General features: G+C 35.8%; 3 pseudogenes; 2 read left to right on the top strand and 1 right to left on the bottom strand.

Annotated features, from left to right (window-relative positions):
* Positions 1–47,385: 47,385 nt before the first annotated feature.
* Positions 47,386–60,133, top strand: LOC136028451 (cytochrome c oxidase subunit 1-like; annotated as a pseudogene).
* A 914-nt stretch (positions 60,134–61,047) lies between these two features.
* Positions 61,048–61,833, top strand: LOC136028450 (cytochrome c oxidase subunit 3-like; annotated as a pseudogene).
* A 772-nt stretch (positions 61,834–62,605) lies between these two features.
* LOC136028449 (NADH-ubiquinone oxidoreductase chain 5-like) lies at positions 62,606–65,504 on the bottom strand (annotated as a pseudogene).
* Positions 65,505–72,089: the final 6,585 nt, after the last annotated feature.

Raw genomic sequence — 72,089 nt, 5'->3', positions numbered from 1 at the left:
ATTGTATCTGATTCCGGTATGATTTTTCTCAAAAAAAAAAAAAAAAAAAAAAAAATCTTGTAATCCAGCTAACACGGTAACAACGACTTCACGTGGTGCAATCATCTAGCCATGTAGTGTTATAGATTTATTAGAATAGACAGCTCTCTCAAAAGCTATACAGGCTATTGCAGCTAAATAACGATTTCGTAACAAAGACCTTCCATCCCATTTCGCTTGCACAAAGTTTTTACTTTTCCATTGGTACTTTCTTCTAGCAAGAAACAGTGCACAAGTTTCCTGGCTTTGCAAACAACAGTGGAAGAAAAAATCAAAGGAAATTAGTATTCATTAGTAGCCACAAACCAAGACAAACGATGAGTAAAAATAATAAAAAGATACATAATCTAAATAAAGACAAAAATAAATCTTCAACGCTGAAAGCAAACAAAGTGAATTGTCCTTTCTTTCTTCTTTTTTTTTGAGGAAAAGAAATGCATATCAACATCACAGAGCATGATTAAAACGACCCCGAAGAAAATGTTCAATAGAAATTGAACACAATCGGGTTTTGTTTTCAATATTGCCAGGTCAAAAACTTCATGAGTATTTCAAAATGACAGCTCAGAAATAGAGCTAATAGAGCCAATTTACCGGGTCGTAAGCATTTTCTGGATTGAACCTCATTTGATTAAAAAAAAAAATCGTATAAAAAAGTCCATCTCTCGGGCTATAGCCAACCTCCTACCCCAATGTAAGATTCACATAAAGACTGCACCTACTACGAGCATGTCTTGACGAATTGGCGAAGTCAATGAATTGACGAGTCAATTCTAGTCGAACATACATTTTTATGTGTGTACGAGGAAGTGGTGTGTCTAGGAAGGGAGAGGGGGTAGATTAAGCGATAAACTTGCCCCCAGGCGCAGTATTAACGGTGCGTCATTAAAATATATTTTATGGATGATGAAGTATGTCTTTACAACTTACGCTCTTAACGGAAAAGGGGTGCAAAAAAGTGACATTGCCTCCAGGAACTGGAAAATCCACCTTATTGGTAATACGTGGGAGGCTATTTCCATGTAGTAACTTCTCATGGGGAAGAGAATTTCAATGAAGGGGCACATGATTTTCTAGCATTATTTGAAAAAACAATGAAAAAATAATTATGAAAAGTTTTTTACTGAAAGTAAGGAGCAGCATTACAACTTAAAACGAACAAAAATAATTACGCATATGAGGTATTTACCTCCTCGTAATACCTCACTCTTTACGGTAAAGTATTTTTAGTAATTTCAACTATTTATTCTACGGCCTTTGTGATTCAGAGGTCCTTCTTAAGGAATTGGGACACAATTTAAGCTTTAGTGTGAAGAGCGAGGTTTCGACGAGGGGTGAACCCCCTCATATACGCAATACAAACATACGAATATAGAAGTTAGTTACGTAAGTTAATTCGTAAGTTACGTATATTTTTTACCAATGAAAACGTTCGTAAAAAATTAAAAGTTCTAGTTCTCTTTTTAAGTAGTCAAAAATTGGAGGGCAACTAGGCCCCCTCTCTCTCTCTCTTTTCTCAAGATCCTCCAACTAATTGCAATTAATCAATATGCAAATTTCGCTTTAATTATTTATGTGCGGAGAGCCAAGATCAAAACATGCATTAATTCAAAAACATCCAGAAATTAAATAAAAAAACAAGTTTTTTTAAATGAAAGAAAGGAGCAACATTAAAACTTAAAACGAACAGAAATTACTCCGTATATGAAAGGGGCTTTTCCATACAACCCAATAAAACACATTGCAAAGAAGTTTTTCGAATAGTCCACCAATTTAAAATAGAAATTCATGCAATAAAGAGCGGTCATGTTCTTTTTCAGGTAAAGAAAGCGTTCACTAATTGAGTTTTTCAAACACCAATGTGATTCAATGTGTTTTCTATTTCCACACAAAAATGTACTTAAAAGCAAAATTGTGATAAAAAAATTAGGTTCTCCAAATGCCCTCTCCCAACCCAAAATAAAAATTCCGAAATCTACCAGAAATTTACCGTCCTTAAATTTACGAACACTAGCATGAGTGGAAACTGTTGTTCTTACTTAATTTTTTTTTTTTTTTTTTGAGACGGCGGCTGTATCCTTTCTCAGACACGGAAATTATTTGACAATTGAGTCTTTCAGAAGCCAATCTTACAAACTCAACTTGATACTTAAAAAAAACTAATTGAAGGCTTAATACAATCACAAAAGTGATCCTTAAAATAGAAGTGTCTATGATTCGCTTCTTTTTTTTTCTTTTTTTTTAGAGCCAACTTGACTAGATCCATTAAAAATTGTACTTAATAACATACTCCATATGATTCCTCCCCTTATGTACCAAAGGCATTAAAATAAAATACTTCTTGGCTCCTGGACCCATTTACACCTAAAACTGCATTTTTTAAGATTATCTTTTAATAGTTACAAAATTATAAAGTCTTTAGGGCATCACAACATTTTCGTAAAAATATTTTGAAACTGAATAAGTAACAATTAGCTAAAATTTTGCAGCACTTTTAGAACCGTAAAAATCCAACGTACACAATTTGCTGATTTCCAAAAAGGAAGCTAAAAAGCTACCTTCAAAGGAAGGCTACATTCTCTTAAGCTGTTTAGCACTGTCTTTCTTCGCATTTTTCTTCACTCATTTCTTACTCACTTTTTTTTTATCTTTTTATTTTAATTTTGTACCGTCTGCCCACTAAGGCCAGCATAACCGCATGTGGAGAACCTTTTTTATAAGAAATTAAATAAAAAAAAACAAGTTTTTCAAATGAAAGTAAGGAGTGACATTAAAACTTAAAACGAACAGAAATTACTCCGTATATGAAAGGGGCTTTTCCTTCCCAACGCCCCGCTCTTTACGCTAAACTTTAGCGTAAAGAGCTAAACTTTAGCGTAAAGAGCGGGGCGTTGAGAAGGAAAAACTTTAGCGTAAAGAGCTTAACTTTAGCGTAAAGAGCGGGGCGTTGAGAAGGAAAAGCTCCTTTCATATACGGAGTAATTTCTGTTCGTTTTAAGTTTTAATGTCGTTTTATATTAGAATAGTTATATATCGTTTTTCCGATTTGACCATCTGGGGGGGGGAGTGGGGGCCCAGTTAATTCGCAAAAAATAGAAAAAATGAAGTATTTTTAACTTATCAGCGGGTGATTGGATCTTAATGAAATTTGATGTTTGGAATGATATTGTGTCTCAGAGCTCTTATTTTAAATCCCGACTGGGTCTGATGACATTGGGGGGAGTTGGAGGGGGGAAACCTAAAATCTTGGAAAACACTTAGAGTAGAGGGATCGGGATGAAACTTGATGGGAAAAATAAGCGCAAGTCCCAGATACATGATTGACATAATCGGAACTGATTTGCTCTCTTTGGGGTAGTTGGGGGGGGGGAGTAATTCTTAAAAATTAGAAAAATTAGGTATTTTCAACTTACGAACGGGTGATCGGATCTCAATGAAATTTGATGTTTAGAAGGATATCGTGTCTTAGAGCTCTTATTTTAAATCCCGACCGGATCTTGTGATGGGGGCGGGGAGTTGGGAGGGGGAAACCTAAAACCTGGAAAACACTTAGAGTGGAGGGATCGGGATGAAACATGGTGGGAAAAATAAACACAAGTCCTAGATAGATGATTGACATAAACGGAGCGGATCCGCTCTCTTTTGGATAGTTGGGGGGGGGGGGGGGTATTTCTGAAAAAATAAAAAAATGACGTATTTTTAACTTACGAACGGGTGATCGGATCTCAATGAAATTTGATATTTAGAAGGATATCGTGGCTCAGAGCTCTTATTTTAAACCCGACCGGATCTGGTGACATTGGGGGGGGGGGCGAGTTGGGAGGGAGAAACCTAAAAATTGGAAAACACTTAGAGTGGAGGGATCAGGATGAAACTTGGTGGAAAAAAACACGAGTCCTAGATACATGATTGACATAACCACAACGGATCCGCTCTCTTTGGGGTAGTAGGGGGGGGGGTTAATTCTGAAAAATTAGAAAAAATGAGGTATTTTTAACTTACGAACGGGTGATTGGATCTCCATGAAATTTGTTTTTTAGAAGGATATCGTGTCTCAAAGCTCTTATTTTAAATCCTGACCGGATCTGGTGACATTGGGGGAAGTTTGGGGTGGGGAGCCCTAAAATGATGGGAAACGCTTAGATTGGAGGGATTGAGATGAAACTTGGTTGGAAAAATAAGCAGAAGTCTTGCATACGTGATTTACATAATTAGAACGGATCCGATCAATTGCGAGGGGGAGGGGGTAATTCTGAAAAATAAGAAAAATGACGTATTTTTAATTTACGAAGAAGTGATCGGATCTTCATGAAACTTCATATTTAGAAGGACCTCGTAACTCCGATATCTTATTTTAAATCTCAACCGGATCAAGCGTAATTGGGGGGGCAGTTGGGGGGACCGGGAATCTTAGAAAATACTTAAAGTGGTGAGATCAGGATGAAACTGGATGGGAAGAATAGAAACCTGTCTGAGATACGTGACTGACATAATTGGACCGGATCTGCTCTCTTTGGTGGAATTGGGGGGGGGGGGTAATTTTGAAAATTGAGGTATTTGTAACTTACGAAAGGGTGACCAGATCTTAATGAAATTTGATATTTAGAAGGATCTTGTGCTTTAAAGTTCTAATTTCAAATTCCGACCAGATCCTTTGACATTCGGGGGAGTTGGAGGGGGGAACCGGAATCCTTGGAAAACATGAAAATTGGAGTATTTATATCTTACGAATAGATGATCGGATCGTAATGAAATTTGATTTTTACATGTCTCAGAGCTCTTATTTCAAATCCCGACCAGATCTTTTGACATTGTGGGGATTAGGAGGGGGAAATCTTGGAAAAACACTTGGAGTGTAGGAATCGGGATGAAGCTTGGTGGATAGAATAAACATATGTCCTTGATACGTGATTGACAGAATCGTACTGAATTCGCTCTCTTTGGGGGAGTTGGGGGGAGGGGTTCAGTGATTTGGCGAGTTCGTTGCTTCTGGACGTGCTAGGGCGATGAAAATTGGTAGGCGTGTCAGGGAGCTGCACAATTTGACTTGATGAAGTCGTTTTCCCAGATTCGACCATCTGGGGGGCAAAAGGGATAGGAAAAATTAGAAAAAATTAGGTATTTATAACTTACGAGTGGGTGATAGGATATTAATGAATTTCGATATTTAGAAGGACTTTGTGACTCAGAGCTCTTATTTTAAATCTTGACCGGTATTAAGCCTCTTATTTTCCTTTTTAAATCAATCTATTGATTCATAGAATTTTGTTAGAGCTCATACCATATGATCTCTTGGCTCTTAGCTCTTCTCGCCTCGTCACAAGTGCCATATGAGCTCTTAGCTCTTGTTTTAATTTAATTTCTGAACGTTTTTGAATCAATGCATGTTTTGATTTTGGCTCTCCGCAGAGGAATAATTAAAACGAAATTTGTATATATTTTTTTTTGGCTAAATGGCTTTCTCATAATTTTGATCGAATGATTTTGGGGAAAGAAGTTACTTCGAGAGAAAAAAAGTAATTTGATGTAACAATCGACAGGTTTCAACCTTTTTTGCGTGGTTTCAACAGAAAAAGGGTAAATTTTCCATATGTTTTATACTTAATAATAGTTCCTCAGAAAAAAAAATTGATAAGGATAGCCGATAAACTATTACGCATTATACCTCAGGTAGTCGGTAGTAGTCCAACAGACTGCACCCATTGATTTCGATTAGAAGCAGTTGCTGCTGCAGTATACTGATTAGTGTATGCTGATTGTTGATGATCAGGTTATTAACCTTGAATCACGTCAGCATTTCAAAATTGTTATTTACTATTGGCTAAGGAATATTAATTAAATCACTAACTGTTAATATAACTTTTTATACATTTGAAGTTGTACAAACGGTTTATTGTAAATTATTTCTTGGCTTTGTTTTGAAATAAGTTTGAAAAAAGTTTTTAGTTACGCTGTATTGTGCAAATTTTTTTATTTTTAACAATTTGTACATTACAATTCAAAAATATTAGTTAAGAGAGAATTTCCTAATCTATTGCTTTAAATTTTGACCATTTGATATGTTCCCGAAGGGCTCTTTTTCAATAAGTCAGTGCGAATAGGTGAATGCTTGATGACTAAACATTCCTTTATTAACTAAAAACATTTAACGATGTATTAGTAGTTTGAAACGTCTCAGAATTTGATGAAACAATTGACAGGTTTCAACTTTTTTGTGTGGTTTCAACAGAAAAAGGGTAAATTTTCCAAATGATGCATGCTTAAAAATTGTTTTTCTGTAGGTATTGGTTTAGAAAAAAAAACTTTGATGACGATAGCCGATAAACTATTACACATGTATTTAAAAATACTGTATATCTCGATTACTTTCACTGCTTCCAGTTTTCCGTACAATTTTCTAGAAAATGGATAGTCTGAAAGCGTTATTACCACACAAGGCAAACATTCGGAGATGAGATTAAAATTCAGATTAGACGGTTTTTTGCAATTGCTTGTAGTTGTATGCCACATAAGTTGCCCTTTTCTGTCATATCAGAAGTCAGTTGAGGAGAACTACACATAGAGAAATATTTACCTTTAAATCACACGAAATATTTTTTGGGATGTAGTAAATTTTATACCGTGGTAATGCTTTTTAAAGACCCTCAATCGTAGCATTATTTTTACTAGACAAGGAAACCCTGAATATACCCATTCGACTAAAAATATGTCCAGTTCACAGCACTGGGTTCAAATATCAAACCCTTTTCGAAGCCCCAAGTAAAAAAATACTGTCGTTAAACAGTTCCAATGTAAAAGCTCTTCGAAAACTGGTAATTCGTCTCAAATGCTTAATGTTTTATTTTATTTTAGTCAATGCTTAAAAAAAACAATTAATTCGTGGAACTAGATCCCTGTGCAGCTCAACTGTATTTGACTGAACCCTCGTGCAACTAAATAACCCTTTAACTGAGCCCCATGAATCCCAGCCCAAGTGCAGCTCAGCCCCATTAAACTGAACCCTCTTCTGACAGCTCAATCAAGGTAAAATAAGCCTTTGTTCCACTGAACCCCCAATTAAATACACCCTCTCTTGACTTAATCCTTATCTAACTCACAAATATTTAAATTAAACCGTTTTTCAATGAACTCAACCCAAGGTATAAGAATATGTTTGAACTAATACTGATTGTGTTGCGAGAGCAACACTTTGGTTTTGCTGTCTTTTTTTTTATCTTTTTTTTCCTTGCACCCTGATTTCAGCTTTTTCCTAGAAAGTGGTAAGGGTCCAACCTCTGCGGTTTTTACGAAAAGTGTTCACTTTAGGCCGCATTGATGAATATGACTTTGCATTTTGGAAAGTCTCGTAGAGCTCTTGTCTGAGGTAAAAAAGGATGGTTTTTGCTTGTCCTTGAGCCCGAGCGTTTACTGTGTGAAGTGACTTGGAGTTTTATAACCTGTGTCAGAGAGAACTAACTGAAGTTATGCAGTCAAGCTTTCGTTTCATCAAACCATGTTTCTGATTTCGAGTGGAAGGCTCCGTTCTAGCAGGCAAGCAGGCAGGCACCAGTTTTAAATTGAAGATGGAATAAAATTTATAAGTGTTAAATATATGCGGCAGTTACCCGGCCCCACAGCCAATATCTCTTCTTTGAGTGATAAATAGAGATATTTACAGAAAAAAGTGGGGACCGATAGTGCTGCCATCTGTCGTTTCTACCCATTTCTGTTCGTGATTTCTACTGAGGTTATCATTCTGTTTTTCGCCCTTGGGATTTTAAAAATCCCAAGGATTTTTAAAATTCAATTTTAAAAATCTATACTATTCATCAACAATAGAGTCTATCCAGAGGTATTTGTAACTTACGAAAGGGTGACCAGATCTTAATGAAATTTGATATTTAGAAGGATCTTGTGCTTTAAAGTTCTAATTTTAAATTCCGACCAGATCCTGTGACATTGGGGGGAGTTGGAGGGAGAAACTGGAATTCTTGGAAAACGTGAAAATTGGGGTATTTTTATCTTACGAATAGATGATCGGATCATAATTAAATTTGATTTTTAGAAGGAATTCATGTCTCAGAGCTCTAATTTCAAATCCCGACCAGATCTTTTGACATTGGGGGGAGTTGGAGAAGGAAATCTTGGAAAAATACTTGGAGTGGAGGAATCGGGATGAAGCTTGGTGTATAGAATAAACAAATGTCCTTGATACGTGATTGACAGAATTTTATTGTATTCGCTCTCTTTGGAGGAGTTGGGAGGAGGGGTTCAGTGAATTGGCGAGTTTGGTGCTTCTGGACGTCCTAGGACGATGAAAATTGGTAGACGTGTCAGGGAGCTAAACAATTTGACTTGATAAAGTCGTTTTCCCAGATTCGACCATCTGGGGGGCTAAAGGGAAAGGAAAAATTAGAAAAAATTATGTATTTATAACTTACGAGTGGGTGATCGGTTCTTAATGAATTTTGATATTTAGAAGGACATCGTGACTCAGAGCTCTTCTTTTAAATCCTGACCGGCATTAAGCCTCTTATTTTGCTTTTTAAATCAATCTATTGATTCATAGAATTTATTCAGAGCTCATGCCATATGATCTCTTGGGTCTTAGCTCTTCTCGCCTCGTCACAAGCGCCATATGAGCTCTTAGCTCTTGTTTTTACCTTGAAGTAAAACTACCTCAGTTATATGGTAGTAGGTTTATATTAACATCTATTTTATATATTTGTAAGGGACCATCAATTCAAATCTTCAGACCTCCCCCTTTTTTTGGCTATATCACTCGACTGATCGAACGTCTGACAACCTTAAGGGTTTCTTTGGGTTTTATAATAACTCAAAATTAAGTCCGTTAAGTTTTAAAGTGCTCAAATTTAAACTCTTATTCGAAATTTTAAAAATATTGTAAAAATTGAAAACTTGTTGAGTGACATTTTGAGTTTTTGAAAGTAAAAAAGTTAGAGCTTGTTTGATTAAAAAAAAAAAAAAAAAAAAAAAAAAAAAAAAAAAAAAAAAAAAAAAAAAAAAAAAAAAAAAAAAAAAAAACGTGTCCTCAAGGAAGCGCTCTGGAGGTGCATAATTAAATAGCTGTATAAAAAAGGCAAAGGATACGGCATTAGACTTTACAGTCCCTACCAGCGGTGCTGATCTCTGTTTCTTGGCCCTTCAGCCAGGAAGTGCAATGGGGGGCTGGGGGCCAACCATCCTGTGCTTTCGCACACCCTTCCTGTTTACCTTCCCCAGATTTCTTCAGGTACCCATTTAGAGCTGGGTCGACTCTGGCTAGGCTTACAGAGTCACGCCACCGACCCCCATCCCAAACCGAATAATTGGGTACACTGGGATTCGAACCCGCGTCCTTTCAGACAAAGGATCCCAAATCCAAATAGCTGTATACTTTCATATATATATTATTTATTTTCTTTTAGTTGTATTTTTTCCCTGGTCGTTTCCTGTGGAAGGACGGTCCACTGAAAATTGAAAGTTCTAGCTACCTTTTTAAGATTCAAAAGTGCCCAAAGGGCAATTAGCGTCATTTTCTTGCCCTTTTTGCTACCCAGCCCCCTAAATCCTTTAGTCATCTGATCAGCTGTTGAAATAGTCATTTTATTCAAAATACTCAACAATAAACATGTACCCGTGGAAGACATGAATCCCTATAGCCTCGAGGGCAAGGCTTGTAAATACTGCAAATTGGCGGTTGTTTAGTTATGGATTTTGTAATTGAAAAGGGGAGGCTTGTTTGATGTTGGGTATGTAATTGGCTGCAAATTTCAGGCATCGTTTTCCGAATCAGAAGGATCAAAAATGTTGTTTTGGGCTGGGGTATGAGCAAGGAAAAGTGTTTCAGGGCCAGGGCCCTCCCCCCTCCAAAGGAGGAGTCCAAAAAAGAAATAAAAATTGTTTTTCTCAACCAGATCGAAACTTGTGTCCTTAAGTCCTTGAAGTAAGGGAGCCGCAATGCAAAGAAGAATAATATAGAAAAACAGAAATATTAGTTTACCGCAAAATGGGGCTCGGCAAAAGACCAGAAAAGAGCCTAAAATTTCTTCCTAAAATTCTAAAATTTAAAAATTTTCGAGTAAATTAGTGGCCTTAGAAATTTTTTTTTGGGAATCATTCGATTGGGTATTGAAAGATCTAGTTTTGAGGGTTTCAGTTAAACTGGTCTATAGAAAGTTCAAGAGGTACTAGCCCTACTCCTGTTTGTGGTAATTTCTATTCATTTTTAGTTTAGCTTGATTATTTATCTTTTTAGTTTTTATGTTTTTGTTTCAGGATTCATCTATTCATCTCTTGTAATATCTTTTTATCTTTATGTATGAAGTGATTGTTTATCCTTATTTCTGTTCATTTCGGGTTTTCTCTATTGACTGATGTTAGTTTCTGTTTGCTTTAAGTTTGAATTATTATATGACTTTAGGTCTGCTTGTTTTAAGTTTTCATACGACTCCTTACTTTTCTTTGAAAAACTTTTGTTTTGGGAACTTTTTTTTAAGTTAATTATGGTGAAATCAAGTAACTTTCCAAGTTACTTGAATTTGGAGAACGCTATTAATGGGAGAACTGGAAAAGGAAATCAACTTCGAGAAAGTTTTTGTTTACTAGTAATTTCTCCTAGTCAGTCTATGTGTACTTCTGCTCTGTTATATCTCTCAGCAATATGTTTAATTATTGAATCACTTTTATGTTTGCTCTATAAATAATTTATGGATAGACTCTATTGTTGATGAATTTTAATAGTATAGATTTTTAAAATTGAATTTTAAAAATCCTTGGGATTTTTAAAATCCCAAGGGCGAAAAACAGAATGATAACCTCAGTAGAAATCACGAACAGAAATGGGTAGAAACGACAGATGGCAGCACTATCGGTCCCCACTTTTTTCTGTAAATATCTCTATTTATCACTCAAAGAAGAGATATTGGCTGTGGGGCCGGGTAACTGCCGCATATATTTAACACTTATAAATTTTATTCCATCTTCAATTTAAAGCTGGTGCCTGCCTGCTTGTCATTCACACACTAAACGCTCGGGCTCAAGGACAAGCAAAAACCATCCTTTTTGACCTCAGACAATAGCTCTACGAGACTCTCCAAAATGCAAAGTCATATTCATCAATGCGGCCTAAAGTGAACACTTTTCGTAAAAACCGCAGAGGTTGGACCCTTACCACTTTCTAGGAAAAAGCTGAAATCAGGGTGCAAGGAAAAAAAAGATAAAAAAAAAACACAGCAAAACCAAAGTGTTGCTCTCGCAACACAATCAGTATTAGTTCAAACATATTCTTATACCTTGGGTTGAGTTCATTGAAAAACGGTTTAATTTAAATATTTGTGAGTTAGATAAGGATTAAGTCAAGAGAGGGTGTATTTAATTGGGGGTTCAGTGGAACAAAGGCTTATTTGAACTTGATTGAGCTGTCAGAAGAGGGTTCAGTTTAATGGGGCTGAGCTGCACTTGGGCTGGGATTCATGGGGCTCAGTTAAAGGGTTATTTAGTTGCACGAGGGTTCAGTCAAATACAGTTGAGCTGCACAGGGATCTAGTTCCACGAATCAATTGTTTTTTTTAAGCATTGACTAAAATAAAATAAAACATTAAGCATTTGAGATGAATTACCAGTTTTCGAAGAGCTTTTACATTGGAACTGTTTAACGACAGCATTTTTTTACTTGGGGCTTCGAAAAGGGTTCGATATTTGAACCCAGTGCTGTGAACTGGACATATTTTTTGTCGAATGGGTATATTCAGGGTTTCCTTGTCTAGTAAAAATAATGCTACTATTGAGGGTCTTTAAAAAGCATTACCACGGTATAAAATTTACTACATCCCAAAAAATATTTCGTGTGATTTTATAGGTAAATATTTCTCTATGTGTAGTTCTCCTCAACTGACTTCTGATATGACAGAAAAGGGCAACTTATGTGGCATACAACTACAAGCAATTGCAAAAAACCGTCTAATCTGAATTTTAATCTCATCTCCGAATGTTTGCCTTGTGTGGTAATAACGCTTTCAGACTATCCATTTTCAAGAAAATTGTACGGAAAACTGGAAGTAGTGAAAGTAATCGAGATATACAGTATTTTTAAATACATGTGTAATAGTTTATCGGCTATCGTCATCAAAGTTTTTTTTCTAAACCAATACCTACAGAAAAACAATTTTTAATCTTGCATCATTTGGAAAATTTACCCTTTTTCTGTTGAAACCACACAAAAAAGTTGAAACCTGTCAATTGTTTCATCAAATTCTGAGACGTTTCAAACTACTAATGCATCGTTAAATGTTTTTAGTTAATAAAGGAACGTTTAGTCATCAAGCATTCACCTATTCGCACTGACTTATTGAAAAAGAGCCCTTCGGGAACATATCAAATGGTCAATATTTAAAGCAATAGATTAGGAAATTCTCTCTTAACTAATATTTTTGAATTGTAATGTACAAATTGTTAATAATCAAAAAATTTGCACAATACATTGTAACTAGAAACTTTTTTCAAATTTATTTTAAGACAAAGCCAAGAAATAATTTACAATAAACCGTTTGTACAACTTCAATGTATAAAAAGTTATATTGTCAGTTAGTGAATTTCTAGTTTAGATCTTTTTCTTATAATTTGTTAACAATTTTTGATTTTGAAATGCTGATTTGATTGAAGGTTAAAACCCTGATCTTCATCAGGATACTGCAGCAGTAACTGTTTCTAATCGAAATCAATGGGTGCAGTCCAGTGTTTCCACTTTCTTTTTTGAAAAATCCTGAATCAGAGACGAAAAATCCCTTTTTGGTTAAACAATAATCCTTCTCATGCTAATCACGACAGTTAGCTACTGGTTTCCTGGTCCACGAAGTCCATCTGTGTGCTTCTGTCTCAGCACCCGATTGTTTTAAATAAAAATCTCTCCGAACGAACTGAAAAGCACTGCAAGATGCAAACACTATAATTTTTTTAACAAAAAAAACTTCAAAACTAAATCCCAAAATTTGCATTCTCATATCTTGAGCATGGATACTAACGAATGCAGAATTCAACCTCTCGTTCAAGAGTCAAAGAACAGAACATTATTTTTGTTTGTTAAACCAACAATACAAAATTGTTTGCCACATTCGCCCGCAAGGTGAAAGCACAGGATGAAAATAGACAAACGATCGAACATGACCTTCAAATGTGCATGCTCTTACACATCGCAGTCAAAGTAAATATCATGTTTATATTTTGTTTTTATTAATCAAATATATCACAAATTAGATAATGGTTTCAGTTTGATTCAGGACAATTAAAAACGCTCTAATTAAAGACACTAGCACTGGGACCTGGGTGGGATACGAGTTCAGCTGCCTCTTTTGAGGTAGCGCTTGCCTTTACAGCTTTCAGTCGTTTTTGCATCTCGGTATCCAACTTCATGGATATGGCACTAGTGCCAGCTCTTTTCATTCCGTATTTACACTGCAACAGACCCGCTGTTGTCGACTGTCCCAAACGGTTGCGGTGAACTGTTTTAATATTTTTCAAATCACTGAAAAGCCTCTCGACCACAACGTTGCTGAATGGAAGGGTCAAGAACCACTGTATCACCTGTTTAAGGTGGGCAGACTCAATTCAAAAATAATTGAGATAAATAATTGAAATATATCTTACTTTTACTTTCCTTTTGTTTCTTCTTATTCAACTAGCCAATTCCAATTGCCGCTGTTGAATTTTGAAACAGTTGCCAAGCAACTTTGAAAAAGTTGGCACGTAGCTCACTATGTCGCTCATACTGACGAAAAACAAAATCCTTACAGGGATAGATAAAAAATTCTGGAAGCTGCACCAAACACCAACAAAAATCCTTGAATACACCATCAAAAACTGAAAATCCTGAATATCTCTATTTTAGTAGGGAAAATCCCTTAATACCTCAATTATCCCTGAAAAATCCCGTATCCCTTTTTAGAGAAAGTAATCCCGCGGAAGGCCTAGAAATCCCTCAGAAAGGGATAAATCCCTCAAAGTGGAAACACTGGTGCAGTCTGCTAGAAGCTAAAAAGCTACCTTCAAAGCAAGGCTACACTCTCTTAAGCTGTTTAGCACTGTCTTTCTTCGCATTTTTCTTCACTCATTTCTTACTCACTTTTTTTTTTATCTTTTTATTTTAATTTTGTACCGTCTGCCCACTAAGGCCAGCATAACCGCATGTGGAGAACCTTTTTTATAAGAAATTAAATAAAAAAAAACAAGTTTTTTCAAATGAAACTAAGAAGTGACATTAAAACTTAAAACGAACAGATATTACTCCGTATATGAAAGGGGCTTTTCCTTCTCAACGCCCTGCTCTTTACGCTGAACTTTAGCGTATAGCGTATATATATTTGTAAGGGACCATCAATTCAAATCTTCAGACCTCCCCCTTTTTTTGGCTATATCACTCGACTGATTGAACGTCTGACAGCCTTAAGAGTTTCTTTGGGTTTTATAATAACTCAAAATTAAGTCCGTTAACTTTTAAAGTGCTCAAATTTAAACTCTTATTCGAAATTTTAAAAATATTGTAAAAATTGAAAACTTGTTGAGTGACATTTTGAGTTTTTGAAAGTAAAAAAGTTAGAGCTGGTTTGATAAAAAAAAAAAAAAAAAAAAAAAAAAAAAAAAAAAAAAAAAAAAAAAAAAAAAAAAAAAAAAAAAATGTGTTCTCAAGGAAGCGCTCTGGAGGTGCATAATTAAATAGTTTTATAAAAAAGGCAAAGGATACGGCATTAGACTTTACAGTCCCTACCGGCGGTGCTGATCTCTGTTTCTTGGCCCTTCAGCCAGGAAGTGCAATGGGGGGCTGGGAGCCAACCATCCTGTGCTTTCGCACACCCTTCCTGTTTACCTTCCCCAGATTTCTTCAGGTACCCATTTAGAGCTGGGTCGACTCTGGCTAGGCTTACAGAGTCAGTGGAAAATTTACCCTTTTTCTGTTGAAACCACACAAAAAAGTTGAAACCTGTCAATTGTTTCATCAAATTCTAAGACGTTTCAAACTACTAATACATCGTTAAATGGTTTTAGTTAATAAAGGAACGTTTAGTCATCAAGCATTCACCTATTCGCACTGACTTATTGAAAAAGAGCCCTTCGGGAACATATCAAATGGTCAAAATTTAAAGCAATAGATTAGGAAATTCTCTCTTAACTAATATTTTTGAATTGTAATGTACAAATTGTTAATAATAAAAAAATTTGCACAATAGAGCGTAACTAGAAACTTTTTTCAAATTTATTTTAAGACAAAGCCAAGAAATAATTTACAATAAACCGTTTGTACAACTTCAATGTATAAAAAGTTATATTACCAGTTAGTGAATTTACAGTTTATATCTTTTTCTTTTAATTTGTTAAGAATTTCTGAAATGCTGATTTGATTGAAGGTTAAAACCCTGATCTTCATCAGTCAGCATACACTAATCGGGATACTGCAGCAGTAACTGTTTCTTATCGAAATCAATGGATGCAGTCTGCTAGAAGCTAAAAAGCTACATGCAAAGCATGGCTACATTCTCTTAAGCTGTTTAGCACTGTCTTTCTTCGCATTTTTCTTCACTCATTTCTTACTCACTTTTTTTTTTATCTTTTAATTTTGTTCCGTCTGCCCACTAAGGCCAGCATAACCGCATGTGGAGAACCTTTTTTATAAGAAATTAAATATAAAAAAACAAGTTTTTTCAAATGAAACTAAGGAGCGACATTAAAACTTAAAATGAACAGAAATTACTCCTTATATGAAAGGGGCTTTTCCTTCTCAACGCCCCGCTCTTTACGCTAAACTTTAGCGTAAAGAGCGGGGCGTTGAGAAGGAAAAGCCTCTTTCATATACGGAGTAATTTCTGTTCGTTTTAAGTTTTAATGTCGCTCCTTATTTTCATTTAAAAAAACTTGTTTTTTTAATTTAATTTCTGAACATTTTTGAATCAATGCATGTTTTGATTTTGGCTCTCCGCAGAGGAATAATTAAAACGAAATTTGTATATTTTTTTTTTTGCTAAATGGCTTTCTCATAATTTTGATCGAATGATTTTGGGAAAAAAAGTTACTTCGAGAGAAAAAAAGTAATTTGATGTAACAATCGACAGGTTTCAACCTTTTTGTGTGGTTTCAACAGAAAAAGGGTAAATTTTCCAAATTTTATATACTTAAAAATAGTTCCTCAGAAATAAAAATTTATAAGTATAGACGATAAACTATTACGCATTACAACTCGGGTAGTTGGTACTAGTCCAGCAGACTGCACTGATTGATTTCGATTAGAAACAGTTACTGCTGCAATATGCTGATTAGTGTGTGCTGATTGATGAAGATCAGGGTTTTAACCTTCAATCAAATCAGCATTTCAAAAATTGTTAACTAATAATAAGAAAAGATATAAACTACAAATTCACTAACTGATAATATAACTTTTTATACATTGAAGTTGTACAAATGGTTTATTTTAAAATTATTTCTTGGTTTTGTCTTAAAATAAATTTGAAAAAAGTTTCTAGTTACGCTGTATTGTGCAAATTTTTTTCAAATCAAAGAACTGAGAAAATACCAACCTATTATCGTGAAACCACTTGATCTCGTATGGAACAGAAGAATCAGATGATACTTCGCAGTTCATCGTTGCAATATGACCCTTGCATCACCGGGAGGCTGTACTATTTTCGTCGTGACTGAAAAAAAAAGGTTTAATTCAAAAGTACCTTGGCCCCTTGAGACTATACTATCCTCGTAAGCCCAAAAGACAGGGATACCTGAAAGCAGAATAAAAAGACAGAAAGAAGAGAGATTCAAATGAGCGGGGGAGGACACAATTCTAACAACCCAAAAAGCGCTCCAAAGAATCCATCCAGACACAAATAAACCACTTGCGGGTCCTTTGATGTCTTACGATAAAAACACGGGTCCTTTCTTCATACGTGCCTGACTCTATGGCTCTCATAGAGGGAATAAAAGGCACACGTTTGTTTTAAAATTACATTTAAGAAAATTAAAAAATGATGATTATCGTAAACTGCTTCCTTTCTAAAGATTGCAACAAAATGGGTACTTATCGGTTAAATAATAGACACTATAAAATTTCGACACTAGAAACAGGTCAAGTAACTTCTTTATACTGTCGATCATTTGAATGGCAAAGATCAGATGAGATATTAACCTGTTAGTTTGCTTTGACTAGTGATAGAAAATAAGAGTCTCACCATGGATGTTCAAGTTAAGATTTGGGATTTGCCAGGGACCGAAGAACAGGCAATTATATTTCTCCAGGATAAGTTGTAATTTTACAATTTTCCTAATAAAGTATTATATTTTCACCATATTTTGTTTTATTTCACTAGCTTTATCAAAAGTTTGGGCTATATATATGCACTTTAAGGGGATGGGGGTAAAGCATAGCATGGTATACTATGCTTTCTTTACCCCTTTATGTGCTATGCTTTACCCCCAGCCCCTCCCCCCTAATGTTCTGATATATAGCCCAAATTTGTTGTTAAACTATTACATATTCATCATATTTTGTTCCATTTCATTAGCATTAATCAAACTTCACTTCCCGAGTGTCTATTACATAACCAATAAGTACCCAAAAATATGTTGTTTAAAATATGATTGCGTGTCATCAAGAGGAAACTTTTATCCTGAGAAAAACCAAGGGTTGGCCAGATCATTGTCATCAACTGCAAATACCAAACAAGTCTTAAATTAGATAATACACACCTCATATATGAGGATATTCCCATTCTGTAAAGTAAATGAAATAGTCAACTACGAAATAAAATTGAAGTAAATGACTATATCTTGGTTATTGTGTACACAACTTGTCTAGTTCAGTGCCTAAAATGAATTTGATTTGAAAACATCCGGTGAAATTTTTAATTCTCGTCTTTGTTGAAAAAAATCTCGTTGGAACTATTTTGGGAATAGTGCCGGTGGGATTTCACGCATATGTGCCGGCGGGATGCAGCCTAAGACTTTATCGATACAGTTACACAGGGTACCTGAACACAAAGGAACAATATAGAAGGTAAAGAAATGAAATGAATGTAATGTAGGGTAGTAATTCTCGCAGCCCCGAAAGTGCTCCAGATGGCCCCAACTAAACGCAAACACATTGGACCATTCTTGCCTCCCAAAATCCCAGGCTTTTTCCTATTTCCCCTATACTTTTTCGTGTGACACCTTTTATTTTGTTGTCCCCATATGTCTTGCCCTGCCCCGCGCAGAAAAAAGAGAAATGAGACAGCAAATCCATTTCTTCGTGCTTGCCTGATTCTTCCCGCTCGAAGACCCTGAATCTTAAAAATACTCTTTTTTCAATCTATTTTTGACCCCGTCTCCCCTCAGAAAAAATGCACCTCGTATCCGATAAAGATCAAGTCTATGTCTACATTTGATACATAAACTAAAAACACAAGCTTTTCATATGATATTGAGCAATTAATGTAAAATTAATGGAATTATTACCACATAGACTCATCACATTCTTATTGACTATAAATGTATTAAGTCAAAGAACTGTAGTCATTCCCAACGTATTGAAATTACAAAAATAGTTTTCAGCACCCCCAACCCCCCAATACTACCACTAAAAGAAAAGAATATTACCTATTATGTGCGCACAAGCCAGAAAAGAAACACAAAATATAAGTAAGCTTAATTAATTTTCTAAATTACCCAAAAATTATTTTTCCAAATTATTCTTGCACTCTGAATTCTCAAAACTTTTGAAAATTCATTCATTTTACTATTACTATTCATTTTATATTATCTAGGACACTCAAATCCTCTGCATATTTTTGTCCGTAATTTGCTTGTCCATAAATATGCTCTTTAACATATATTTCAACCCATAAACTGTTTTCCTTTTACTTGCTCACAACAGAAAGAAAACCATTCCTTTAATGGAATGAGTTTAATACCTCTGAAACATGTATTTACGTATTTAGGGTGAATAAACTTTAAACCACAATATATTTTACTTAACCTAACCAAAACAGAAAGGAAAGCCTTTTCTGAAATTGAACCAGCTTCATTTGCTCTCACGCATGTATAACATCCTTGATCAGATGCACGAATTGATGCAATAAACAAACTTCCGTCCTCAGTTAGCTGAAGGCGACTTGAAGGGACAATCAAGGTCTCTGCAACAGAACAAATAGATAATAATCAATATTGCCAAATAACTTCTCAGACTACACTGCATCATAGTAAAAAAAAAACAACTCTAGTTTATCAGATATGAACCCTCGTTTTCTCTCTTTTTTAGTTTTTGTTTTGCTTTGTTCATCCATCTTACCATTTTATGTTATTTTCTAGTATGTCTTAACTTTTTAATCTGTTAGTTTTTTCCGATTTTTTCCTGTTGGATCAAGGCTTCCTAATATAAGCCAAAATATTTGGATTTTTATTATCATATGCATATTGTTTTTTCTTAGCCAATGTAGCCAATACATTGCAAGCCAAGGGTTACTTTTTAAAGAGGGGTTTTCAACCCCTATACCCATGAGAGAGCTTTTGGATCATTTCTTTGTACCGTTTATGACAAAACTTTAATAAGAAGAGCATGAACAGCCTCGTATTTTTCTTCCTTCGTTTGTCAGAGTTTTCAATAACTTTCTAATAATCTTTCTCTTTTGTAATTAAACGAACAATGGACCACAAAATCCAGCCTCTAAAAAAGCCAAAAGTACCTGCGTCATTATGAAGTTAAGAAAAATGTTCATTTAATGGCAGATTCATACATATTGAACATCTAAAATCAAAGTAATTTTTGTGAAAAAGAGCTTTCAAAATTACTGGTATTACATGGAACATTTTAAAACATTAAACATGTACATTAAAGGGACAGGACTTCTGTACAAGGCCGTACCCAAGGGGAAGGGGTAGGCCCTGCTTCTGTATAACGCTCCTCCCCTTCTCTCTGAACTGTCTAGATATTCTTCGACTATTAAATATTGTCTTAAATGTTATTTGGTTGCTTAAGGATTTTTTAAAGGTTCATATGTAATTAATGAGAAAAAAAAACACGAGTAAAAAGAAAAAAAAAGAAAAAAAACTTCCATTAAGAAAATGTAAGGGTAGCTTCCGTATTATATATGAATCCACAGTGTAAATACATAACAAAAGCGAGAAGTTTCTTCAGAAATGACACACATCAAAGCACTCAGAAACGAAAAATCCGTCTGCGTCAGAGCAATAGATTCCATAATCAAATTGCAATAAGCAAAAAATTTGTCATTGTGCATGCGCGAAAGGTGGAATCATGAACAGAGGTTTAGATCGATATGTGTCAAAAATATGTAATAGAGAGTATTTGGAATTTTCCCTACTGTTAATATAACTATATTATGGTATGAACCGTCCGATAGCCAAGCCGATTAAGTAAAAGATTAAAATAAATTTAATGAACCAATAGTCGATGGGGGAATTAAAATTTTACACAATCACCAGGGGACAAGATTACCCACTAGACCAAAAAGAGTTGCTTCAAAGTTAACTTACAAAAGGATTATTTCGCAACAGAATAATTAACTAAGTTTCAATTTTCATAAATTTTCCTCAGTTGCTCTTTGATTCTCATTGAAGTAACTCGCATAGCTGCTTTTCCCTACGTGGATAATTAGCGACAATTGTATTTATTATATTTGGTGGTGGTTTTTACTTGTTTTTAGATTAGTTTTCTTTTAATTTTCTATCTTGTGCTGAAGACGCCTTGTTTTATACAGGCGAAATATCCGCGTTGTTTTAGTCTTTTAATTCTACTGGCCGTCGTCTCGTTTGAAGTTTTCCTTTTTTAGAGTTTTATCTCTCTTGATTGTTTATTGTCATGTCTGGCCAGTTCGGCTTAAGAACTTTCATTCGTCAAGCTTACGGGCAGCAATTAGCCGCTTCTGTCAATTATTATTTTTCTTTGGTTAAAAAACATGCTAATTTGTTAAATCAGGAAATTTTCTTAAAAAATTGCAAGAAGGAATCAGTGATTCCTAAATCTTTTAGAATCAATACCCATTTTGGTACTGAAAATGAATCAAAATTAAAAAACAAATTAAGCCTCATGGCTTTAAATCACATGATTTCCGAGCAAAAACAAAGACGTTTCAAGTTTTCCAAAGACTTAAATTTTGTCGAAGATTCTTTGAGGAATAACCTTCCATTTGACATTTTTTTGAGGATTAAGGAAATGGCTGTTAGATCTTCCCACCATGATTTCCATTTGTCAAAGGTTTGTTTGGTCGACAAGTTCAATAGCCTTTTGTTTGAAAAGTTCCAGAATTCGGATACTTTTTATCCTCGTTTTTGTCTGGGTCCTGCCACTAAGAATTTGTCGTCTAAAACTCTTAGTAGTCAACAAGAGGCAGTTTTGTCGAAGGGTTTTAGATTTTGTTTTCCAACCCCAATTTCTTATTCAAAAATAATCTCTGAGGTAGAGTCAGGAATTATGGCTTCTATTGATAAAGTCGAAGCTCCTCAAGAACTTAGAGCTGAAATCGTAAGGAAACTTAAGACTTTTAACATGAAAAAAATTGATAATGATATAATAAAAAATGACATTAAAATACTTTCTGATTTGAAAAAGGATAAGACCCTTACTATCACTAGGGCAGATAAAGGCAATACTATTGTAACTATGGACACCGATGATTATGATCGTAAAATGAATACAATCATTTCGGATACCACTTTTTACAAGAAATTGGATTTCGATCCTACGGATAAATATGTAAAATCGATTAGAAAGGAATTGGAGTCCCTGAAAAATAATTTACACATTACCCCACAATTTTATAATAAATTTTATCCAAGAGGTTGTTCCGCACCAAAGATCTATGGTCTACCCAAAATTTATAAGACAGGAGTCCCCCTCCGTCCCATTGTATCAACTTTTTCATCACCAGTGGCAAAATTAGGAAAGTGGTTGTCGGTGGCATTGCGTCCACTCTTAGGAACACAAAAATCATATATACAAAATTCCACTGATCTTACTAATAAGTTAAAAAATTTCACACTGGAGGAGAATTCAATTCTCTGTAGTTTTGATGTAGTGTCCATGTATTCAAATTGTAACTTAAAAAAGTGCGAGGATATATTAAGGATTAAATTACAAAAGCACTTTGATTTGATACAAGATGTGACCATGGCGAGTTTGGAGATTGAAGTCATTATGAAATTGATTATTCTTGCAAATGAACATTCTCTTTATTTTGGTTTTAGAGGTGAATTTTATAAACAGGTGTTTGGTTTGGCTGTGGGGGCATCTCTCTCCCCTTTGTTGGCAAATCTCTTCATGGAATCTATTGAAACCTCCGCCATACACAGTTTTAGGCTCTCTCCTTGTTTCTGGGGCAGATTCATAGATGATGTGGTCTGCATTTGGAAACACGGTTTAGAGTCTTTAGACCTTTTCCATAAACATTTAAATAGTTTTGACAAAAACGTAAAATTTACAGTGGAGTTTGAAGAAAGTGATAAACTACCTTTTCTGGATATCTTATTGATCAAAAGTGAGCTCCATTTACTTTTTTCAGTTTATAGAAAGCCTACCCACAATGATAGGTATTTGAACTTTCACTCTTGCCACCCTATCTCAGTGAAACGAGGGGTTGTGATTGTACTGGTGGATAGAGCTTTCAGAATTTGTTCCCGGGAGTTTTTAGATTCTGAGTTGTTATATTTGAGGGATGTTTTATTTTGTAATAGTTACCCGATTAAATTCATTGATAAAATAATTTTAAAAAAGACGCATTAAACACAACAATAGGGTTATTGGGGTTTCACAGTGCACAGAATTGGACTTACCGAAACGTTTCATTTCTTTACCTTATGTACCTACTTTGGGGGAGATGCTTAAAAGAATTTTGGGTAAACATAACATTGATACTTGTTTCCAATCAGTGAGACCATTAGGTAGTTTTCTTAATTCTGGGAAGGATTTAACCCGGGGGGATTTAGTTAGTGGGGTATATAAAATTCCTTGTTCCTGTGGAAAGTTTTATGTTGGTAAAACTCACCAACAATTTACTGAAAGATTTATTGAGCATCGCTACTCAATAGAAAAACCCTACAACTAAGAAAGCCTCCCAAAACTTTTTTTTTTTTTTTGAAAGGTTCTTAAAAACGAATGAGATAGACAAGCTCAAGAAGAAAAAACCTTTTAAAGAATGCAAAGATTACTCTACGTGTTCTATACAAATCGCTCGCAAGCCAAACCGATTAAATCACAAGCTAGTATAAATTTAAGCAGCAAGAAATGTTTTGCGACAAAGAGAAAATTATACAAACACTAAATAATGCAAATTTTTCGTTTTCCTTACTCAGATGTTGCCATAAAATCAGCGTGCGATTTTCCTAAGATCTTTATGTTGGCCAGTACGCTTCAAAAGGTGGTATGTTACAAAAGTGGTATAGCTTTCGAATCTGAAGAGCATGATTTCAATATAAAAAGTTCGTAATAAATATTCTTGCATTTTGGAAAAGGGAATCTAACAAGTAAAAAAACCTCTTTTTTACTTATATTTCACATTGAAAAAAGGAAAGCAGATTAGATCGAAATTATTTCTTTTAGTGGATTAAGTTACAGAGAACTCTTTTAAGGAAGCAGTAGCATTTAGTAGATAAGAAACTGGGAGGTTGAAAAACAAAATAACATCAAAACAAAGCGTCTAGGCAGATATTAATTTACCCAAGAGTACTTAAATCAAGAATCTATAAATGCGACCCCCCCCCCAAAAAAAAAAAAAAAAAACAGAGACAAAACAGAGACATTATAACGTACTGAGTTCCATTTAGATGTTGCGTTACAAATTAAAAGTCACAGATCGTATTGTATTAGCATACTAAACTAACCGTTCAAGGTGACTTTCCCCTGCTCCCAATAATAAATCGTTGATTAATAAATTACTTGTAGGACATCGCAATGCAAAATAAGTAAGTCTTTATCCGAAGAAGGTCCCCATAATAAACTGGAAACTGGCATGCAAAGGAAACATAAGGTTCAAGGCTAATTATCTTGATAATTCAGTCTAGGAACAAGTACAATTAGGAACGTCGATGTATTTTTAATCATGTCAGATCTTTGGCCAGAAAATTCCCTAGAGGATATGGTAGAAAATAAATCATAATTAAATCATAATTAATTATAATCATAACTAAATGGAAACTTTGGCATGCAAAGGAAACAAAAGGTTCAAGACTATCATCTTGATATTTCAGTCTAGGGACAAGCACAATTAGGAACTTCGATGTATTTTGAACCATGTCAGATCTTTGGCCAGAAAATTCCCTAGAGGATATGGTAGAAAATAAATCATAATTAATTATAATCATAATTAAATGAAAACTTTGGCATGCAAAGGAAACAAAAGGTTCAAGGCTATCATCTTGATAATTCAGTCTAGGGACAAGTACAATTAGGAACTTCGATGTGTTTTGAACCATGTCAGATCTGTGGCCAATAAACCATGTCAGATCTGTGGTAGTAGTATACTGACGAGAGAACTCAGTCCTGTACTAGTTAACAGTCCTTCCAAGGGAATCAGTCCCTTACTGACAGGGTGGTTGCACAGTTCCATAAGGAGAAAAGCTGGTACTTCAAAGCGCTTGTAAAGCAGTAGTTCGAACGCGTCAAGAACCCAATCTTAATCTACGCGAATTAACTTCGTCAACTGCATAATCCTTCCAGTCCAGTTTTACGGATACTAGTTCTGGATGTTGAAGAGTTATCATGTGCCGTTTCAAACGCCCTACTCCCTCCACAGAGTAAGATCCATAAATAGAACCACTATTGAATTTGTGGAATTTTTCCACAAACAATGTGGAAATGCCCGACGCTATCAAACGGTTCGTGATAACGAACTGTAAGTAAGGAGTGACCCGCCTCAATAGTAACCGAAACTCTAAAAAATGGAATTTTGACACCAATAGATACATCAAAAGAATCGGATTTTTATGCTAATTTTTAACACATAAATTTCATCAAGTTTAGCCCTAACCATCAAAAGTTACGAGCCTGAGAACACTTGCCTTATTTTCAATAAAAAGAGGGAAAGACCCCTAAAAGTCATAGAATCTTAATGAATATCTCACCATCAGATTCAGCGTATCAGGGAACCCTTTTGTAGAGGTTTCAAACTCCTATCTGCACACATCTGGAATTTTGTATTTTTTGCCAGAAGAAATATCGCGGATGTGTGTTTATTTGTTTTTGTGTTTGTTTTTCCCCAGGGGTGATGATATCGATCCAGTGGTCCTAGAATGTCGCAATAGGACTTATTTTAGCGGAAATTAAAAGTTCTAGTGCCCTTTTTAAATGACCAAAAAATTGGAGGGCAATTAGGCCCCATCCCGCGCTAATTTTTTCTCAAATTCACCGGATCAAAATATTAAGATAGCGATTTCGTTCAGCACAATCGAAATATCTAATAACTATGTCTTTGAGGACGACTTAATCCCACACAGTCCCCGGGGGAAGAGCTACAAGTTATGAACTTTGCCCATTGTTTACATATAGAGTTTGTTATTGGTAAGCATACATATATTTTCAGGGGGGATTTTTTCTGGTGAGGGGCGGGATGATTAGGTTACGCTGGAGGATATTTCCATGGAGGAATTTTTCATGGGGAAGATAATCTCTATGAAGAGGGCGCTGGATACCCCAGCACTATTTAAAAAAAGGATCAGAAATTAGATTTTTTTAAAATAACTTTTTTCTAAGGTGAAAGTAGGAGTAACATTAACACTTAAAACGAACAGAATTTATTACATATATGAGGGGAGTTCAACCCCTCGTCAATACCTTGCTGTTCACGCCAAAGTATTTTAGTAGTTTCAAAAAAAGAGCTATTTATTCTAATTAAACCGCCTTTGTGATTCAGGGATCATTCTTAAAGAATTGGAACAAATTTCGAACTTTAGAGTAAAGAGCGAGGTATTTACAAGGGGGAGAACCCCCTCATATTACGTAAATGAGGAAGTTCACCCCGTCGTCAATAGCTCACTCTTTATGATAAAGTTTGAATTTTGTAAAATAATGGGCGATATAAGGAATATTTTTTTTGTGTTATTTTCCCGCCAATCTTAGCATTTAATTTGATCTTAAGCAGCTTCATAACTATGATTTTTATGTCATAATAAACCAAAGATATTGTATGTGTTTAGTTTATAGTTGTTATTAAATAATTAAAAAACAACTGAAAGTAAGGAATAACAATAAAACTTAAAACAAACATAAATGATTGCGTATATCTTTTAAAGATCTTTTCTTTCATTCATTTCAATCATTTGGGAATTGCTCAACTTGTGACTCTCATTTTCATAAAAATAGCTTTGACCTCTTTGGCCGTTTTGTTACTATGCCTTACAAAATTAGTTCCGCAAATATCGCTAATTAATGTTACGTGTGAGAATCTTTCCAAGACAAAATTTCTCGTGGGTGAAGGGAATTTTCCATGGATGGGGAGCTGGATTTCCCAACAATATTTCAAAAACAATCAGCAATTATATAAAAAAAATTTTTTCAACTGAAAGTAAGAAGCAACAATAAAATTTAAAACGAACAGAAAATATTACGTATATGAGATGGGTTGCCTCTCCTCAGTACCTCGCTCTTACGCTAAAGTTTCTTTTTTAACTTTTAAAAGAGGCTATTATTCTAATTAAATAACCTTTGTGATTCTGGAGTCATTCTTAAAGAACTGAAACAAAAATCTAACTTAGGTTATTAAATAATAACCTACGTTAATTACCTAACTTAGGTATTATTAGTTAAAAAAAAGTAAGATTAATATAAAAAATTTCATTTAACAAATTCAAAACCTGCATTAATTCAAAAACGTTCAGAAGTTAAATAAAGAAAACAAGTTTTTTTTAACTTAAAGTAAGGAGCGACATTAAAACTCAAAACGAACAGAAATTATTCTGTATATGAAAAAGGCTGTCCCTTCCTCAACGCCCCGCTTTTTATGCTAAAGTTTGACTCTGTCACAAATATACTTTTCAAAACAATAAATTCTTTAGCGTTAAGAGCGGGGCGTCGAGGAGGGGATAGCCCCTTTCATATACAGAACAATTTCTGTTTGTTTTAAGTTTTAATGTCACTCCTTACTTTCAGTTAAAAAAAAGACTGTTTTTTAATTATTTAATATAGCAGAAGACTAAAGGATAAGAACTACAAAGTCTCTGAGATGTGAAAAAAAAACGATTCTGGTCTTCACTAAACTTCGCAAGAACTGGACTTCACATGAACTTTTTAGCGGGCCCCTTAGATAAGGCTAGATCGCATTAAAGGCCAAGAAATATATGAGAAAGCTTTGGTGGTCAAGATGAAATGTTTTTGTCAAGAACCGTATATTATTCAACTAATTGCGCTTTGATTAACACAGTACATTTTACGAGATGGTTGAAAACTGAATGAGTAACAGATAATTCGAGTGGGTTTCAATCTCCGTGGTGAGAAGTAATAATTAATATCTTTTGGCACCTTGTTGGGCTTTCGGACCCGATCATATCTTTATGGGATGGGAAAACACCCCTGAATGCTTTACGTCAAGACATATACTCTAATCAAGGACGAAATATTCCCCTTATGGCCAGTGTGAATGGTACTTAGACTATACACTTTGAGATAAATATTCAGTAGGTTTAGGCACCCAAACCCTTGGCTTTGGCGTGGTTTTATATCGCGCAGTCTTCACTTACATTTTTGAAAATCTTATAAGGTTAGCCTATCTCTTCTTCAAAAACATTCAAATCGCGAAGGAGTCGCTGCAGTAGCCTCCAAAATCGCATTCTTATGATAGATTAAAACTATTGTTGCAATGTTCTAGCCTTGTAGTGTTATAGATTTATTAGAATAGACAGCTCTCTCAAAATCTATACAGGTCATGGCAGCTAAATAACGATTTCGTAACAAGCTTCCCAGTCCCTGCCCAGGAAGTAAATAAGACTGGAAGCTAACGATTTCGTAACGGAACTTATGCCGTATCTCTTCTCTCTTGCCATCTCTTATATCATATTAAATAAAAAAAAAGTTTTTGTAACGGAAAGTAAGGAGCGAAATTAAAACGAACAGAAATTACTCCGTATATGAAAGGGGTTTTCCTCCTCAACACCTCACTCTTTACGCTAAAGTTTGACCCTTTCTCTTTAACTCTACGTTTTAAAACAGTAAGAAACTTTAGCGTAAAGAGCGGTGCGGTTTAGCGTAAAGAGCGGTGCATTCAGTCTTTGACCAGTCTTCATTCAGTCTTTGATCAGTCTTCATTCAGTCTTTGACCTATATGGATGAAAACCAGTTTATATTGGTTGGTTAACTTACAGAGGATTATTGTTTGGATATTTATTTCATTGCGCAACTATTGAAATTGTGTACAATGCTATATAGTGCTGTGAACAATTTGCTTTTGATAATTGGATAATTAAAATCGTGTACGCAACTATTTAAGTTGTGTAACGTGCTGTTAACAATTTGCTTTGAATAATTGGATTTTGGATAATTAAAATTGTGTACGCAACTTCTGAATATATATCTTGTGAGTATTACTACCTGATTTGCTATTGCTTTTACTGACAACTATTGTGGCCCCGCCCACGAATTTTGATGAAATTTGATCATTTCACCGGATGATGCCAGGTGAAAGACTTGTCTTGAATCCCGTGTTGAATTTCATTTCACGGGCTAGAAATGCAGGTTGTTCAGCTGATAATATTGTAAAAATTGCTTGCGATTTTTTCAAAGGAGATATGTTAATTGAAGCAAAGAAGATTTTGTGGGCTGACGCCTCTATTACTAGGGTAACTGAGCGCCCCAAAGTGACTGATAATGTAAGTGATATGGTTCGAGCCTTTGATCTTTGTGATGAGAAAAAGATCAGCCTACCTCAGTATCTGATTTTCGAGCCAGATCAGGTCCCATGTGTGCCAGGGGAGACAACAGCTACGTTAACTCGAAAGGTTAATGAACTCTACATGGAATTTAAAAGCTTCGCTGAGCACCATAAAGCAAGGTCAGTCGTGCAAACTATTCCTGATATGAAACCTCCCCCACCCGCAAAACCGTCCTATTCAGTTATTGTGAAAAATCCACCAAAAAACTTGAATAATCCTGACGCTCGAAAAGATTTCCTGGATAAAGCTTGTGGGGGTGTCAGTTCAAGCATAGTTGTTTTGAGGCCTAGGAGGGATGCATGGCAAGTAGTTCTGTCGGACAAGGGTGCCGCCAATACTTTGGCAGATGCATTAAGCAAAGTAGACCAATCCATGAATGCTAAAGTGAAGAGTCCTGCCTTTTTCGGTATAGTACGCCGAGTGCCTGACGGAACATCTAAAAGTGACCTATGTGATCTCGCTAATAACTGTATAGAAGTTGTTCAGTTAGGAAGTACGAGGTCTTTTCGATTAAAGTTTGAGTCACGTGACCACCTAAACTATGCCACTGAGAATCCCCTTGTTATTGGTTACGAGCGTCTACCTATAACTGAGTACAAGTTTTTGCCTACCCAGTGCTACAAATGCCAGTGCTACGGCCATACTGCGAATAACTGTAAAGCTTCCCCGAGATGCTCTAAATGTGCTGGTGACCACCAGAACTCCAAAGAAAACCCGTGTCAACTTGTCATGAAATGTGCTCTCTGTGGCTCCTCCGACCACCCCTGTCATTCGTATAAATGTCCAGAAGCACAGAAACTACTGCTTAAGAAATGAACAGTCAAACAAACACAAGTACAAGTACTTTACAAGATTTTACGTTTCTTAATAATTTGTCACTGTGCAATAATGTTGTTTTTAATTATTACGATGACCAAACTAATCTGTCCACCAACACCTTAGCTAGCCCCGATAGCCCTTTAAACCAAATTAACTGTAAATATCTCGACACTTTTGATTTTGTGAAAAATGTGAAACCTAAGCTAATGGAAGAGACCAAACTTAATGTAATTTGCTTTAATATCAGAAGCATACGGGATAAGTGGGCTAATTTTAAAGATTTAATTTTAACAAATGGTTACTGCCCTTTCGACGTAATTGGAATAACGGAGACGTGGCTTTCAGAAATTGATGATACTAATGAATTTTCCCTCACTGGCTTTCAAGCTATTCATATTGAAAGAAAATTAACCAAGTCCTCTGGCGGCATTTCTCTTTACATCCGATCAAGTCTAAAATTCACCAGACTATTCGATTGTGAATTCTTGTTCTCGCAACCTATAAATAATAGATGCATTTATTCAATAATCGTCGACATAAGTGTAGACGAGAATTCTTTTATTTTTTCGTTATTTTATAAACCACCCTCATTTCCGACACCTTTCTTTTGTAATCAGTTTGATGATTTTTCTAGTTTTATTAATTTACCACAAAAGAAGGCAATAGTTTTTGGGGACTTCAATTGTAATTTATTAAATGTTAGCAATAACAATGATAGTGATACCTTCTTTGAAACATTTACCTCAAGTGGTCTTCTTCCCACAATCCTTTTTCCTACTAGAGTTGATCCCATGAGGTCTACCGCTACTTTAATTGATAACATTTTTGTATCTACTTCCCTGGGAAACCACCTGTCCTCCAAAATAATATTTTCTGACCTGTCAGATCACTTTCCAATCTATCTTTCCTTACCCTCCCTATCAGCTACTCAACCCCGTAGAACTAATACCCCTACGTCTAATAGAATATATAATACTGTGAATATGAACCGGTTCACGGATTGTTTGAAATCCTTCGACTGGTCCAAGACTTTGGATTGTCAGGATGTTAATTCAGCCACAAGTAGTTTCACACAGGGATTGAGTGATCTTATTAGTTCAACCTTTCCAGTTCGTAAATCAAACCGAAAAACTACCCATATACGCCCCTGGATGTCAAATAGCCTGATAATCTCTTCATACCGAAAAAATGACCTATATAAGTTAGCTTGCAAAACCAGTAACGTTATTGACCTGACTAATTATAAAAAATACAAAAACATATATACCAAACTCATCCGGGAAGCAAAGAAAAATTATTATTATTCAAAAATCTCTCACTGCAAAGGTAACTTGCAAAAAATTTGGTCTACAATAAATGAAATCCTTTCAAAAAAAAGGAATTCAAGATCTGTTCCTATTAATCTTAGGGACATCAGTGGCAGATTAATTGACCCAATTTTAGTACCGGATGCTTTTAATAATTATTTCACTAATATTCCAAATGCTAACTCCTGTTCCTTCTCACAGTCAGTACACCCTAGCAAGAATCCCAGATCCATGTTTTTCTCTCCAACTGATCGCAAAGAGGTGCTTCAAGTTATCGTATCTCTCTCTAATAGTAGTACACCTGACTTCTTTGGCATAAGTAATAAGCTTCTTAGGACCGTATCTTCCTATATTTGTGAACCCATTGTGCACATAGCAAACCCGTCTATGACCAATGGAGTCTTCCCAGAAATATTTAAATCAGCAATTGTTATCCCGATTCATAAAAAAGGCGATCCGTCTGAGATAAGCAATTATCGTCCAATCTCACTTCTCCCAGTTATATCTAAGGTGCTCGAGAGAATTATATTCCGACGTCTTTCTCCCTTTGTATTTGGGAATCAGTCATCAGATTCGTTGATTTCTCCTCATCAATATGGCTTCCGTGCCAAATTTTCAACTGCTCATGCACTAATAGACGCCACACAGTTTATACGTTCCCAACTTGACCTTAAAAATACTGTATTGGGCTTATTTCTGGATTTTTCAAAGGCCTTTGACATGGTTGATCACAGTGTTTTATTAAGTAAACTCAATAACCTAGGGATTCGCGGAGTTCCTTTCTCATGGTTCGGCTCTTATCTCTCTGGTAGAGTACAGAGTGTGAGACTGGGCGGGGTGACTTTACATCCCCTACCTGTCCGGAGGGGCGTCCCACAGGGCTCTGTTCTTGGTCCAATACTTTTTCTCCTTTATATTAATGATTTGATTACGGACCTGGGCCCATCAGTGCACCCAGTACTTTTTGCTGACGATAGCAACTTTTTCATCACCGGTCCTAATTTACCATCCGTCGTCACCTCTACTCAAACCCTTCTGAATAGAGTACAGGAGTGGTGTCTCGTTAACTGCATGACCATTAACAGCAAGAAAAGTCAGGTGGTATTATTTCAAACCCCTTACAAAAAAAATGAAGTTCAGCCAGCACTTGGCCTAAAATATTCTACCAATCTCCTCCCGCAGGTCGAAGTTGCCAAGTTTCTTGGTGTCCACATAGACTCCTGCCTATCATTTGCAACACATGTGTCCTATGTTAGAGCCATAATTTTGCGACAGGTAAGTATAATTAATCGTGTGAATTATTTTCTTCCTCTCGAAATCCTTGTCACCCTTTATTATTCTTTTATTTACCCATATATCTCATACTGCGGATCTGTATGGGGCAATACTTATCCTTCAGTTACCAATAAATTAAAATCTGCTCAAAACCGTGCCGTCAAAGCAGTGTTTCGGTTGCCACGACTATATCCCACCAAGGACTTGTACTCCGATTTTGGTATTATCCCTTTTGAACAAATCATCAAAAAGTTAAATCTATCCCTTGCATATTCCGCTTACCATAAAAATCTTCCTCCCCACTTATTAACTTATTTTAATAGTAATAATTCTGAAAGCCACTGTCTCCGTTCATCCAACCGTTCCTTCATTGTCCCCAGGTGTATCTCTAGTTCCGCACAGCGATCCCCAATTTATAAATCTATAATTCAATGGAATGTAATACCCTCCAGTGTCGAGCTATCCACAAGTTTTCGGACGCTACATAATAATGTACTAAAATCTTGATATTATATTTCTCTAAATGTTTGTTCAATTTGCTTTAATTACCCTTGTTTTCTCTTTTTTTTCTTTTTTTTTCTTCTCTCTCTTTTTCATTTACAATTATTTGTTGTTTTGGTCCTAGGATCCTTAGTTCGCTTCTAGGATCTTTATTATTATTGTTGTTATGTGTTTTCTTTTTGAATAAATTGATTGATAATTGATTGATTGATAAGTCCTTGTTTCTCTTTGCTTTAAGTTTGAATTATTATATGACTTTAGGTCTGCTTGTTTTAAGTTTTAATACGACTCCTTACTTTTCTTTGAAAAACTTTTGTTTTGGGAACTTTTTTTTAAGTTAATTATGGTGAAATCAAGTAACTTTCCAAGTTACTTGAATTTGGAGAACGCTATTAATGGGAGAACTGGAAAAGGAAATCAACTTCGAGAAAGTTTTTGTTTACTAGTAATTTCTCCTAGTCAGTCTATGTGTACTTCTGCTCTGTTATATCTCTCAGCAATATGTTTAATTATTGAATCACTTTTATGTTTTCTCTATAAATAATTTATGGATAGACTCTATTGTTGATGAATTTTAATAGTATAGATTTTTAAAATTGAATTTTAAAAATCCTTGGGATTTTTAAAATCCCAAGGGCGAAAAACAGAATGATAACCTCAGTTGAAATCACGAACAGAAATGGGTAGAAACGACAGATGGCAGCACTATCGGTCCCCACTTTTTTCTGTAAATATCTCTATTTATCACTCAAAGAAGAGATATTGGCTGTGGGGCCGGGTAACTGCCGCATATATTTAACACTTATAAATTTTATTCTATCTTCAATTTAAAACTGGTGCCTGCCTGCTTGCCTGCTAAAACGGAGCCTTCCACTCGAAAGCAGAAACATGGTTTGATGAAACGAAAGCTTGACTGCATAACTTCAGTTAGTTCTCTCTGACACAGGTTATAAAACTCCAAGTCACTTCACACACTAAACGCTCGGGCTCAAGGACAAGCAAAAACCATCCTTTTTGACCTCAGACAAGAGCTCTACGAGACTTTCCAAAATGCAAAGTCAAATTCATCAATGCGGCCTAAAGTGAACACTTTTCGTAAAAACCGCAGAGGTTGGACCCTTACCACTTTCTAGGAAAAAGCTGAAATCAGGGTGCAAGGAAAAAAAAGATAAAAAAAAACCAGCAAAACCAAAGTGTTGCTATCGCAACACAATCAGTATTAGTTCAAACATATTCTTATACCTTGGGTTGAGTTCATTGAAAAACGGTTTAATTTAAATATTTGTGAGTTAGATAAGGATTAAGTCAAGAGAGGGTGTATTTAATTGGGGGTTCAGTGGAACAAAGGCTTATTTTAACTTGATTGAGCTGTCAGAAGAGGGTTCAGTTTAATGGGGCTGAGCTGCACTTGGGCTGGGATTCATGGGGCTCAGTTAAAGGGTTATTTAGTTGCACGAGGGTTCAGTCAAATACAGTTGAGCTGCACAGGGATCTAGTTCCACGAATTAATTGTTTTTTTTAAGCATTGACTAAAATAAAATAAAACATTAAGCATTTGAGACGAATTACCAGTTTTCGAAGAGCTTTTACATTGGAACTGTTTAACGACAGTATTTTTTTACTTGGGGCTTCGAAAAGGGTTTGATATTTGAACCCAGTGCTGTGAACTGGACATATTTTTTGTCGAATGGGTATATTCAGGGTTTCCTTGTCTAGTAAAAATAATGCTACTATTGAGGGTCTTTAAAAAGCATTACCACGGTATAAAATTTACTACATCCCAAAAAATATTTCGTGTGATTTTATAGGTAAATATTTCTCTATGTGTAGTTCTCCTCAACTGACTTCTGATATGACAGAAAAGGGCAACTTATGTGGCATACAACTACAAGCAATTGCAAAAAACCGTTTAATCTGAATTTTAATCTCATCTCCGAATGTTTGCCTTGTGTGGTAATAACGCTTTCAGACTATCCATTTTCTAGAAAATTGTACGGAAAACTGGAAGCAGTGAAAGTAATCGAGATATACAGTATTTTTAAATACATGTGTAATAGTTTATCGGCTATCGTCATCAAAGTTTTTTTTTTCTAAACCAATACCTACAGAAAAACAATTTTTAAGCATGCATCATTTGGAAAATTTACCCTTTTTCTGTTGAAACCACACAAAAAAGTTGAAACCTGTTAATTGTTTCATCAAATTCTGAGACGTTTCAAACTACTAATACATCGTTAAATGTTTTTAGTTAATAAAGGAATGTTTAGTCATCAAGCATTCACCTATTCGCACTGACTTATTGAAAAAGAGCCCTTCGGGAACATATCAAATGGTCAACATTTAAAGCAATAGATTAGGAAATTCTCTCTTAACTAATATTTTTGAATTGTAATGTACAAATTGTTAAGAATAAAAAAATTTGCACAATACAGCGTAACTAGAAACTTTTTTCAAATTTATTTCAAAACAAAGCCAAGAAATAATTTACAATAAACCGTTTGTACAACTTCAAATGTATAAAAAGTTATATTAACAGTTAGTGATTTAATTTATATTTTTTAGCCAATAGTAAGTAACAATTTTGAAATGCTGACGTGATTCAAGGTTAATAACCTGATCATCAACAATCAGCATACACTAATCAGCATACTGCAGCAGCAACTGCTTCTAATCGAAATCAATGGGTGCAGTCTGTTGGACTACTACCGACTACCTGAGGTGTAATGCGTAATAGTTTATCGGCTATCCTTATCAATTTTTTTTTTCTGAGGAACTATTATTAAGCATAAAACATGTGGAAAATTTACCTTTTTTCTGTTGAAACCACGCAAAAAAGGTTGAAACCTGTCGATTGTTACATCAAATTACTTTTTTTCTCTCGAAGTAACTTCTTTCCCCAAAATCATTCGATCAAAATGATGAGAAAGCCATTTAGCCAAAAAAAAATATATACAAATTTTGTTTTAATTATTCCTCTGCGGAGAGCCAAAATCAAAACATGCATTGATTCAAAAACGTTCAGAAATTAAATTAAAACAAGAGCTAAGAGCTCATATGGCACTTGTGACGAGGCGAGAAGAGCTAAGAGCCAAGAGATCATATGGTATGAGCTCTAACAAAATTCTATGAATCAATAGATTGATTTAAAAAGGAAAATAAGAGGCTTAATACCGGTCAAGATTTAAAATAAGAGCTCTGAGTCACAAAGTCCTTCTAAATATCAAAATTCATTAATATCCTATCACCCACTCGTAAGTTATAAATACCTAATTTTTTCTAATTTTTCCTATCCCTTTTGCCCCCCAGATGGTCGAATCTGGGAAAACGACTTCATCAAGTCAAATTGTGCAGCTCCCTGACACGCCTACCAATTTTCATCGCCCTAGCACGTCCAGAAGCAACGAACTCGCCAAATCACTGAGCCCCTCCCCCCAACTCCCCCAAAGAGAGCGAATTCAGTACGATTCTGTCAATCACGTATCAAGGACATATGTTTATTCTATCCACCAAGCTTCATCCCGATTCCTACACTCCAAGTGTTTTTCCAAGATTTCCCCCTCCTAATCCCCACAATGTCAAAAGATCTGGTCGGGATTTGAAATAAGAGCTCTGAGACATGAATTCCTTCTAAAAATCAAATTTCATTACGATCCGATCATCTATTCGTAAGATATAAATACTCCAATTTTCATGTTTTCCAAGGATTCTGGTTCCCCCCTCCAACTCCCCCGAATGTCACAGGATCTGGTCGGAATTTGAAATTAGAACTTTAAAGCACAAGATCCTTCTAAATATCAAATTTCATTAAGATCTGGTCACCCTTTCGTAAGTTACAAATACCTCAATTTTCAAAATTACCCCCCTCCCCCCCAATTCCACCAAAGAGAGCAGATCCGGTCCAGTTATGTCAGTCACGTATCTTAGACAGGTTTCTATTCTTCCCATCCAGTTTCATCCTGATCTCACCGCTTTAAGTATTTTCTAAGATTCCCGGTCCCCCCAACTGCCCCCCCCCCCAATTACGCTTGATCCGGTTGAGATTTAAAATAAGATATCGGAGTTACGAGGTCCTTCTAAATATGAAGTTTCATGAAGACCCGATCACTCCTTCGTAAGTTAAAAATACGTCATTTTTCTTATTTTTCAGAATTACCCCTTCCCCCTCGCAATTGATCGGATCCGTTCTAATTATGTAAATCACGTATGCAAGACCTCTGCTTATTTTTCCAACCAAGTTTCATCCCAATCCCTCCAATCTAAGCGTTTCCCATCATTTTAGGGCTCCCCACCCCAAACTTCCCCCAATGTCACCAGATCCGGTCAGGATTTAAAATAAGAGCTTTGAGACACGATATCCTTCTAAAAAACAAATTTCATGGAGATCCAATCACCCGTTCGTAAGTTAAAAATACCTCATTTTTTCTAATTTTTCAGAATTAACCCCCCCCCTACTACCCCAAAGAGAGCGGATCCGTTGTGGTTATGTCAATCATGTATCTAGGACTCGTGTTTTTTTCCACCAAGTTTCATCCCGATCCCTCCACTCTAAGTGTTTTCCGATTTTTAGGTTTCTCCCTCCCAACTCGCCGCCCCCCCCCAATGTCACCAGATCCGGTCGGGTTTTAAATAAGAGCTCTGAGCCACGATATCCTTCTAAATATCAAATTTCATTGAGATCCGATCACCCGTTCGTAAGTTAAAAATACCTCATTTTTTTATTTTTTCAGAAATACCCCCCCCCCCCCCCAACTATCCAAAAGAGAGTGGATCCACTCCGTTTATGTCAATCATCTATCTAGGACTTGTGTTTATTTTTCCCACCATGTTTCATCCCGATCCCTCCACTCTAAGTGTTTTCCAAGTTTTAGGTTTCCCCCTCCCAACTCCCCGCCCCCATCACCAGATCCGGTCGGGATTTAAAATAAGAGCTCTAAGACACAATATACTTCTAAACATCAAATTTCATTGAGATCCGATCACCCGTTCGTAAGTTGAAAATACCTAATTTTTCTAATTTTTAAGAATTACTCCCCCCCCCAACTACCCCAAAGAGAGCAAATCAGTTCCGATTATGTCAATCATGTATCTGGGACTTGCGCTTATTTTTCCCATCAAGTTTCATCCCGATCCCTCTACTCTAAGTGTTTTCCAAGATTTTAGGTTTCCCCCCTCCAACTCCCCCCAATGTCATCAGACCCAGTCGGGATTTAAAATAAAAGCTCTGAAACACAATATCATTCCAAACATCAAATTTCATTAAGATCCAATCACCCGCTCATAAGTTAAAAATACTTCAGTTTTTCTATTTTTCCGAATTAACCGGCCCCTACTCCCCCCCCAGATGGTCAAATTGGGAATACGACTATTTCTAATTTAATCTGGTCCGGTCCCTGATATGCTTGCCAAATTTCATTGTCCTAGCTTACCTGGAAGTGCCTAAAGTAGCAAAACCGGGACTTTAGGTTTTCCCCCTCCAACTCCCCCCAATGTCATCAGATCCGGTCGGGATTTAAAATAAGAGCTCTGAGACACAATATCATTCCAAACATCAAATTTCATTAAGATCCAATCACCCGCTGATAAGTTAAAAATACTTCATTTTTTCTATTGTTTGCGAATTAACTGGGCCCCCACTCCCCCCCCCCCAGATGGTCAAATCGGAAAAACGATATATAATTATTCTAATATAAAACTATTAATAAAACTATTAATAAATATTAATGATATTAATTAATAAAACTATTATTAATAAAACTATTATATAAAACTATTTCTAATTTAATCTGGTCCGGTCCCTGATACGCTTGCCAAATTTCATCGTCCTAGCTTACCTGGAAGTGCCTAAAGTAGCAAAACCGGGACCGACAGACAGACAGACCGACAGACAGACCGACAGACCGACAGAATTGGCGACTGCTATATGTCACTTGGTTAATACCAAGTGCCATAAAAACTAGTTTTTTTAAATGAAAGTAAGGAGCGACATTAAAACTTAAAACGAACAGAAATTACTCCGTATATGAAAGGAGCTTTTCCTTCTCAACGCCCCGCTCTTTACGCTAAAGTTTAGCTCTTTACGCTAAAGTTTTTCCTTCTCAACGCCCCGCTCTTTACGCTAAAGTTTAGCTCTTTACGCTAAAGTTTAGCGTAAAGAGCGGGGCGTTGAGAAGGAAAAGCCCCTTTCATATACGGAGTAATTTCTGTTCGTTTTAAGTTTTAATGTTGCTCCTTTCTTTCATTTAAAAAAACTTGTTTTTTTATTTAATTTCTGGATGTTTTTGAATTAATGCATGTTTTGATCTTGGCTCTCCGCACATAAATAATTAAAGCGAAATTTGCATATTGATTAATTGCAATTAGTTGGAGGATCTTGAGAAAAAAGAGAGAGGGAGGGGGCCTAGTTGCCCTCCAATTTTTGACTACTTTAAAAGAGAACTAGAACTTTTAATTTTTTACGAACGTTTTCATTGGTAAAAAATATACGTAACTTACGAATTAACTTACGTAACTAACTTCTATATTCGTATGTTTGTATTGCGTATATGAGGGGGTTCACCCCTCGTCGAAACCTCGCTCTTCACACTAAAGCTTAAATTGTGTCCCAATTCCTTAAGAAGGACCTCTGAATCACAAAGGCCGTAGAATAAATAGTTGAAATTACTAAAAATACTTTACCGTAAAGAGTGAGGTATTACGAGGAGGTAAATCCCTCATATGCGTAATTATTTTTGTTCGTTTTAAGTTGTAATGCTGCTCCTTACTTTCAGTAAAAAACTTTTCATAATTATTTTTTCATTGTTTTTTCAAATAATGCTAGAAAATCATGTGCCCCTTCGTTGAAATTCTCTTCCCCATGAGAAGTTACTACATGGAAATAGCCTCCCACGTATTACCAATAAGGTGGATTTTCCAGTTCCTGGAGGCAATGTCACTTTTTTGCACCCCTTTTCCGTTAAGAGCGTAAGTTGTAAAGACATACTTCATCATCCATGAAATATATTTTAATGACGCACCGTTAATACTGCGCCTGGGGGCAAGTTTATCCCTTAATCTACCCCCTCTCCCTTCCTAGACACACCACTTCCTCGTACACACGTAAAAATGTATGTTCGACTAGAATTGACTCGTCAATTCATTGACTTCGTCAATTCGTCAAGACATGCTCGTAGCAGGTGCAGTCTTTATGTGAATCTTACATTGGGGTAGGAGGTTGGCTATAGCCCGAGAGATGGACTTTTTTATACGATTTTTTTTTTAATCAAATGAGGTTCAATCCAGAAAATGCTTACGACCCGGTAAATTGGCTCTATTAGCTCTATTTCTGAGCTGTCATTTTGAAATACTCATGAAGTTTTTGACCTGGCAATATTGAAAACAAAACCCGATTGTGTTCAATTTCTACTGAACATTTTCTTCAGGGTCGTTTTAATCATGCTCTGTGATGTTGATATGCATTTCTTTTCCTCAAAAAAAGAAGAAAGAAAGGACAATTCACTTTGTTTGCTTTCAGCGTTGAAGATTTATTTTTGGCTTTATTTAGATTATGTATCTTTTTATTATTTTTACTCGTCGTTTGTCTTGGGTTGTGGCTACTAATGAATACTAATTTCCTTTGATTTTTTCTTCCACTGTTGTTTGCAAAGCCAGGAAACTTGTGCACTGTTTCTTACTAGAAGAAAGGACCAATGGAAAAGTAAAAACTTTGTGCAAGCGAAATGGGATGGAAGGTCTTTGTTACGAAATCGTTATTTAGCTGCAATAGCCTGTATAGCTTTTGAGAGAGCTGTCTATTCTAATAAATCTATAACACTACATGGCTAGATGATTGCACCACGTGAAGTCGTTGTTACCGTGTTAGCTGGATTACAAGATTTTTTTTTTTTTTTTTTTTTTTTTTTGAGAAAAATCATACCGGAATCAGATACAATCTATACTGAAGTTCGATCACAAAAATATAAAAAAGGTAAAAAGAATAGAAATCGTGAAAATATCTATATCAAACAGTTCGTGGTAACGAACTGCAGTAAGGAGCGACCCGGCTCAATAGCAGCCGAAACTCTAAAAAATGGAATTTTGATGCCAATAGTTACATCAAAAGAATTGTATTTTAATGCTGATTTTAAATATACAAGTTTCATCAAGATCAGTTATACTCATCAAAAGTTACGAGCCTGAGAAAATTTGCCTCGTTTTAGAAAATAGGGGGAAACACCTCCTAAAAGTCATACAATCTTAACGAAAACCATACCATCAGATTCAGCTTACCAGAGACCCTTATTGTAGAGGTTTCAAGCTCCTATCTACAATAAACGTGGAATTTCGCATTTTTTGCCAGAAGACAGACCATGGATGCGTGTTTATTTTTTTGTTTTTTTTTTCTTTTCTTTTTTTTTCCAGGGGTGATTGTATCCCCTGAGTGGTCATAGAATCTTGCGAGAAGGCTCATTCTAACGGAAATTAAAAGTTCTATTGCCCTTTTTAAGTGACCAAAAAAATTGGAGGACACCTAGGCCCCCTCCCAGGCTCATTTTTTTCCCAAAGTCACCAGATCAAAATTCTGAGATAGCCATTTTATTCACCATAGTCGAAAAACCTAATGACTATGTCTTTAAGGACGACTTACTCCCCTGCAGTCCCCGTGGGAGGGGCTGCAAGTTGAAAACTTCAACTTTGCAAGTTGAAAACTTCTTGTTTACATATAGTAATGGTTACTGGGAAGTGTACAGACGTTTTCAGGGGGATGTTTTTGGTTTAGGGGGGAGAGTTGAGGGGGGGGGGTTACATGGGAGGAGAATGGGGGAGAATGATATAGAAGTTCGTTACGTAAGTTAATTCGTAAGTTACGTATATTTTTTACCAATAAAAACGTTTGTAAAAAATAAAGCAGGATTTTCTAGCTTTATTTGAAAAAACAATAAAAAATAAATACGAATATTTTTTTCTAATGAAAGTAAGGAGAAGCATTAAAACTTAAAACGAACAAAAATTATTACGCATATGAGTGGTTTACCTCCTCGTTATACCTCACTCTTTACGCTAAAGTATTTTTAGTAATTTCAACTATTTATTCTACGGCCTTTGTGATTCAGAGGTAATTTAAAGTGCGAGGTATCGACGATGGTTTAACCCCCTCATACACAATAAAAACATACGAATATAAAAGTTCGTTACGTAAGTTAATTCGTAAGTTACGTATATTTTTTACCAATGAAAACGTTTGTAAAAAATTAAAAGTTCTAGTTACTTTTTTTTAATCAAAAACTTGGAGGGCAACTAGGCCTCCTCCTTCGCTTTTTTTCTCAAAATCATCCGATTAATTGCAATTAATTAATGTGCAAATTTCGTTATAATTATTTATGTGCGCAGAGCCAAGATCAAAACATGCATTAATACAAAAACGTCCAGAAATTAAATAAAAAAACAAGTTTTTGTAACGGAAAGTAAGGAGCGACATTAAACTTAAAACGAACAGAAATTACTCCGTATATTCAATTCAATTCAATTCAATCAATTTATTCAAAAAGAAAACACATAACAACAATAATAATAAAGATCCTAGAAGCGAACTTGTTAAGGACCAAAACAACAAAAAATTGTAAATGAAAAAGAGAGAGAAGAAAAAAAAAGAAAAAAAAAGAGAAAACAAGGGTAATTAAAGCAAATTGAACAAACATTTAGAGAAATATAATATCAAGATTTTAGTACATTATTATATAGCGTCCGAAAACTTGTGAATAGCTCGACACTGGAGGGTATTACATTCCATTGAATTATAGATTTATAAATTGGGGATCGCTGTGCGGAACTAGAGATACACCTGGGGACAATGAAGGAACGGTTGGATGAACGGAGACAGTGGCCTTCAGAATTATTACTATTAAAATAAGTTAATAAGTGGGGAGGAAGATTTTTATGGTAAGCGGAATATGCAAGGGATAGATTTAACTTTTTGATGATTTGTTCAAAAGGGATAATACCAAAATCGGAGTACAAGTCCTTGGTGGGATATAGTCGTGGCAACCGAAACACTGCTTTGACGGCACGGTTTTGAGCAGATTTTAATTTATTGGTAACTGAAGGATAAGTATTGCCCCATACAGATCCGCAGTATGAGATATATGGGTAAATAAAAGAATAATAAAGGGTGACAAGGATATCGAGAGGAAGAAAATAATTCACACGATTAATTATACTTACCTGTCGCAAAATTATGGCTCTAACATAGGACACATGTGTTGCAAATGATAGGCAGGAGTCTATGTGGACACCAAGAAACTTGGCAACTTCGACCTGCGGGAGGAGATTGGTAGAATATTTTAGGCCAAGTGCTGGCTGAACTTCATTTTTTTTGTAAGGGGTTTGAAATAATACCACCTGACTTTTCTTCCTGTTAATGGTCATGCAGTTAACGAGACACCACTCCTGTACTCTATTCAGAAGGGTTTGAGTAGAGGTGACGACGGATGGTAAATTAGGACCGGTGATGAAAAAGTTGCTATCGTCAGCAAAAAGTACTGGGTGCACTGATGGGCCCAGGTCCGTAATCAAATCATTAATATAAAGGAGAAAAAGTATTGGACCAAGAACAGAGCCCTGTGGGACGCCCCTCCGGACAGGTAGGGGATGTGAAGTCACCCCGCCCAGTCTCACACTCTGTACTCTACCAGAGAGATAAGAGCCGAACCATGAGAAAGGAACTCCGCGAATCCCTAGGTTATTGAGTTTACTTAATAAAACACTGTGATCAACCATGTCAAAGGCCTTTGAAAAATCCAGAAATAAGCCCAATACAGTATTTTTAAGGTCAAGTTGGGAACGTATAAACTGTGTGGCGTCTATTAGTGCATGAGCAGTTGAAAATTTGGCACGGAAGCCATATTGATGAGGAGAAATCAACGAATCTGATGACTGATTCCCAAATACAAAGGGAGAAAGACGTCGGAATATAATTCTCTCGAGCACCTTAGATATAACTGGGAGAAGTGAGATTGGACGATAATTGCTTATCTCAGACGGATCGCCTTTTTTATGAATCGGGATAACAATTGCTGATTTAAATATTTCTGGGAAGACTCCATTGGTCATAGACAGGTTTGCTATGTGCACAATGGGTTCACAAATATAGGAAGATACGGTCCTAAGAAGCTTATTACTTATGCCAAAGAAGTCAGGTGTACTACTATTAGAGAGAGATACGATAACTTGAAGCACCTCTTTGCGATCAGTTGGAGAGAAAAATATGGATCTGGGATTCTTGCTAGGGTGTACTGACTGTGAGAAGGAACAGGAGTTAGCATTTGGAATATTAGTGAAATAATTATTAAAAGCATCCGGTACTAAAATTGGGTCAATTAATCTGCCACTGATGTCCCTAAGATTAATAGGAACAGATCTTGAATTCCTTTTTTTTTGAAAGGATTTCATTTATTGTAGACCAAATTTTTTGCAAGTTCCCTTTGCAGTGAGAGATTTTTGAATAATAATAATTTTTCTTTGCTTCCCGGATGAGATTGGTATATATGTTTTTGTAATTTTTATAATTAGTCAGGTCAATAACGTTACTGGTTTTGCAAGCTAACTTATATAGGTCATTTTTTCGGTATGAAGAGATTATCAGGCTATTTGACATCCAGGGGCGTATATGGGTAGTTTTTCGGTTTGATTTACGAACTGGAAAGGTTGAACTAATAAGATCACTCAATCCCTGTGTGAAACTACTTGTGGCTGAATTAACATCCTGACAATCCAAAGTCTTGGACCAGTCGAAGGATTTCAAACAATCCGTGAACCGGTTCATATTCACAGTATTATATATTCTATTAGACGTAGGGGTATTAGTTCTACGGGGTTGAGTAGCTGATAGGGAGGGTAAGGAAAGATAGATTGGAAAGTGATCTGACAGGTCAGAAAATATTATTTTGGAGGACAGGTGGTTTCCCAGGGAAGTGGATACAAAAATGTTATCAATTAAAGTAGCGGTAGACCTCATGGGATCAACTCTAGTAGGAAAAAGGATTGTGGGAAGAAGACCACTTGAGGTAAATGTTTCAAAGAAGGTATCACTATCATTGTTATTGCTAACATTTAATAAATTACAATTGAAGTCCCCAAAAACTATTGCCTTCTTTTGTGGTAAATTAATAAAACTAGAAAAATCATCAAACTGATTACAAAAGAAAGGTGTCGGAAATGAGGGTGGTTTATAAAATAACGAAAAAATAAAAGAATTCTCGTCTACACTTATGTCGACGATTATTGAATAAATGCATCTATTATTTATAGGTTGCGAGAACAAGAATTCACAATCGAATAGTCTGGTGAATTTTAGACTTGATCGGATGTAAAGAGAAATGCCGCCAGAGGACTTGGTTAATTTTCTTTCAATATGAATAGCTTGAAAGCCAGTGAGGGAAAATTCATTAGTATCATCAATTTCTGAAAGCCACGTCTCCGTTATTCCAATTACGTCGAAAGGGCAGTAACCATTTGTTAAAATTAAATCTTTAAAATTAGCCCACTTATCCCGTATGCTTCTGATATTAAAGCAAATTACATTAAGTTTGGTCTCTTCCATTAGCTTAGGTTTCACATTTTTCACAAAATCAAAAGTGTCGAGATATTTACAGTTAATTTGGTTTAAAGGGCTATCGGGGCTAGCTAAGGTGTTGGTGGACAGATTAGTTTGGTCATCGTAATAATTAAAAACAACATTATTGCACAGTGACAAATTATTAAGAAACGTAAAATCTTGTAAAGTACTTGTACTTGTGTTTGTTTGACTGTTCATTTCTTAAGCAGTAGTTTCTGTGCTTCTGGACATTTATACGAATAACAGGGGCGGTCGGAGGAGCCACAGAGAGCACATTTCATGACAAGTTGACACGGGTTTTCTTTGGAGTTCTGGTGGTCACCAGCACATTTAGAGCATCTCGGGGAAGCTTTACAGTTATTCGCAGTATGGCCGTAGCACTGGCATTTGTAGCACTGGGTAGGCAAAAACTTGTACTCAGTTATAGGTAGACGCTCGTAACCAATAACAAGGGGATTCTCAGTGGCATAGTTTAGGTGGTCACGTGACTCAAACTTTAATCGAAAAGACCTCGTACTTCCTAACTGAACAACTTCTATACAGTTATTAGCGAGATCACATAGGTCACTTTTAGATGTTCCGTCAGGCACTCGGCGTACTATACCGAAAAAGGCAGGACTCTTCACTTTAGCATTCATGGATTGGTCTACTTTGCTTAATGCATCTGCCAAAGTATTGGCGGCACCCTTGTCCGACAGAACTACTTGCCATGCATCCCTCCTAGGCCTCAAAACAACTATGCTTGAACTGACACCCCCACAAGCTTTATCCAGGAAATCTTTTCGAGCGTCAGGATTATTCAAGTTTTTCGGTGGATTTTTCACAATAACTGAATAGGACGGTTTTGTGGGTGGGGGAGGTTTCATATCAGGAATAGTTTGCACGACTGACCTTGCTTTATGGTGCTCAGCAAAGCTTTTAAATTCCATGTAGAGTTCATTAACCTTTCGAGTTAACGTAGCTGTTGTCTCCCCTGGCACACATGGGACCTGATCTGGCTCGAAAATCAGATACTGAGGTAGGCTGATCTTTTTCTCATCACAAAGATCAAAGGCTCGAACCATATCACTTACATTATCAGTCACTTTGGGGCGCTCAGTTACCCTAGTAATAGAGGCGTCAGCCCACAAAATCTTCTTTGCTTCAATTAACATATCTCCTTTGAAAAAATCGCAAGCAATTTTTACAATATTATCAGCTGAACAACCTGCATTTCTAGCCCGTGAAATGAAATTCAACACGGGATTCAAGACAAGTCTTTCACCTGGCATCATCCGGTGAAATGATCAAATTTCATCAAAATTCGTGGGCGGGGCCACAATAGTTGTCAGTAAAAACAATAGCAAATCAGGTAGTAATACTCACAAGATATATATTCAGAAGTTGCGTACACAATTTTAATTATCCAAAATCCAATTATTAAAAGCAAATTGTTAACAGCACGTTACACAACTTAAATAGTTGCGTACACGATTTTAATTATCCAATTATCAAAAGCAAATTGTTCACAGCACTATATAGCATTGTACACAATTTCAATAGTTGCGCAATGAAATAAATATCCAAACAATAATCCTCTGTAAGTTAACCAACCAATATAAACTGGTTTTCATCCATATAGGTCGAAGACTGAATGAAGTATGAAGTATCGCAAGTTTGAAGGACACAAGTTTCGACCTGGTTGAGAAAAACAGTTTTGATTTCTTTTTTGGACTCCTCCTTTGGAGGGGGGAGGGCCCTGGCCCTGAAACACTTTTCCTTGCTCATACCCCAGCCCAAAACAAAATTTTTGATCCTTCTGATTCGGAAAACGATGCCTGAAATTTGGAGCCAATTACATACCCAACATCAAACAAGCCTCCCCTTTTCAATTACAAAATCCATAAGTAAACAACCGCCAATTTGCAGTATTTACAAGCCTTGCCCTCGAGGCTATAGGGATTCATGTCTTCCACGGGTACATGTTTATTGTTGAGTATTTTGAATAAAATGACTATTTCAACAGCTGATCAGATGACTAAAGGATTTAGGGGGCTGGGTAGCAAAAAGGGCAAGGAAATGACGCTAATTGCCCTTTGGGCACTTTTGAATCTTAAAAAGGTAGCTAGAACTTTCAATTTTCAGTGGACCGTCCTTCCACAGGAAACGACCAGGGAAAAAATACAACTAAAAGAAAATAAATAATATATATATATGAAAGTATACAGCTATTTGGATTTGGGATCCTTTGTCTGAAAGGACACGGGTTCGAATCCCAGTGTACCCAATTATTCGGTTTGGGACGGGGGTCAGTGGCGTGACTCTGTAAGCCTAGCCAGAGTCGACCCAGCTCTAAATGGGTACCTGAAGAAATCTGGGGAAGGTAAACAGGAAGGGAGTGCGAAAGCACAGGATGGTTGGCCCCCAGCCCCCCATTGCACTTCCTGGCTGAAGGGCCAAGAAACAGAGATCAGCACCGCCGGTAGGGACTGTAAAGTCTAATGCCGTATCCTTTGCCTTTTTTATACAGCTATTTAATTATGCACCTCCAGAGCGCTTCCTTGAGAACACGTTTTTTTTTTTTTTTTTTTTTTTTTTTTTTTTTTTTTTTTTTTTTTTTTTTTTTTTTTTTTTTTTTTTAATCAAACCAGCTCTAACTTTTTTACTTTCAAAAACTCAAAATGTCACTCAACAAGTTTTCAATTTTTACAATATTTTTAAAATTTCGAATAAGAGTTTAAATTTGAGCACTTTAAAACTTAACGGACTTAATTTTGAGTTATTATAAAACCCAAAGAAACTCTTAAGGTTGTCAGACGTTCGATCAGTCGAGTGATATAGCCAAAAAAAGGGGGAGGTCTGAAGATTTGAATTGATGGTCCCTTACAAATATATAAAATAGATGTTAATATAAACCTACTACCATATAACTGAGGTAGTTTTACTTCAAAGTAAAAACAACAGCTAAGAGCTCATATGGCGCTTGTGACGAGGCGAGAAGAGCTAAGAGCCAAGAGATCATATGGCATGAGCTCTGACTAAATTCTATGAATCAATAGATCGATTTAAAAAGCAAAATAAGAGGCTTAATGCCGGTCGGGATTTAAAAGAAGAGCTCTGAGTCACGATGTCCTTCTAAATATAAAAATTTATTAAGAACCGAGGCGAGAAGAGCTAAGACCCAAGAGATCATATGGCATGAGCTCTGACTAAATTCTATGAATCAATAGATTGATTTAAAAAGCAAAATAAGAGGCTTAATGCCGGTCAGGATTTAAAAGAAGAGCTCTGAGTCACGATGTCCTTCTAAATATCAAAATTCATTAAGAACCGATCACCCACTCGTAAGTTATAAATACCTAATTTTTTCTAATTTTTCCTTTCCTTTTAGCCCCCCAGATGGTCGAATCTGGGAAAACGACTTTATCAAGTCAAATTGTTTAGCTCCCTGACACGTCTACCAATTTTCATCGTCCTAGGACGTCCAGAAGCACCAAACTCGCCAAATCACTGAACCCCTCCCCCCAACTCCTCCAAAGAGAGCGAATACAATAAAATTCTGTCAATCACGTATCAAGGACATTTGTTTATTCTATCCACCAAGCTTCATCCCGATTCCTCCACTCCAAGTATTTTTCCAAGATTTCCTTCTCCAACTCCCCCCAATGTCAAAAGATCTGGTCGGGATTTGAAATTAGAGCTCTGAGACATGAATTCCTTCTAAAAATCAAATTTATTTATGATCCGATCATCTATTCGTAAGATAAAAATACCCCAATTTTCACGTTTTCCAAGAATTCCAGTTTCTCCCTCCAACTCCCCCCAATGTCACAGGATCTGGTCGGAATTTAAAATTAGAACTTTAAAGCACAAGATCCTTCTAAATATCAAATTTCATTAAGATCTGGTCACCCTTTCGTAAGTTACAAATGCCTCAATTTTCAAAATTACACCCCAGGACCAATTTTCATCGTCCTAGGACGTCCAGAAGCACCAAACTCGCCAAATCACTGAGCCCCTCCCCCCAACTCCTCCAAAGAGAGCGAGTACAATAAAATTCTGTCAATCACGTATCAAGGACATTTGTTTATTCTATCCACCAAGCTTCATCCCGATTCCTCCACTCTAAGTATTTTTCCAAGATTTCCTTCTCCAACTCCCCCCAATGTCAAAAGATCGAATTAGTAAAAAAATTAGAAAAAAATGAGGTATTTTTAACTTACGAACGGGTGATCGGATCTAAATGAAATTTGATGTTTAGAAGGGTATCGTGTCTTAGAGCTCTTATTTTAAATCCCGACCGGATCTGGTGACATTGGGGGGGGGGAGTTGGGAGGGGGAAACCTAAAACTTGGAAAACACTTAGAGTGGAGGGATCGGGATGAAACTTGGTGGGGGGTTATTTCTGAAAAATTAGAAAAAATGAGGTATTTTTAACTTACGAACGGGTGATCGGATCTCAATGAAATTTGATATTTAGAAGGATATCTTGTCTCAAAGCTCTTATTTTAAATCCCGACCGCATCTGGTGACATTGGGGGAAGTTTGGGGTGGGGGAACCTAAAATCATGGAAAACGCTTAGATTGGAGGGATCGGGATAAAACTTGGTGGGAAAAATAAGTAGAAGTCTTACATACGTGATTTACATAATTGGAACGGATCTGCTCTATTGGGGGAGGGGGGTGGTAATTCTGAAAAATAAGAAAAAATGACGTATTTTTAACTTACGAAGGAGTGATCAGATCTTCATGAAACTTCATATTTAGAAGGACCTCGTAACTCAGATCTCTTATTTTAAATTTCAATCGGATTAAGCGTAATTGGGGGGGGGGGCAGTTGGGGGAACCGGAAATCTTAGAAAATACTTAAAGCGGTGAGATCGGGATGAAACTGGATAGGAAGAATAGAAACCTGTCTAAGATACGTGACTGACATAACCGGACTGGATCTGCTCTCTTCGGTGGAATTGGGGGGGGGGTAATTTTGAAAATTGAGGTATTTGTAACTTACGAAAGGGTGACCAGATCTTAATGAAATTTGATATTTAGAAGGATCTTGTGCTTTAAAGTTCTAATTTTAAATTCCGACCAGATCCTGTGACATTGGGGGGAGTTGGAGGGAGAAACTGGAATTCTTGGAAAACGTGAAAATTGGGGTATTTTTATCTTACGAATAGATGATCGGATCATAAATAAATTTGATTTTTAGAAGGAATTCATGTCTCAGAGCTCTAATTTCAAATCCCGACCAGATCTTTTGACATTGGGGGGAGTTGGAGAAGGAAATCTTGGAAAAATACTTGGAGTGGAGGAATCGGGATGAAGCTTGGTGGATAGAATAAACAAATGTCCTTGATACGTGATTGACAGAATTTTATTGTATTCGCTCTCTTTGGAGGAGTTGGGGGGAGGGGTTCAGTGATTTGGCGAGTTTGGTGCTTCTGGACGTCCTAGGACGATGAAAATTGGTAGACGTGTCAGGGAGCTAAACAATTTGACTTGATAAAGTCGTTTTCCCAGATTCGACCATCTGGGGGGCTAAAGGGAAAGGAAAAATTAGAAAAAATTAGGTATTTATTACTTACGAGTGGGTGATCGGTTCTTAATGAATTTTGATATTTAGAAGGACATCGTGACTCAGAGCTCTTCTTTTAAATCCTGACCGGCATTAAGCCTCTTATTTTGCTTTTTAAATCAATCTATTGATTCATAGAATTTAGTCAGAGCTCATGCCATATGATCTCTTGGGTCTTAGCTCTTCTCGCCTCGTCACAAGCGCCATATGAGCTCTTAGCTCTTGTTTTTACCTTGAAGTAAAACTACCTCAGTTATATGGTAGTAGGTTTATATTAACATCTATTTTATATATTTGTAAGGGACCCTCAATTCAAATCTTCAGACCTCCCCCTTTTTTTGGCTATATCACTCGACAGATCGAACGTCTGACAACCTTAAGGGTTTCTTTGGGTTTTATAATAACTCAAAATTAAGTCCGTTAAGTTTTAAAGTGCTCAAATTTAAACTCTTATTCGAAATTTTAAAAATATTGTAAAAATTGAAAACTTGTTGAGAGACATTTTGAGTTTTTGAAAGTAAAAAAGTTAGAGCTGGTTTGATTAAAAAAAAAAAAAAAAAAAAAAAAAAAAAAAAAAAAAAAAAAAAAAAAAAAAAAAAAAAAAAAAACGTGTTCTCAAGGAAGCGCTCTGGAGATGCATAATTAAATAGCTGTATAAAAAAGGCAAAGGATACGGCATTAGACTTTACAGTCCCTACCGGCGGTGCTGATCTCTGTTTCTTGGCCCTTCAGCCAGGAAGTGCAATGGGGGGCTGGGGGCCAACCATCCTGTGCTTTCGCACACCCTTCCTGTTTACCTTCCCCAGATTTCTTCAGGTACCCATTTAGAGCTGGTTCGACCTTGGCTAGGCTTACAAAGTCACGCCACTGAACCCCGTCCCAAACCGAATTATTGGGTACACTGGGATTCGAACCCGCGTCCTTTCAGACAAAGGATCCCAAATCCAAATAGCTGTATACTTTCATATATATATTATTTATTTTCTTTTAGTTGTATTTTTTCCCTGGTCGTTTCCTGTGGAAGGACGGTCCACTGAAAATTGAAAGTTCTAGCTACCCTTTTAAGATTCAAAAGTGCCCAAAGGGCAATTAGCGTCATTTCCTTGCCCTTTTTGCTACCCAGCCCCCTAAATCCTTTAGTCATCTGATCAGCTGTTGAAATAGTCATTTTATTCAAAATACTCAACAATAAACATGTACCCGTGGAAGACATGAATCCCTATAGCCTCGAGGGCAAGGCTTGTAAATACTGCAAATTGGCGGTTGTTTACTTATAGATTTTGTAATTGAAAAGGGGAGGCTTGTTTGATGTTGGGTATGTAATTGGCTGCAAATTTCAGGCATCGTTTTCCGAATCAGAAGGATCAAAAATGTTGTTTTGGGCTGGGGTATGAGCAAGGAAAAGTGTTTCAGGGCCAGGGCCCTCCCCCCTCCAAAGGAGGAGTCCAAAAAAGAAATAAAAACTGTTTTTCTCAACCAGGTCGAAACTTGTGTCCTTAAGTCCTTGAAGTAAGGGAGCCGCAATGCAAAGAAAAAATAATATAGAAAAACATAAATATTGGTTTGCCGCAAAATGGGGCTCGGCAAAAGACCAGAAAAGAGCCTAAAATTTCTTCCTAAAATTCTAAAATTTAAAAATTTTCGAGTAAATTAGTGGTCTTAGAAATTTTTTTTGGGGAATCATTCGATTGGGCATTGAAAGATCTAGTTTTGAGGGTTTCAGTTACACTGTTCTATAGAAAGTTCAAGAGGTACTAGCCCTACTCCTGTTTGTGGTAATTTCTATTCATTTTTAGTTTAGCTTGATTATTTATCTTTTTAGTTTTTATGTTTTTGTTTTAGGATTCATCTATTCATCTCTTGTAATATCTTTTTATCTATATGTATGAAGTGATTGTTTATCCTCATTTCTGTTCATTTCGGGTTTTCTCTATTGACTGATGTTAGTTTCTCTTTGCTTTAAGTTTGAATTATTATATGACTTTAGGTCTGCTTGTTTTAAGTTTTAATACGACTCCTTACTTTTCTTTGAAAAACTTTTGTTTTGGGAACTTTTTTTTAAGTTAATTATGGTGAAATCAAGTAACTTTCCAAGTTACTTGAATTTGGAGAACGCTATTAATGGGAGAACTGGAAAAGGAAATCAACTTGGAGAAAGTTTTTGTTTACTAGTAATTTCTCCTAGTCAGTCTATGTGTACTTCTGCTCTGTTATATCTCTCAGCAATATGTTTAATTATTGAATCACTTTTATGTTTGCTCTATAAATGATTTATGGATAGACTCTATTGTTGATGAATTTTAATAGTATAGATTTTTAAAATTGAATTTTAAAAATCCTTGGGATTTTTAAAATCCCAAGGGCGAAAAACAGAATGATAACCTCAGTTGAAATCACGAACAGAAATGGGTAGAAACGACAGATGGCAGCACTATCGGTCCCCACTTTTTTCTGTAAATATCTCTATTTATCACTCAAAGAAGAGATATTGGCTGTGGGGCCGGGTAACTGCCGCATATATTTAACACTTATAAATTTTATTCCATCTTCAATTTAAAGCTGGTGCCTGCCTGCTTGCCTGCTAGAACGGAGCCTTCCACTCGAAAGCAGAAACATGGTTTGATGAAACGAAAGCTTGACTGCATAACTTCAGTTAGTTCTCTCTGACACAGGTTATAAAACTCCAAGTCACTTCACACACTAAACGCTCGGGCTCAAGGACAAGCAAAAACCATCCTTTTTGACCTCAGACAAGAGCTCTACGAGACTTTCCAAAATGCAAAGTCATATTCATCAATGCGGCCTAAAGTGAACACTTTTCGTAAAAACTGCAGAGGTTGGACCCTTACCACTTTCTAGGAAAAAGCTGAAATCAGGGTGCAAGGAAAAAAAAGATAAAAAAAAAACACAGCAAAACCAAAGTGTTGCTCTCGCAACACAATCAGTATTAGTTCAAACATATTCTTATACCTTGGGTTGAGTTCATTGAAAAACGGTTTAATTTAAATATTTGTGAGTTAGATAAGGATTAAGTCAAGAGAGGGTGTATTTAATTGGGGGTTCAGTGGAACAAAGGCTTATTTTAACTTGATTGAGCTGTCAGAAGAGGGTTCAGTTTAATGGGGCTGAGCTGCACTTGGGCTGGGATTCATGGGGCTCAGTTAAAGGGTTATTTAGTTGCACGAGGGTTCAGTCAAATACAGTTGAGCTGCACAGGGATCTAGTTCCCAAAAAATATTTCGTGTGATTTTATAGGTAAATATTTCTCTATGTGTAGTTCTCCGCAACTGACTTCTGATATGACAGAAAAGGGCAACTTATGTGGCATACAACTACAAGCAATTGCAAAAAACCGTCTAATCTGAATTTTAATCTCATCTCCGAATGTTTGCCTTGTGTGGTAATAACGCTTTCAGACTATCCATTTTCTAGAAAATTGTACGGAAAACTGGAAGTAGTGAAAGTAATCGAGATATACAGTATTTTTAAATACATGTGTAATAGTTTATCGGCTATCGTCATCAAAGTTTTTTTTCTAAACCAATACCTACAGAAAAACAATTTTTAAGCTTGCATCATTTGGAAAATTTACCCTTTTTCTGTTGAAACCACACAAAAAAGTTGAAACCTGTCAATTGTTTCATCAAATTCTGAGACGTTTCAAACTACTAATGCATCTTTAAATGTTTTTAGTTAATAAAGGAACGTTTAGTCATCAAGCATTCACCTATTCGCACTGACTTATTGAAAAAGAGCCCTTCGGGAACATATCAAATGGTCAAAATTTAAAGCCATAGATTAGGAAATTCTCTCTTAACTAATATTTTTGAATTGTAATGTATAAATTGTTAATAATCAAAAAATTTGCACAATACAGCGTAACTAGAAACTTTTTTCAAATTTATTTTAAGTCAAAGCCAAGAAATAATCTACAATAAACCTTTTGTACAACTTCAATGTATAAAAAGTTATATTATCAGTTAGTGAATTTGTAGTTTATATGTTTTTCTTATAATTTGTTAACAATTTTTGATTTTGAAATGCTGATTTGATTGAAGGTTAAAACCCTGATTTTCATCAATCAGCATACACTAATCAGGATACTGCAGCAGTAACTGTTTTAATCGAAATCAATGGGTGCAGTCCAGTGTTTCCACTTTTTTGAAAAATCTTTAATCAGAGACGAAAAATCCCTTTTTGGTTAAACAATAATCCTTTGAAAAATCCTTCTCATGCTAATCACGACAGTTAGCTACTGGTTTCCTGGTCCACGAAGTCCATCTGTGTGCTTCTGTCTGAGCACCCGATTGTTTTAAATAAAAATCTCTCCGAACGAACTGAAAAGCACTGCAAGATGCAAACACTATAATTTTTTTAACAAAAAAAACTTCAAAACTAAATCCCAAAATTTGCATTCTCATATCTTGGGCATGGATACTAACGAATGCAGAATTCAACCTCTCGTTCAAGAGTCAAAGAACAGAACATTATTTTTGTTTGTTAAACCAACAATACAAAAAATTTTGCCACATTCGCCTGAAAGGTGAAAGCACAGGATGAAAATAGACAAACGATCGAACATGACCTTCAAATGTGCATGCTCTTACACATCGCAGTCAAAGTAAATATCATGTTTATATTTTGTTTTTATTAATCAAATATATCACAAATTAGGTAATGGTTTCAGTTTGATTCAGGACAATTAAAAACGCTCTAATTAAAGACACTAGCACTGGGACCTGGGTGGGATACGAGTTCAGTTGCCTCTTTTGAGGTAGCGCTTGCCTTTACAGCTTTCAGTCGTTTTTGCATCTCGGTATCCAACTTCATGGATATGGCACTAGTGCCAGCTCTTTTCATTCCGTATTTACACTGCAACAGACCCGCTGTTGTCGACTGTCCCAAACGGTTGCGGTGAACTGTTTTAATATTTTTCAAATCACTGAAAAGCCTCTCGACCAGAACGTTGCTGAATGGAAGGGTCAAGAACCACTGTATCACCTGTTTAAGGTGGGCAGGCTCAATTCAAAAATAATTGAGATAAATAATTGAAATATATCTTACTTTTACTTTCCTTTTGTTTCTTCTTATTCAACTAGCCAATTCCAATTGCCGCTGTTGAATTTTGAAACAGTTGCCAAGTAACTTTGAAAAAGTTGGTACGTAGCTCACTATATTGCTCATACTGACGAAAAACAAAATCCTTACAGGGATAGATAAAAAATTCTGGAAGCTGCACCAAACACCAACAAAAATCCTTGAATACACCATCAAAAACTGAAAATCCTGAATATCTCTATTTTAGTAGGGAAAATCTCTTAATACCTCAATTATCCCTGAAAAATCCCGTATCCCCTTTTAGAGAAAGTAATCCCGCGGAAGGCCTAGAAATCCCTCAGAAAGGGATAAATCCCTCAAAGTGGAAACACTGGTGCAGTCTGCTAGAAGCTAAAAAGCTACCTTCAAAGCAAGGCTACACTCTCTTAAGCTGTTTAGCACTGTCTTTCTTCACTCATTTCTTACTCACTTTTTTTTATCTTTTTATTTTAATTTTGTACCGTCTGCCCACTAAGGCCAGCATAACCGCATGTGGAGAACCTTTTTTATAAGAAATTAAATAAAAAAAAAACAAGTTTTTTCAAATGAAACTAAGGAGCGACATTAAAACTTAAAACGAACAGAAATTACTCCGGATATGAAAGGGGCTTTTCCTTCTCAACGCCCCGCTCTTTACGCTAAACTTTAGCGTATAGCGTATATATATTTGTAAGGGACCATCAATTCAAATCTTCAGACCTCCCCGTTTTTTTGGCTATATCACTCGACTGATTGACCGTCTGACAACCTTAAGAGTTTCTTTGGGTTTTATAATAACTCAAAATTAAGTCCGTTAAGTTTTAAAGTACTCAAATTTAAACTCTTATTCGAAATTTTAAAAATATTGTAAAAATTGAAAACTTGTTGAGTGACATTTTGAGTTTTTGAAAGTAAAAAAGTTAGAGCTGGTTTGATTAAAAAAAAAAAAAAAAAAAAAAAAAAAAAAAAAAAAAAAAAAAAAAAAAAAAATGTGATCTCAAGGAAGCGCTCTGGAGGTGCATAATTAAATAGCTGTATAAAAAAGGCAAAGGATACGGCATTAGACTTTACAGTCCCTACCGGCGGTGCTGATCTCTGTTTCTTGGCCCTTCAGCCAGGAAGTGCAATGGGGGGCTGGGGGCCAACCATCCTGTGCTTTCGCACACCCTTCCTGTTTACCTTCCCCAGATTTCTTCAGGTACCCATTTAGAGCTGGGTCGACCCTGGCCAGGCTTACAGAGTCAGTGGAAAATTTACCCTTTTTCTGTTGAAACCACACAAAAAAGTTGAAACCTGTCAATTGTTTCATCAAATTCTGAGACGTTTCAAACTACTAATACATCGTTAAATGTTTTTAGTTAATAAAGGAATGTTTAGTCATCAAGCATTCACCTATTCGCACTGACTTATTAAAAAAGAGCCCTTCGGGAACATATCAAATGGTCAAAATTTAAAGCAATAGATTAGGAAATTCTCTCTTAACTAATATTTTTGAATTGTAATGTACAAATTGTTAATAATAAAAAAATTTGCACAATGCAGCGTAACTAGAAACTTTTTTCAAATTTATTTTAAGACAAAGCCAAGAAATAATTTACAATAAACCGTTTGTACAACTTCAATGTATAAAAAGTTATATTATCAGTTAGTGAATTTGTAGTTTATTGCTTTTGCTTATAATTTAACAATTTTTGAAATGCTGATTTGATTGAAGGTTAAAACCCTGATCTTCATCAATCAGCATACACTAATCGGGATACTGCAGCAAAAACTGTTTCTAATCGAAATCAATGGGTGCAGTCTGCTAGAAACTAAAAAGCTACCTTCAAAGCAAGGCTACATTCTTTTAAGCTGTTTAGCACTGTCTTTCTTCACTTATTTCTTACTCACTTTTTTTTTATCTTTTTATTTTAATATTGTGCCGTCTGCCCACTAAGGCCAGCATAACCGCATGTGGAGAGCCTTTTTTATAAGAAATTAAATAAAAAAAAAAACAAGTTTTTTCAAATGAAACTAAGGAGCGACATTAAAACGAACAGAAATTACTCCGTATATGAAAGGGGCTTTTCCTTCTCAACGCCCCGCTCTTTACGCTAAACTTTAGCGTATATATATTTATAAGGGACCATCAATTCAAATCTTCAGACCTCACCCTTTTTTTGGCTATATCACTCGACTGATTTAACGTCTGACAATCTTAAGAGTTTTTTTGGGTTTTATAATAACTCAAAATTAAGTCCGTTAAGTTTTAAAGTGCTCAAATTTAAACTCTTATTCGAAATTTAAAAAATATTGTAAAAATTGAAAACTTGTTGAGTGACATTTTGAGTTTTTGAAAGTAAAAAAGTTAGAGCTGGTTTGATTAAAAAAAAAAAAAAAAAAAAAAAAAAAAAAAAAAAAAAAAAAAAAAAAAAAAAAAAAAAAATGTGTTCTCAAGGAAGCGCTCTGGAGGTGCATAATTAAATAGCTGTATAAAAAAGGCAAAGGATACGGCACTAGACTTTACAGTCCCTACCGGCGGTGCTGATCTCTGTTTCTTGGCCCTTCAGCCAGGAAGTGCAATGGGGGGCTGGGAGCCAACCATCCTGTGCTTTCGCACACCCTTCCTGTTTACCTTCCCCAGATTTCTTCAGGTACCCATTTAGAGCTGGGTCGACTCTGGCTAGGCTTACAGAGTCAGTGGAAAATTTACCCTTTTTCTGTTGAAACCACACAAAAAAGTTGAAACCTGTCAATTGTTTCATCAAATTCTAAGACGTTTCAAACTACTAATACATCGTTAAATGGTTTTAGTTAATAAAGGAACGTTTAGTCATCAAGCATTCACCTATTCGCTCTGACTTATTGAAATAGAGCCCTTCGGGAACATATCAAGGGCTTACAGGAGTTGTCCTGTCGAACTCTAGAATTGATATTGTTCTCCATGATACTTATTATGTAGTTGCCCATTTCCACTATGTTTTATCAATGGGTGCTGTCTTTGCTATCATAGCAGGATTTGTACATTGATTTCCTCTAATGACTGGATTAAGAATGAATCAATTTCTTCTTAAGGTACATTTCTTTATTATATTCTTAGGAGTAAACTTAACTTTTTTCCCTCAACATTTCTTAGGTCTCGCTGGAATACCACGTCGTTACGCAGATTATCCAGATACATATGCTTCATGAAATGTAATTTCTTCACTAGGGAGAGTTATATCTATAATTGCTACATTAATATTTATTTTTTGTATTTGAGAGGCCATGATCGCTAAACGAATTAATATTTTTTCACTTAATTTAAGATCAAGTGTGGAATGAAATCATCCTCATCCGCCTGCTGATCACTCCTATGAAAAAATTACTATGATCTCTACATTTTAAAGTGGCAGAAACACGTATGCGTTGGATTTAAGCTCCAAAGATGGGTACCCCCTTTAAAAGTGTCTCAATGATTCCAACTAGGTTTACAAAATGGGAATTCGCCTCTCATAGAACAACTTATTTTTTTCCATGACCATGCTTTACTAGTGGTAATCTTAATTACTTCTCTTGTTGGCTTTTTCTTAGCTGCATTGTTTTCTAATAAATTTCTCCTTCGTTATCTACTTGATGGTCAGGCAATCGGGACGGTTTGAACCGTTATTCCTGCTGTTATTTTAGTAGCTATTGCCCTTCCTTCTATTCGTCTTCTCTATTTAATTGATGAAATTCATAATCCTGCTTTGACTATTAAAGTAACGGGGCATCAGTGATACTGATCCTATGAATACTCTGATTTTGACGATATTCAATTTGATTCATACATAATCCCTTCAAATGAACTTTCTACCGGTATATATCGTTTACTTGATGTGGACAATCGTATACCAGTGCCCTATAATCAAGCTATCCGTCTGATGATTACTTCAGATGACGTTCTACACTCATGAGCTGTGCCATCTCTAGGTATTAAGATGGATACAGTCCCAGGCCGGCTTAATCAGTCCAGACTTCTAGTAAATATACCCGGAGTATTTTATGGGCAATGTTCCGAAATTTGTGGATCTGGACATAGTTTTATACCTATCGTGATTGAAGCTGTTGGAGAGAGAGACTTTCTAAAGTGACTTGAGTTACAAATTTCATAGGGTGGCTGAAAGTCAAGCGGTAGCCTCTTAAGCTCTCTTATGGTAATTACCCCCTATGGTATAGAGACTTAGTTTATTAATAAATATAAGGTTGTCAACTTTAAGAAGCCGATGGCAGTCTCTTATTCCTCAAATAATACCACTTCCTTGAATTATGGTATTCCTTGTCTCTATAGCTTTACTATGAGCTATTATAACTATGGTATTTTTCCTTTATCAACCCCGCTCGGTTTCTTCTGCTAATGGATTCTCTGATCAAACTGTTTACTTAAATTGAAAATGATAGCAAACCTTTTTTCAGTATTTGATCCGACTTCCTCTTTTTTATCCAACTGATTAAGAATACTAACCCCACTCCTGTTTATAGCAATATCTTTCTGATTGATTCCTTCACGAGCTCAATTTTTAGCTAAGAGAGTTTTAATGGGATTGAATCGGGAGATATCCCTCCTTATAGGCCCAGCGAGATTTGGTGCCAATATCCTAGTTATTGCCCTTTTCTTATTTATTTTATTTAATAATTTTATTGGTTTATTCCCCTATATTTTTACCGCTACTAGACATTTAGCAGTTACCTTAAGACTCACAGTTCCTCTGTGAATCTCTTTTATTCTATATACTTGAATTAGAGAGACAACAAATGCTTTAGCCCATCTCGTACCTTTAGGAACACCGGCACCTTTAATACCCTTCATGGTATTAATTGAAATCATTAGAAATATGATTCGGCCTATTACACTCTCTGTCCGTCTTGCGGCTAATATAATTGCCGGCCATCTCCTATTGACTCTTTTAGGAGCTCAAGGCACCCTAGAAAATTTATATGTTACTACAATTGTAGTCTTTTCACAGATTATCCTATTAATATTGGAATTCTCTGTAGCTATTATTCAATCTTATGTTTGAATAATGAATCAATTAAATCACCCGTATCATTTGGTTAATATTAGACCTTGACCCCTAGCTACCGGAATAGGAGCTTTTGCAATAACTTCTGGACTTGTCAAGTGGTTTCATTCGTTTGATAGAATGCTATTTTTTACAGGATTAATCACAATCATATTTGTTTCATATCAATGGTGACGAGACGTATCACGAGAAGCTACTTTTCAAGGAATACATTCAACGAAGGTCGGATTTGGATTGCGATGGGGAATAATCCTATTTATTATCTCTGAAGTTTTCTTTTTTGTCTCTTTCTTTTGGTCATTTTTTCACAGAAGTTTGTCGCCAAATATTGAAGTTGGGGCCTTATGGCCCCCAATTGGAGTGGAAAGCTTTAATCCATTTCAAGTACCCCTGCTTAACACAAGTATCCTACTGGCTTTAGGAGTTACGGTAACTTGAGCCCACCATGCCTTAATAGAAAATAATTTTGATCAATGCCTTCAGGGACTTCTATTTACTGTATTGCTGGGGTTATATTTTTCATTTCTTCAAGGGTTGGAGTATATAGAAGCCTCATTTACTATTGCGGATAGAATCTATGGGTCTACATTCTTTTTAGCGACAGGTTTTCATGGTTTACATGTACTTATTGGTACTATTTTTCTTATAATTTGCATCTTACGTCACACTAAGTGCTACTTTTCTCCCCAACATCATTTCGGGTTTGAAGCTGCAGCTTGATATTGACACTTTGTTGATGTTGTCTGATTGTTTCTCTATCTCTCTATCTACTGATGAGGTGAATAGAATCTTTCTAGTATAAATATTATACTTGACTTCCAATCAAGGGATCCTGCTAGGGAAAGATAATTATTTTAATTTGATTAAGAATTTTTATGCTTGTTTTTATTGTGTTAACCCTCGGAGTGTTTGTGAATAAGAAAGTATCTCTGGATCGCGAAAAGAGTTCACCATTTGAATGCGGATTCGATCCTTTGAATTCTTCTCGTACCCCCTTTTCTATTCGGTTCTTTGTTATTGCTCTAATTTTTCTTATTTTTGATGTAGAGATTACCTTACTTCTACCTATAGTATATTTGAACATATCTTACCCGACAACCTACCTGATTATCTTCTTTTCTTTCATCCTTGTTGCAGGGGTATTTTATGAGTGAAGGGAAGGTGCCCTAAGATGAATTAAATAATCATTAACTTTATCAAAGACGCTTTATTCAGGAGAATAGTTTAAATAGAACATTGGGTTTGCATCCTAAAAGAGGGATGTTCCTTCTCTCAGAGTGAGAATTGATGTTATCAAATCCAGTTTCGACCTGAATTTAGGCCTTTCGGTCCCCACTCTTTAGCAGAAGCTAATTAATAGCGCTTCATTGTTAATGAAGAGAAAGGGATGACCCCTGTTAAGAGGTAGAAAGAAGGATGGGAGCTGCTAACTCTTCAACCGGGTAGTTAAATTCTACTCACTGCCTATTTATATAGTATATTTAATACAATGCATTTTCAATGCATAGATGGATAAATGTCCTTTAAATATTTCCAGGAATCATCCACCCCAACATCTTCAGTGTTGTACTCTTGTTAAGCTATAGATATATGTAAATAGTGTGAATAATAAAGAAGATAGGATAAGTACCTTATATGGGGAGGAGGTTAAAAACGAAAATAGAGATGACCCCCGTAAGCTATTCTGATAGATTAATGACGGCCCCGCTTCTTCTACCCAACCACAATCGCCCTCATGATAAAGGAGTTCACCCATAAATAAGGGTATGAAGCTTGTTCGCCCTGTAATAAATGGTAAAAATAATATTCTACTTACATAGTGTCTTAAGCTTAAACTAAATGATTTGACAAAGTAAGGTAAAATCACCCCTACTATAATAAGGGAGAGAAGGAGAATCTTTTCAAATGGGCCTAAGACGATTCTTACGTCCCCCAGAAAACATCAATAAAAAATGTACCCCCCTATAACAGCCCCTCAATAAAGAACAAAAAGAGGAGTCAGATAATCCCCTTCTTCGTCCCTGTATTGACAGCTTAAATTATAATTATAGGAGCACAAACAGATTATTGCAATTCGTGAAGAATAAGTTCTTGTTAGAAGACATGAAACTAATATAAGTGCACTAGGAATTAATATGTGCAGGCTCTCGGAAGATTCAATGATTAGATCTTTTGAAAAGAAACCTGATAAAAATGGAAATCCTATTAATCTAAGAGAACAAACTAAGATAATATAGCTAGTGTAAGGGAGTATCCTGGAAACCCCCCCTATCCGACGTATATCTTGTACAACTAGTGAATGAATTACGACCCCCGAACATATAAAAAGGAGAGCCTTAAAAAGTGCATGGGCAAAAAGATGAAAATAACAAAATAGAGTGAGCCCTAAACCTAGAGAAAATATTATTACTCCTAGCTGGCTTAATGTAGATAATGCAATTACTCGTTTTAGATCGTTTTCTCCGAACGCAGCCAGGCCTGAAAAAAAGGAAGTTAAGGCCCCTATGACAACGAGTAAAAAACACCCTCTCTCTTCAAATGAAGGAGACAAACGAATTATCAGATAAATACCGGCTGTCACTAGTGTGGACGAATGAACTAAGGATGAGACGGGGGTAGGAGCCGCCATGGCTGCTGGTAACCATGCAGAAAAAGGTACTTGAGCTTTTTTGGTAAAAGAAGATAGAATAAAGAAAAGCATAATTGATAAAGAGAAGTATCTTAGGAATATATAATCCCAGCTCTTAGAGTAAAATATCAACCCTAGTGACCATAAAATTAATACATCCCCTACTCGATTTCTTAAAATAGTGATTATTCCTCTAGAGGAAGAACTATAATTTTTGTAAAATATAATTAATAGATATGAAGTAATACCTAACCCATCTCAACCCAATATTAATCTTAATCCATCCGAAGATATGATCAACAGAACCATAGATGAGATGAATCCTAATATTATATATATGAAACGATTAACAAAAGTTTCATCTCTTATATAATAAGAAGAGTAAATTATAATTTGAGAAGAGATTAAGAGAACTAAAAAGATAAATGATAGTCTTAACCAATCAAAGCACACTTGATAATCCAAATGCAAAAAGGATATTTTTAATAAGTAGATTTCATCTGATAGGAATAATAAAAATGAGCAACAAACACTCATTAATCCGGTAATTAGTAAGATGTAACCTGATACAAAATATAACAATACTGTCAGAGATGACTCTCCTTTAGTTCCACAAACTAATATTCTCTTTAAACTATAACAGTAGACGAAAATTAAAGTCAGTAACGGAAGCAGATGAGCTCTTCCGATTATATATTCCTTTAAGTTGTATTCTAATCAACTAAGAATATATAATCTTTCCCCGTGACTTGTACTGGAGTATAGATAGATTCAATAACAAGATGAAAGGAAACATAAGATTCCAGATAGGCCTACTACTACCCAGTCTAGACTAAATACGCCGATAAAAAAATATATTTCGGAAAAGAAGTTAAGTGAGGGGGGTAATCCTATATTAAGGAAGCTAAGACTAAGTCATCAAAAACATAAATATGGAAAAAGAGAGATTATTCTCCGGGTAAGAAGGAATCTGCGACTTCAGATGCGCGCATAAAATAGATAGCTTAAATAGAATAATCCAGAGGAACAAATACCGTGAGATACCATTATTAAAATTGATCTTATGTTAGTGTAAGTACAAGATATAAGTATACCTAAAATAACAAATGATATGTGAGCGACGGAGGAATAGGCAATTAAAGATTTGACATCAGATTGGCGTAGGCAAATCAAGCAGCTGAAGATCCCACCTACTAAGCAAATCCCTATTAATGTTGTTTCTCTATAAATATTTAGTACTTGTACTAAATAGAGACCATAGCCCCCTAGCTTGAGGAGAATAGCGGCTAACACTATAGAGCCGGTTACTGGAGCCTCTACGTGAGCCTTAGGTAACCAAATGTGTGCAAAATAAACTGGGAGTTTCACTAGAAAAGAAAGGATGGCTAGCAAGAAGATTATCTTGTCTATAAAATTACCCCAAAATTGCAAGAAGGATGACGAATAGATGCTCGTGTGAGCAATGATGATAAAGAGTAGAGGTAAAGAGGATAGTAAAGTATAGAATAGGAAATAATAGGAAGCAGGTAGACGCTCTGGCTGGTAACCTCACCCGAGGATTAAAATAATTGTGGGAATTAGAGAGCACTCAAAGAAGACGTAGAATAAAATGAATGATTGCGTAGTAAAGGTGAGTCATAAGAGGACAAACAAGCTTGCAAGAATGATTCTATAGCTTAATGGCCAACTTGGCTTTAATCTAATAACTATTAAAAAGAAAATTCCTGAAGTCAATGTTAAAAGAGCGATTCCCCACTCTAGATGAAATTCTGATATTAACTTGTATATTAATATTAAGTATATTAAACTTGAGGTAAAGAACCACTTATTCATTTAGGAACTGTACTTGATCTGATCCTGACGAACGTACTAAAGATACCAATACTGATAGTCCTAAGGCCCCTTCACAAACTGTGATTCTAAGAAAGATGAATGCGTTAATTATTCTCATATAGTTTGAATATATCAATAATCCGAACAATAGAAGAATGAGAAATTCTAATCTCAATAGAGTTACTAGAAGATGCTTGTTTCTTGAAGAGAAAATTAGTAGTCCTAAAGAAAGTGATAAATAAATTATTATGATTGACTGAGTAATTAAAAAATAATGTCGGTCTTGTAAACCGAATTTGGAGGAATCTCTCGGTCTTCAAAAGAGTTATTAACATCTTTAACTTCCAAAGTTAATATTTTTATTAAACTACCTTTTGACATCCTAGGATCTATCGTTGTTATTTCCATGTTTATGCTTCTAATGAATCATCCTCTTGCTTTTACACTCTCGTTGTTCATTCAAACTTTATTGATTTGTATTATGCTTAAAAATGTTTCTTTATGGATTTCACTAATTCTCTTTTTGATCTTTCTAGGGGGGATTCTGGTAATGTTTATTTATGTATCTTCGCTAAGAGCTAATGAGAAATTTGCTGTGGATTTAACGTCATTCATATGAGTGCTACCTACAATTGTCTTATCTTTCTTAGTTTTAAATAAGAATATCATGTTTATGAGCCCTTCCGCGGGCTACCTCTATCCTGCGGATTTCATGGTCATCAATTTTAATGTTAATAGACTTACCGTATTAGCCTACTCATTTATAGTGGTATATTTATTTTTAGCGCTCCTGCTGGTTATTGATTTTTTGAACAGTAATAAGAAACCTTTACGGTCAATGATCTAGTGATTTCGTGATCTTAGAAAATGAAATGTTATCTCTACGTAAGACGCAACCTACCCTTAAAATTATTAATTCTGCCTTAGTGGATCTACCTGTGCCGGCCAACATTTCTATTTGGTGAAACTTTGGGTCTCTCCTAGGCCTCTGTCTTGTTATTCAAATTGTTACTGGACTTTTTTTTAGCGATGCATTACACAGCGAGATTAGACTTAGCTTTCTCTAGAGTGGCCCATATTTGCCGAGATGTCAACTACGGTTGACTGCTCCGAACTGTCCACGCCAATGGTGCCTCTTTTTTCTTTATCTGCATTTATTTCCATATTGGCCGAGGAATGTATTATGGTTCTTTTCTTTATTTCGAGACATGGATGACTGGAATTGCTCTTTTGTTTCTTGTAATGGCCGCTGCTTTTTTAGGGTATGTTCTCCCGTGAGGTCAAATGTCCTTCTGGGGGGCGACTGTAATTACAAACTTAGTATCTGCCGTACCTTATATTGGTAACGATGTAGTACAATGGTTATGGGGGGGGGGTTTGCTGTTGATAATCCCACTCTGACGCGATTTTTCACTTTTCATTTCTTGATCCCCTTTCTGGTGGCCGGTCTGACAATAATTCACCTTTTATTTCTTCATCAAAGAGGTTCAAATAACCCCCTTGGAATTAACACTAACTTAGACAAGTTACCGTTCCACCCTTATTTTACCATTAAGGATACCGTGGGATTTATAGTCCTTATCTTTTTTCTTGTGACTCTCTCCTTAACTAGACCGTATCTTCTGGGGGACCCAGATAATTTCATTCCTGCCAATCCATTGGTTACCCCAGCTCATATTCAACCGGAATGATATTTTCTGTTTGCATATGCTATTTTGCGGTCTATTCCTAATAAGCTAGGAGGGGTAATCGCCCTTGTTTCTTCTATTCTTATTCTTGTGTCCCTTCCCTTTACATTTAAGCCTAAGTTTCGAGGTCTTGAGTTCTATTCTGTAGCCCAACCTTTGTTTTGATCCTGGGTATCAGTCTTCTTACTTCTAACATGAATTGGGGCACGACCTGTAGAAGACCCCTATATTTTTCTAGGACAGATTCTTACATGTGCTTACTTCTCATATTTTGTGTTTACTCCAATTATTATTAATTTGAATGACAAAATTGTCTAATAAGACCCCTTGGCCGATTAAAGCATCTGTTTTGAAAGCAGAATAAGGTTGATTATGCGACCAGGGGTCTTTATTTTTAACCCCATTGGGAAAGGCTTCAATAAAAACACAGGAATATTAAAGATGTAGGTAAAAGGCTTTTCCAGCATAAATGTATTAGGTTATCATAACGATAACGTGGATAAGAGCCACGTCTCCAGAGGTAGAAGTACACCACTAAACAAAATATAAAGAAGCTTATATACCCAAATACTACACTAAATAATAGAGATATGAAAAGAATGCTAGCGTATTCTGATAATATAATTAGAGCGAAACCGACTCCTATGTATTCTGTATTGAACCCCGACACTAACTCGGATTCGCCCTCAGCTAGATCGAAGGGTGTTCGATTAGTCTCCGCCAGAATTGTAATGAATCAGCACAATCCTAGAGGAAGACATAAGTATAGAGGTCACCCTGCGTAAGAAGATTTGACAAAGTACCCTTCTAGATCGAGCTTTTTAAATAACATTAAAGGAGAAAGCATGATAATAATCAAAGATACTTCGTAGGAGATGGTCTGTGCCCCTGCGCGAATTCTTCCTAGCAAAGAATACTTAGAGTTAGAGGACCAGCCTGCAACCATAATTCTGTATACTCTCACTCTCATTGCACAGATGACTAATAGAAATGATAAATTGAATTTTGCACCGTAAGAAATAAATGGGACTAGAGTTCATAAAAAAAAGGAAAGAAATAAACTGAACACAGGAGCAACGAGATATGGTATGAAATTGGAGATAAGAGGAAGTGAGACTTCCTTACAAAATAATTTGATCCCATCGGAAAAAGGCTGTAGGATCCCAAGAAAGCCGACTTTATTTGGACCCTTACGCAACTGAATGTAACCCAGAATCTTTCGTTCTAATAGTGTTAAAAAAGCAACTGAAACTAAAACCATAACTACTTGTAAAAAAATAAAATAGATCATTTAAGCTAGTGCTATCAACTAAGGTCTCCTTATAAATAGATCCTAAATCTAACGCATTTATCTGCCAAGCTGACATAAAATCTCAAGAGGTCCTTTCGTACTATCATGAATATATTTGCCTTGGGGGTAGAAACTAACCTGGCTTACGCCGGTCTGAACTCAGATCACGTAGGGGTTTAATAGTCGAACAGACTGCCTTTCTGGGCTGCTGCACCGAGTAGGGTCCCTGAACCAACATCGAGGTCACAAACTCTTTTGTCGATTTGAACTCTCAAAAAGAATTACGCTGTTATCCCTAAGGTAACTTGGTCTTTATTCATCTAAGGATCAATGGTCATTTATTGATGTGTTTATGTTGTAAGTGTTTATTCTGTTCTTACCGTCGCCCCAACCAAACATTATTTTAATCTGTCTAATTACATGCCGCAAGACAAAAGAATTAAATGTAAAGATCTATAGGGTCTTATCGCCCTCCAAGTACATTTAAGCTTTTTCACTTAAAGATTAACTTCAATTTAATCGAAGAGACAGACCATCTCTCGTCAAACCATTCATTCCAGCCTCAAATCAAAAGGCTAATGATTATGCTACCTTCGCATGGTCAGTATACCACGGCCCTTTAATTCATCAGTGGGCAGACTCGACCTCCCAAAGTTAAGAGGCGATGTCTTTGTTAAACAGGCGGAGATGAGTTTTGCCGAATTCCTTTGGGATTTTATGAGAAAAATTATGTTAAGTGCATTTATAGTTCTACTAATTCTATCATTATGATTGCTAGATTTGTGTAATTAGCATCGGCTAGTCTGAATTAATTATTTTGAAATTATCATTTTAGTAACAATGGTTATTAAACCGAGGCAACTTTTAAGCCTAATCATGTTTTTCTTGATATTATAATATAATTTTTTCTAGAGCTCGTCCCCTAGAAAATCTTCCTTGCGGAGTACCCTAAAGGAGTATTCTGCCAACCAGATATAAAGGTACGAAATATTTTTCACAACGATATCGGTCTTGAAGAGATTTATGAAACAATCATCTTTAACCAATATAGATCACCTTATTTCGGGATTCGGCAATAAAGGTAGAAATTTAATAAACCCTGATACAAAAGGTACAAACAATAACTTTTTTGTAATTAGTGGACTTTCCTTTTCAGTACTTAGACCTCGAATAAATTCAATTCTTTTACTTATATAATGTTGTTTTAAATAAATTTGTAAATAAAGATTTAGAGAGCACTCTCAAGAGTATCTTTTTAATGTAAGCAAAATGTTTATTCAAACTCCCTCCCTTTCAAGACACACCTTCCGGTATACCTACTTTGTTACGACTTATCTCTTCGGACAAGAGAGCGACGGGCGATGTGTACATTTCTCAGAGCCTCCTTCAGGTTGATAGGCCTTACTTCTAAATCCACCTTCTTCTCCATGATAAAATGGAAATTCCGTTTAAGTTCTTATTGTAACCCACCCTCTCCCGGACATAAGCTACACCTTGATCTGATTTATTAGCCTAAGCAATTAAGAGCAGTTATTTATTTAATCCCCTAAACGACGGTATATAAGCTGTTTCACGAGAACGGGTTGGTTGTATCGTGGATTGTCGTTTACGGGGCAGGTTCCTCTAGTAAGTTTAGAAACCGCCAAATTCTTTAGGTTTAAATAATACTACCCAGGTTAATTAAAAATGAACTAATAGGGTATCTAATCCTAGTTGTTTGGTCATCTAAAGAGTGCTTTATTCAAACAAATAGAGAATAAATACAGATTTCACCCTTATTGGTCTAAAATATATTTGTCCCAAAGCTCCTCTGTTCACCTAAAATATTTGCTCTAGGGCCTTGTATGACCGCGGATGCTGGCACAAAATGATCCCCCTATCTTTTCATTCGCTATACCTAAGAAGTAGGCAATAATGTCAGTCACTGCACTTCTAACCTATAATGATATCTTGCATATGACTCGTAGAAAGAGTAAATAAACTAGCTAGAATCAAACTTTTACTACTAGATGCTAAGATCAGAAGGACTGAATAGGGTATAAAAGTGATATTGTGACGAAAAATAATAATCACAGGCAAAGAAGTAAGATGAGAGTTATTTACTAATTTGAGTGTGTTTAAGAATGAAGTTTGTAAGTACAAATAATAGGAGATCAGATGTATAAGGTCATTGAAATCAGTCTGCCCTGCAGGCGACCGAAACCCATTATCTAGCCGCCGTAAAGAGTGAAATATCTCCTAGATAGCCTTATTTAAATGTAGAAAATTCTCTAGACGTTGCTACAGATCTCTGAAATGAAAAATCAATCGTGTAAATGCCTAGTACCTTCGGAATATTATATAATTTGAACTGACTACTTGTTTGGTTATTAAAACTTGTATGACTAGATAATTACCTCATTACGATGCAATAAGTGAAAATGACTATGAGTGACGAGATTAGCAGAATTAAGTTTTTATTGACTAGATGTGGATGTAAGTAAGAATTAGAATTTATTTGAATACTTATATTTACACATTTACGATTGTAACAATGGTAAACGAAAATAAAAAGGTTAGATAGGGAATTAACCCACCCCTAGATACCTAAAATTACCTTATAAATGATACTTAATTATATAACCTAGCACAACAAACGACTAGAGTTAAAGGCCATTGAAAAAAAGACGGATGGTGGAATGTAGTACATGATAGCATATTTTATGGAATGTACATTAACGAAATGATATATTTAAATACGTAAGCTACCTCTAAGACAAGGCCCCCCCCCCCCTCGGACATGTAGGCACAGACCTACATGTCTGAGGAGGGGCCTTGTTAAAGAGTCAAGCCTACGTAAATATATATATATAATTTGATGTTAGTTTATATAACGTCCTGTATAGTACATTCACCGCTCTTTTATTAGTATCATAAAAGTAACTTAGTATAATCGAGTAACTTAGTAACTTTCGATTAGTATAATCGAAATAACTTTTTTTCCCAAAATAATTCGATCAAAATTATGAGAAAGCCATTTAGCCAAAAAAAAAAAATAAAAATTTCGTTTTAATTATTCCTCTGCGGAGAGCCAAAATCAAAACATGCAATGATTCAAAAACGTTCAGAAATTAAATTAAAAAAACAAGTTTTTTTAAATGAAAGTAAGGAGCGACATTAAAACTTAAAACGAACAGAAATTACTCCGTATATGAAAGAGGCTTTTCCTTCTCAACGCCCCGCTCTTTACGCTAAAGTTTAGCGTAAAGACCGGGGCGTTGAGAAGGAAAAGCCCCTTTCATATAAGGAGTAATTTCTGTTCGTTTTAAGTTTTAATGTCGCTCCTTAGTTTCATTTGAAAAAACTTGTTTTTTTTTTTTTAATTTCTTATAAAAAAGGTTCTCCACATGCGGTTATGCTGGCCTTAGTGGGCAGACGGTACAAAATTAAAATAAAAAGATAAAAAAAAAGTGAGTAAGAAATGAGTGAAGAAAAATGCGAAGAAAGACAGTGCTAAACAGCTTAAGAGAATGTAGCCTTGCTTTGAAGGTAGCTTTTTAGCTTCTAGCAGACTGCACCCATTGATTTCGATTAGAAACAGTTACTGCTGCAGTATCCCGAT

This window comes from Artemia franciscana, chromosome 6 (genome assembly GCF_032884065.1).
Source record: "Artemia franciscana chromosome 6, ASM3288406v1, whole genome shotgun sequence".
Taxonomy (NCBI): domain Eukaryota; kingdom Metazoa; phylum Arthropoda; class Branchiopoda; order Anostraca; family Artemiidae; genus Artemia; species Artemia franciscana.
The sequence above is the reverse complement of the archived record's forward strand: the minus strand, read 5'-3'. Positions and strand labels throughout refer to the sequence as shown.